Source organism: Amblyraja radiata, chromosome 5 (genome assembly GCF_010909765.2).
Source record: "Amblyraja radiata isolate CabotCenter1 chromosome 5, sAmbRad1.1.pri, whole genome shotgun sequence".
NCBI lineage: Eukaryota > Metazoa > Chordata > Chondrichthyes > Rajiformes > Rajidae > Amblyraja > Amblyraja radiata.
The window spans coordinates 14,376,736-14,448,824 of NC_045960.1; the positions used below are offsets into that span (position 1 = coordinate 14,376,736).

Genomic DNA, 72,089 nt, shown 5'->3' on the forward strand with positions numbered 1-72,089 from the left:
GCGGAGGTGTTCGGCGAAACGATCGCCAAGCCTACGCTTGGTCTCACCGATATAGAGCAGCGGATGCAATAGATAAGGTTGGAGGAAGTGCAGGTGAACCTCTGTCGCACCTGGAATGACTGCTTGGGTCCTTGAATGGAGTCAATGGGGGAGGTAAAGCGACAGGTGTAGCATCTCTTGCGGTTGCAAGGGAAAGTGCCCGGGGAAGGGGTGGAGCGGGAGGGAAGGGAAGAATTGACAAGGGAGTTACTGAGGGAGAGGTCTTTGCGGAAGGCAGACGGGGGGAGATGGGAAGATGTGTCGAGTGGTGGGGTCACGTTGGAGGTGGCAAAACTGACGGAGGATTACTTGTATGTGACGGCTAGTGGGGTGAAAGGTGAGGACTAGGGGGACTCTGCCCTTGTTGCGAGTGGGGGGATGGGGAGAGAGAGCAGTGTTGCGGGGTATGGAAGAGACCCTGGTGCGAGCCTCATCTATAGTATGGGAGGGGAACCCCCGTTCCCTGAAGAATGAGGACATTTACGATGCCCTGGTGTGGAGCACCTCATCCTGGGAGCAGATGCGGCGTAGACGGAGGAATTGGGAATAGGGGATGGAGTCCTTACAAGAAGCAAGGTGGGAGGAAGAGTACTCAAGGTAGCCGTGGGAGTCAGTGGGTTTATAGTGGATGTCGGTCAGAAGTCTATCACCTGCGATGGAGATATTGAGGACAAGGAATGGTAGGGAAGTGTCGGAAAGGGTCCAGGTGTATTTGAGTGCCGGATGGAAGTTAGTGGTGAAGCGGATGAAGTCAGTCAGTTGTGTGTGGGTGCAGGAGGTGGCACCAAAGCAATCGTCGATGTGGCTGTGCTTGAAACTGGAGACTGTAGTGACACCATCCAACCAGAGGTGGCGCTGTTGATGGCGGTCTGACTGCAGAGACACCATCCAGCTGGAAGGTGGTGCTGTTGATGGCGGTCAGTGCAGGGCCTGCATACCAGAGCGAGCGGAGAGCCCCCTCCGACGGGGCGAAAAATGTTGACCTCTCTGGTCACCTTTACTGGTGACCGCCGGAGGTGATTCCCGGATGCATGCGGGGCGGCTGGCATCGACGGGCCTCGCCCCACCTCTGGTGGTAGGAGCTCCACATGTCGTTGCCGGTGTCGTCGGAGACCGGCTGCGCTGCCGCGCCCCCAGCGGAGACTGGAATCCGTCGCGGGACCGCCGATGCACGACTGGCCGAGGCTCCTCACCACTGCTGGGCCGACCACAACCCGACCGGATGGTTCGCCAGTGGCCGGGGACCGTTGAAATCTGCGCCGGCTAGGAGCAGAAGGACGTCTTCGGGCAGCCGCCCCAGGTAGGCCCGCTCTATCGGGAGGCTAGGCCTTAAGCAGCGGCCGGCGGAGTGTCGGGTAGCTGACGGCAGGTGGGCGGCTCCAGGCGGGCCATGCGGGTGCGGTGGACCGGGGATGCGGGTGGGTGACCCAGACGGCCTGCGATCGGCTAGACCAGGCATAGGCGGGAGTCGAGCGGCCCGACCGCGTGCGTGCCTCAGGAGAAATCCAAAATCCCAATTTGGATCGTCGCAGGTCACCAATGTAGAGGCACCAAACGTCATGAATGTACGGTTTCTCTATTCAGGCATTATAGGTAAGATATTCATGCACGTTTGGTCCTCTAACAGAAAAGTCATTGTTGCTGCTGCGAGGCTGCTGCCTTGTGGGCTTGATCTAAGCTCCTGCTGAGGTGGCAGGACACTCATGGGGAGAGAGAGCGGGAAGGTTAACCCGGGGTTCGTTATATACTAAGGCACATCGTTATACCCCGTGACAACTCCTTCCCGCCATTGCCCTGTCACATGACCCTACCCTGACTGCCGAGGGTTTGTGTGGCAAGTGGCCTAACCACCAGGTGCCGCCACAACGTGTAGTTAAATTCAACCATTCAGATATTGCCACAAGCTGAATTCTCCTTTAGCAGGAGATGTTTGCGGCAGCCAGCATCTCTTCTCCACCTCTCCCAAACACTCATTTGTATGTACACAGTCAGGCTTTGTAATCTGGCAAGAACTATTGCCCATGATAGAATTTATTTTTCTATGTTACGGAAAATTGGAACACACAAAATGCAAAAGAAGCAATAAATCTTGTCAAAGCTCGTGGATTAGGAAAGGCTTTTGAAGTTGTGGATATCGGGGGAAGGGACGGGATTCAAAGATTGTTGTTCATAGGAGAATGCTGGTATCAAAGATGTTTAGGGGGTGCAAGAGGTTAAAGAGTGGTGCCAGTAGAAGTGGCATAAAGGCCGAGGGATTACTTTATGGAGTTGGCCAAGGCTACTTCGACTACACAAGGCAGCGCATCAGTGAAAATGCCTCAGATGAAGAGGGTGGCAGCGTTGTATTGCGAGACATTTGTTCACTATTTAGGACTGGAGAAGGTGTGGCAATAAGGGACTCAGATGTGACTGGTAACATAATCAACGTGATGACATCCGTACTGAGCGATTTAAAACAAAAATTGGCAAAATTCATTGTTTCTTTTGCATTTACTTGTCAATCCCAAATCCATTGTTGGCCTCAGCTGTTAAATAAGAGTAAAGGGCATGTCCCACTTATGTGTCCTTGGCATGCAAATTTAGTGACCACGTGGTCCCGTTGAGACGCACGGGCATTGTATGGCTGCGCCGGGCCGGTCCCACTTAGAAGCACGGAGGGGTATGTAGTTGTGCGCGACATCGTGCGGGGCTCCAAAATTTTTTAGTGAACAAAATCTTCACGCGCCAATGGCCTGTCGCGGAACTGATGGCCAAAGTGGGACAGGCCCAAGACCCTGGTGTGACGCAACGTCTCACCTTCAACAGCAGCAGAAGCAGGCAAACGATCGCCGAACTCGGCCTGGGGCTCACGGCCGTTGCGGTCCGGATCCGCCCCCACTTCTACTCCCAGAGCGGGGTCAAGAAAATTGAAGATAGACACAAAATGCAGGAATAACTCAGCGGGACCGGCAGCATCTCTGGAGACAAGCAATGGGTGACGTTTCGATTCAAGACCCTACTTTTCAGACTGAAGAAGAGTCTCGACACGAAACGTCACCCATTGCTTCTCTCCAGAGATGCTGCCGGTCCCGCTGAGTTACTCCAGCTTTGTGTCCAACTTTAAATGACGTCACGCGTCAGACGGCTGTGCGTACGCATGTAATCGCGCCCGACCTTCGTGGGACCATCGCGGCTCAACGCGACCATGAGGTCGCGTAATTTGCATGCCAAGGACACGTAAGTGGGGCAGGCCCTTAGGTCCCTTTGTCCTCACCGATAAAATGACAATGTGCGAGAAGATTATCCTTTAAGAGGGCGTATAATATGCGATTCAATGGGAAAAGAGCTTTCTATTACTGAAAATTGCAATGTGAGGATTTGTCTGGGAGCACAATTATCTCCATAAAGAAGGGGTACACCTATATAATTAAAATGTCAGTGATGGGCAACTATATAGAGCACAAGGGAACCAAGTATGGTGCAATGAGATAGGAGTAAATAATGACTTCATAGTGAAAGTTATGCACTATGCTCTGTTAAAAGAAACATTCAACCAGGTTTTCCTGACTATGTTTGCCGAGACAGTTATTTTAAGAGCCGAACCCGCAGACTAAATAATTTGTCCTCAGATCTGTGATATTCTAACAGCTCAGCTATAACCTCGGCTCGACTGTTTTACCCCCGGAGGCCAAGGTCCGGTGTTCCTTGACTCATGGCAATTCAAGGTTAATTTTGCTGATCCATGCTGCAATGAAGGTTGCTTCTCACTGCTGTGTTTAGTGAGATCACCCAAACCTTGCATCAAAGTTGAGCGCATCCTCTTTCCCTTCCATAGAAGCTGGAACCTGCATTGTAGGCTTTCTCAAAGTGCAGCTGTTCATAGAATACACTTATTTATACTCTCTCGCAAAGAGCTGCCAGGAGCACCTGGTTGCAGTCCTGGAAAGTTTCCTTGACCCCATTGTAGAAAGAGCATCCTTCTTGTCACCATTCCGTCTAGGGTCATCTGAACTCCAGAGAACATTCTCCTGTTCCATTCTATTCATTGAATAATTACACCCCAGTAGCCAGTAGAAAATTGCTTAAGAAGGGTCTCAACCCGAAACATCACCTATTCCTTTTCTCCAGAGATGCAGCCTGACCCTCTGAGTTACTCCAGATTTTTGTGTCTGTCTTCAGAGAACTGCTTGAATTGTGAAACGTCTCTTTAATGCTGCCTTCAAAGATCACACCTGCTGATTGAAATGATGACAGCAAGGAGAACTTGCAACACTTCAATAGGAAATATTGGTGCTGAAGGTTTGTTTAGTTTCGATATACAGCACCGTAACCGGTCTTTCAGCCCACCGAGTCCGCACCGATCAGCGACCCCCGCACACTATCCTACACACCCTAGGGACAATGTCAATCAATCCGTTTTATTTGCCACATACACATATACAGTGGCTTGCAAAAGTTTTCATACCCCTTGAACTTTTCCACATATTGTCACGTTACAACCACAAACGTAAATGTATTTTATTGGGATTTTATGTGATAGACCAACACAAAGTGGTGCATAATTATGAAGTGGAAGGAAAATGATACATGGTTTTCAATTCTTTTTACAAATAAAAAACTGAAAAGTGTGGCGTGCAAAAGTATTCAGCCCCCCTGAGTCAATACTTTGTAGAACCACCTTTCGCTGCAATTACAGCTGCAAGTCTTTTGGGGTATGTCTCTAACAGCTTTGCACATCTAGAGACTGAAATTTTTGCCCATTCTTCTTTGCAAAATAGCTCAAGCTCAGTCAGATTGGATGGAGAGCGTCTGTGAACAGCAATTTTCAAGTCTTGCCAGAGATTCTCAATTGGATTTAGGTCTGGACTTTGACTGGGCCATTCTAACACATGAATATGCTTTGATCTAAACCATTCCATTGTAGCTCTGGCTGTATGTTTAGGATCGTTGTCCTGCTGGAAGGTGAACCTCTGCCCCAGTCTCAAGTCTTTTGCAGACTCTAACAGGTTTTCTTCCAAGATTACCCTGTATTTGGCTCCATCCATCTTCCCATCAACTCTGACCAGCTTCCCTGTCCCTGCTGAAGAAAAGCATCCCCACAGCATGATGCTGCCACCACCATGTTTCACAGTGGGGATGGTGTGTTCAGGGTGATGTGCAGTGTTAGTTTTCCGCCACACATAGCGTTTTGCATTTAGGCCAAAAACTTCAATTTTGGTCTCATCTGACCAGAGCACCTTCCTCCACATGTTTGCTGTGTCCCCCACATGGCTTGTGGCAAACTGCAAACGGGACTTCTTATGGCTTTTTTTCAACAATGGCTTTCTTCATGCCACTCTTCCATAAAGGCCCGATTTGTGGAGTGCACGACTAATAGTTGTCCTGTGGACAGATTCTCCCACCTGAGCTGTGGATCTCTGCAGCTCCTCCAGAGTTACCATGGCTGCTTCTCTGATCAATTATAACCTAACCCTGCTTTAAACTTCTCCACAACTTTATCCCTGACCTGTCTGGTGTGTTCCTTGGGCTTCATGAAGCTGTTTGTTCACTAATGTTCTCTAACAAACCTCTGAGGCCTTCACAGAACAGCTGTATTTATATTGAGATTAGATTACACACAGGTGGACTCTATTTACTAATTAGGTGACTTCTGATGGCAATTGGTTGCACTGGATTTTATTTAGGGGTATCAGAGTAAAGGGGGCTGAATACTTTTACACGCCACACTTTCCAGTTTTTTATTTGTAAAAAAATTTGAAAACCATGTATTTTTTTCCTTCCACTTCACAATTATGCGTCACTTTGTGTTGGTCTATCACATAAAATCCCAATAAAATACATTTACGTTTGTGGTTGTAACGTGACAAAATGTGGAAAAGTTCAAGGGGTATGAATACTTTTGTAAGCCACTGTGAGTGCAGTGAAATGAATTTGCCAGCAGCGGTACAATCAATAATGAACACACAATAGACAATAAGATTTAACACAAACATCCACCACAGCAATTTTCACTGTGGTGGAAGGCACAAAGTACATCAGGGGTCTCTCTATCAAAGCATGTGTAGAATGCATTGCTTGTCCAGGAGTGATGCTTCACTGTCCATGAGCTGCAACTTAGTTTCACCTAGTAGGAAGTGAGAGTGTACAAGCACAGCCCCAGCTGCTGAACATCCATCTCATCCTACAGCTTAGAGCGAAAGTCCTTTTTAACCTCTTTGATGGCCTTATTGAGATCATACCTGGACTTCTTGTAAGAATCCGCGTAGTCAGACTTGAATGCTTGAAATCTGGTCCTCAAAAAGGAGGAGGAGCCATCTTGGTGAACGGCTGCTAGCCAGCAGCCGTCCGTTTTAAATCCGGTTTTTTTATAGTTTTTAGTGAGTCCTGTTTTTTGTTTGTAGGGGATATGGTCTTTTTAATGTGGGGGTAGGTGTAAACTTAATTTCTAGGTCCCTACCTGGTCGGTGAGGCAGCTTCTTCTCCGGGCTGCCCGTCGATCCGTCCTCGTGGCCTACCTGCGGGCTTGGAGCGCCGTTTCCTGGCGGGAACCGCCCAGCACCTCGGCCTCGGCGGCGGCACAGCATTGGAGCGCTGGAGCGGAGCGGAGTGGAGCGGGCGATGCCTTGCCTGGGTCGCCGCGCTGGAGCGACGCGCTGGAGCTCTGGCGAGCTGGACCGCCGAGAGCAACAACTCCGGGCTGCGGGTCTGCGGAGCGGAGCGGGCGGCGCCGACTCTAACATCGGGAGCCTGGGAGCTCCAAACCGGCGCGGCCTTGTCGGCTTCGGCAGCCGCGGGCTCCAACCAAGAAGCGGCCGTTCCAAGTGGCCCAGCCGCCGAAAGGACTCTCCCGACGCCGGGGCAACACCACCCGGTGAGAACGGCCAGGGACATCGGGCCTCCGTAGAGGCAATTGCGGTGGCCTCAATAGGCCTGACTTTGGGGTGAACATGGGGTGGGGACTGGACATTGTGCCTTCCTCCACAGTGCTATCCACTGTGGGGGGATGATTTTTTTGTCTATTTGTAGTCTTGTAGGTCTGTGTCCAAGATGGCTGCCGTGAAGAGAGAGTGGACGCTGGCGCGCTTTGGCTGCCGCTGCTCCCTCTTCACACTGTTTTTGATTTTCTGTTTTTGGATTGAATCCTGTTTTTAATTTGTGTCTCTGTGATGTCTTTATTGTTATATTCCGATTATATGTTATTCCGATATACTATGTAAGGTGTCCTTGAGATGTTTGAAAGGCGCCCATTAAATAAAATTTATTATTATTATTATTAAAACATTGCAAAACTCCTGATTCATCCAAGCTTCTGGTTTTATTTGATTTAATGTTTATTTATCTATATGCCTATAGAACTATTTATTTATTTTTGTTTGACGGCACTAAATTGATAGACAGTGAAGAACCTTATCTAATATTACAATAGGATCTTGATCAACTGGGTCATCAATGGGATGAGAATTAGCAGATGCAGTTTAATTCAGATGAATGTGACATGTCGCATTTTGGCAAGACAAACTGGGCAGGATTTGCAAAGTACATGGTAGTGCTCAAGGGAGTGTTCAGGATCAGAGAGACTTATGGACCTGTCCCACAGGTGACTTTTTATGGTCGTGAGGAGTTACCACATTTTGGCCTCATTATGGTCACCATGAATTTTTCAACATGTTGAAACATTAGCGGCGACCAGAATGAAGCGGCCATGGGGAGTAGCAAGAATTCTCGTCCCGTAGGTGCAGTGGTAGTGGGTCGCCAGGAGGTCGAAGGTTGTCGTAGGTTCTCGTAGGTTGTAGCCGGTGCTGACCGGTAAATTTCATTGGGTCATTGGGGGAAAAAAAAAAAGGATAACCAACGAAGCCCGCCGAGCTTCACAGCCGTGTATCTCTGTCTTCTTAAAAGTTGTCTCCACTCCTTCCTCCCCCTATCCCCCCCTCTCCCCCCTCTTTTAAAGGACTTACGTGACCCTTCCCGCACACTGTGCTTTCACCGTCTTAATTATAGCGCCAACCTTCGTGTTCATCGCGGTGTGTGTCTGTGTCACATCGGCTTTGCACCGTGTGAATTTCACTCCGAGAACGCTCTCCCCGCTTGCCATGTCCCCTGCCTGTATAACAGGCTGGTGAAGGAAACGATGTGTGTGTGTGTGTGTGTTCCACTCTTGACAGTCGCCGTTCCAGTCGCCGAGCAATCACTGAGCAATAGGGGGAGAAGGGACCATGGTCAGGGAGGTGACCAAGATCCCAATGGTCACTCTGACAGAGCTCCAGAGTTCCTCTGTGGAGATGGGAGAACCTTCCAGGAGGGCAACTATATCTGCAGCACTCCACCAATCAGGCCTTTATGGTAGAGTGGCCAAACAGAAGCCACTCCTCAGTAAAAGGCACATGACAGCCTGCTTCGAGTTTGCCGAAAGGCACCTAAAGGACTCTCAGACCATGAGAAACAAGATTCTCTGGTCTGATGAAACCAAGATTGAACTCTTTGGCCTGAATGCCAAGTGTCACGTCTGAAGAAAACCAGGCACCGCTCATCACGGTGAAGCATGGTGGTGGCAGCATCATGCTGTGGGGGATGCTTTTCAGCGACAGGAACTGGGAGACCAGTCAGGATTGAGGGAAAGATGAACGGAGCAAAGTACAGAGAGATCCTTGATGAAAACCAGCTCCAGAACGTTCTGGACCTCAGACTGGGGCGGAGGTTCACCTTCCAACAGGAGAACGACCATAAGCACAGAGCCAAGACAACGCAGGAGTGGCTTCGTGACAAGCTGGAAATACCAGCTGTTGTTTAGTTGGCATTGTACCATCCCACATGAAGGGCACTGGATCAATCAACATCTTTACAAATGTGTGAAATTTGTTTAACCTAGAACAGAGTGATATCACCCGTCTGGAAATTAGTCTCGACCTGGCAGGTGTTTGTCCTAATTAACCATCTTATTTGGCAGCATTAATATCCCAAATAACCTCACAAACAGCACACACACAATACTCCTCGCCAAGTTTCAACCTCATTTGTCCGAGTAGTGAAATAGAGAATAGTCTGGTTCCACAAACACATTTCTCTTGAAACCGTGCTCTATAAAAGGACCTGCTCTCCAACTGCCTTCTTTGAATACACTATGATGTATCCGTTGAACATGCAAGTGTTGCTTGACTGCTTTGTTCAAGAAGTTTGAAGTCACAGGAACTCATAATTTCCTTGTCAATGCCACTCCTCACAGATTGCCCCTCACACTTATATAAGAGACCTCCCATTAAATTTATTAAAATTCACAACATTTTGGAAACCTTTCCTTCAGTCCCGGCAGAATGTTGAATGCAGCGGGGCATTAGTTTGCATTAGAAGTGCAGGCATTCGGAGTCCTTAAGTGGCACAATGCTACTTAAGGTCACAGAGCCCGGACTTGAATCTGATCGATCATCTCGGGAGGGACCTGAAAATAGCTGTGCATCGACGCTCCCCATCCAACCTGACAGAGCTTGAGAGGATCTGCAGAGAAGAATGGGAGAAATTACCCAAATATAGATGTGCCAAGCTTGTAGTGTCATACCCAAGAAGACTTGAGGCTGTAATCGCTGCCAAAGGTGCCTCAACAAAGTACTGAGTAAAGAGTCTGAATACTTATGTAAATGTGATATTTCAGTTATTTCTTTTTAATTACTTTGCAAACATTTCTAAACACCTGTTTTTGCTTTTTTATTATGGGGTATTGTGTTTAGATTGCTGTTTACAAAAAATGAATTTAATCCATTTTAGAAAAAGACTGATACGTAACAAAATGTGGAAAAAGTGAAGGGGTCTGAATACTTTCTGAATGCACTGTATATAATTCCAAGTAGACAGGGTGACGATGAAGGCATTTGGCACATTTGACTTCATCGGTCAGGTTAGTGAGTACAGGAGTTAGATGTCATGTTACATCTGTACATAGATAAGTCCACATTTAGAGTACTGTGTCTGTTCTGGCTACCCTACAATACAGAGAATATAATTAAACTCACATTGGGAAACCTACGGCTTAGGAAAAAGGAGGTTAAACTGGAGATTATACTAGACAGGTTCTAGAGGAGATTTATGAGGATGTTGCCAGGTCTGGAAGGTTTGAGTTATTATGAAAGACAATATAGCCTGGGCCATTTCCTTGGAGAATAGGAGACTTAGAGGTGACCTTATCGACATTTACAAATTCATTTACAAAAGCTTAGATAATGTGAATCTTTCCTCCGGGCTGTCTGACACTGGTGGGCATAGGTTTAAAGTGAGGGGAGAAAGATTTAAAATGGACATCAGGGACAACTTTTCACATTGAGGGTGATGCATACATCGAACAAGCTGCCAGATGAAGTGTTAGAGGCAAATGCAATTATAACATTAAATTACCCTTAGGTGTGTGGATAGGGATGTGCTAAGTCGAACTAACACGGTTAGGCAACTTGGTTGGCATGATCTGAGCTGAAGGGCCTGTTTCTGTGCTGTATAGCTCTCTGACTCTAAATTGCAGGCAATAGATTTTCTTTCACCATGTCTCTCACTCATTAAACTGACCACTTTTGGGAACAGCCTGTTTTATAATTCTTATTCGTTTTTTAAAGTGTATTCATGGACCAGCCCTTTTCTGGCTCTTAGATCTTAAACTCTTGGCCTAATTAGCACTACCTTTAATTGCTCCACAATTTTACAGTCATGCTTTCAGCTGCTAGTGTTTTAAGCTTTGGAATTTTCTCTCTAAGCGTCACACAATCCTTACTCTCTTTCTCTTTTCAGGCCATCTTTACCACTTTTTCATTTACCTAAATGAAATTAAATCCAGTCCAAGAATTCAGAAAATGAATTAGAGTCCTTTGTCCTTTGTCCCCCAATAATATTAGAAGGATTTATACATGCATGATTTTCCCTCCATGTATTGACAGAAAACTGTCAGGAACCCAGAATTTCTGATGCACAAAGGCGTGTGGAAGATAACAATAATTTACATTCTTTTGAAAGTTACCTGAATTTAAGCAAGTCATAATTAACCATTAGCCTGGGAAATTATTTGAGTATTGCTCCACCCAGTGGCTCAATAGAAAACTAAAGGAAAATTGCAAGTTGAATCTACAACATTCATCTGGTAACACGTTTAATAAGCGAGTTCGGTACCCCGAAAAATGCAAGGAACCATGGGATTTGTCAAAGGTTATTGGAGAAAAAAAGCGAACGGGGGTGTCAGGTAGCGGGAGAGCGGGGTGTAACAGCGAGAGAGTGGGCAGATGCGAGTGGGAGACAGGGGAGAGACTGGACCGATGGAGAGACGGTGAGCGGTGGGGGAGAGAGAAGGGTGATGCAAGACATGCATGTTTGTGTTTTACTCACAAATGTGTTTAGTTTAACATTCCACGGGGAGTGCCGGGGTTTGCACGTTGATTGCAGAGACGGGCAATGTTCCCCAGTCCCTACCTCCAGTCTGGGGTGGGGGGATTGGGAGGGCGGGGGGTGGGGGGGGGGGGGAGGTGGAGGGATTGTCCTAGCGCCGGGGAGTTCTTGCGGAGACGGGGTATCTGGGACCTGCAGTGAAGCTGCGATAGCAAGTTCTTCTCTCCACATCCCTCTCCCCATCCCACTCCCCGCCACTTTTACCCGCAGAGAGGTGTCGCTATGTTGGAAGGAACTGCAGATGCTGGTTTACACCCACAAATACACAACTAAAAATAAACCAAAAACATACTCCTAACAAGACCAAAAAAAAAAAGAAAAATTAGACAGACCGCAGCCACAAGGCACCGCCACCGGAAATACCAGCTGTTCTTTAGTTGGCATTGTACCATCCCACATGAAGGGCACTGGATCAATAAACATCTTTACAAATGTGTGAAATTTGTTTAACCTAGAACAGAGTGATATCACCCGTCTGGAAATTAGTCTCGACCTGGCAGGTGTTTGTCCTAATTAACCATCTTATTTGGCAGCATTAATATCCCAAATAACCTCACAAACAGCACACACACAATACTCCTCGCCAAGTTTCAACCTCATTTGTCCGAGTAGTGAAATAGAGAATAGTCTGGTTCCACAAACACATTTCTCTTGAAACTGTGCTCTATAAAGGACCTGCTCTCCAACTGCCTTCTTTGGATACACTATGAAGTATCCGTTGAACATGCAAGTGTTGCTTGACTGCTTTGTTCAAGAAGTTTGAAGTCACAGGAACTCATAATTTCCTTGTCAATGCCACTCCTCACAGATTGCCCCTCACACTTATTTAAGAGACCTCACATTAAATTTATTAAAATTCACCACATTTGGAAACCTTTCCTTCAGTCCCGGCAGAATGTTGAATGCAGCGGGGCATTAGTTTGCATTAGAAGTGCAGGCATTCGTAGTCAATAGGTAGCATTGTGCCAATGGTAGCAAATGGAAATGGCTGAATATAGGCACAAAATGCTGGAGTAACTCAGCAGGACAGGCAGCTTCTGGAGAGAAAGAATGGGTGACTTTTCGTGTCGAGACCCTTCATCAGACCGAGAGCCATGGAGAGGAAAACTAGAGATATGGAAAGGGACAAATAGAATGTAAGGTTTGAAAACGACAGATCAAAGCGGACGATGATCAGGAAATGTAGAATGGTTCATTGCTGGGTAAGGGGAAGTTGACAACGAGGCATACAAACAGTAAAAATCAGGAGGACAGTGAGTCGGAGAACAAGGGTGGGGGAGGGACAGGGAGAGAGGGAAAGCCAGGGTTACTTGAAGGTAGATAAATCATTCTTCCTACCGTAGAGTTAACTTGCACATGTTGAGTTTTACTGCTTGTTATATTACAGTATAGCATCACAGTCGAAGAGAAAAGTGCAATTTTACAACAACAAATAACAAGGACCTGATTTGTACAACAGTGATACCAGACGATCCCTGTGGTAAGATAATTGTCTTTTTGCCTTGGATTAATCAAGACATGGTAACTGAATGTCCATAAACGTGTTTAAAAAGTTACACTTTTTACAGCTGGAACAAGTGTGCAGACCACACAGGAACAGGGCATGTGCTTCTCACTTCCTCCAAGGTGATATATTGGACAATTAATTGTATCCGTTTAACCTGAGAGTGGACTGTATGAGCAGGAACAGGATCGGTCGAACGTGTAGCAGAAGCATGCAAGAGCATGATCTGTTCTCCATTGTAGAATGCCACTGTGTCTGAGGTACGTACTGTTGGGAATCTGCAGAGATGAATGGTGGGGAAGAATGGATTTAATGATGACTCACTCGTATTTAATGATGACTCACAAATCTTACCCAGGGCACCGGCAATTCCCTCTCTGGCTTCCCACAGAGTTGTTGGATATATCTGATCAGGCCCGGGAGATTTGTCCATCTCAATACACTTAAGGACCTTCAACACAACATTGACCATAATGTTGATTGCCCTCAAGACACTTCCATTGACTTCCAAGATCCCCCCCCCCCCCCCCCCCCCCCCCCGGTAAAAGCAGAGAAAAAATACTCACAAATACCTTGCCCATCTCCTGTTACTCCACACAGAGTTGACTTCTTTGAACCCTGAGAGACCCCATTCTCTCTCTCTTTACCCTTTTTCCCTTAATGTACTTATAAAATCTCTTGGGATTAACTTTAATATTATCTGCCAGAACTATCTTCTGTCTCCATTTTGCCCTCCTGATTTCCTTTTTTCGTGTCCCTGAAACTCCTCCAGGGATACACTGGAGGGATCTGCATCTCCTCTGCATTCACTCCAGTGCAATATAGTCTTTCCCATCTCCCACAGAACCAATGTTTTATAAATTTGAACCAAGTACAATTTATCTGTCTCGGATAGATAAATAGTGAAGAAGACTTTTGACACGTTGGCCTTCATCAACTGGGGAAGTGAGTACAGAAGGGCAGTATATTTGTGCAGTCGTTGGTGAGGCTGCACACTGAGTATTTTGTTCAGTTTCAGTCACCCTCCTGCTATGAAAATATGTCAATAAGCTGAAAAGGGTACTGAGAAGATTTATGAGAATGATGGTCTGGCCTGAGAGTCTGAGCAAGAGGTTGGGAAAACTAGGACTTTATTCCTTGGACTGCAGGAGGCTGAGGAATGATCTTATATTGTATAAAGCCTTGAGAGGAATAGATGGGGTAAATGCACAGTTTTTTCCCCAGGGTTCCTTCGTCTGGTGGTGCATATTTTCAAGCTTGTGTAGTTTCTACTCGACAGGAGCAGGGAGAAGAAGGAATGACCAGAGTGGGCAAGATCCTTGATTACCTTGGCTGCCTTCCTTTGGATGCACAATGGTGGGGAGTCTGGTCCGTGTGATGGTCCCTTGTTCCTGAAGACAATAACCCACTCCTTAATCTTGCTGACATTGAGGGAGAGGTCATTGTCCTGACACTGCTACTAAGCTCTTGGTCTCCTCTGCATGTAGATCTCCATCTCATTATTGTTCATAATCCTGCCCACCACAGTGGTGTCACCCGCAGACTTGTAGATGGAGTTAGAGCAGAAACTGGCTGCACAGTGGTGCATGTACGGGGATGTCCAGACTACATTGACTTCCCCAACTTCAGGTAACTCATACCACATTCACACTCTCTGCACCAGTGTGGCTATTTCTGCCCTAGGTCATCCATCTGTGATAGTCATAGAGTGATACAGTGTGGAAACAGGCCCTTCAGTCGAACTTTCCCACACCGGCCAATATGTCCCAACTACACTAGTCCCACCTGCCTGTGTTTGATCTATGTCCCTTCAAACCTGTCCTATCCATGTGCCTATCTAACTGTGTCTTAAATGTTGGGATAGTCCCTGCCTCAACTACCTACTCTGGCAGCTTGTTTCATACACCCACTGCCCTTTGTGGGAAAAGGTTACCTCTTAGGCGCCTATTAAATTGATTCTCCTTCAAGTGAAATGTGAGGTGTTGCATTTTAGTAAGTCCATGGCGACCGCACCCCTCTTTTTCCCCCCAGTAAGAAAAAATCCCGAGGGGGGGAAAAAAAGGAAAAATCGGGGAGAAAAAAAAAAATGGATTAAAAAATCATCGGACTGCCATTTGCACTCCGCACATTGAGCTCGATACCTCCTGTCTGCTCCAGGTAAGTAGTGGAATATTGCGTTTCAGGAGGAGTATGTTTTTTATCTTCGGTCTATTCTGGCCCGCGGGATAAGGGCCCGGGGGGAGGGGTGCGGGGTGCGGTGTCTGCCCGCCCGGTCCAGCATCTCCATCCGTGGCGTCGGAGCCTCACCAACGGCCAGCCTGGCGACCAGGAGACTGTTTTCCCGTCGCCGGGTGGGAGTGGCTGAATCTGAACCCAGCGGCTGTAACCCCAACACCAGACGTCGTTGCGGCGGGGCCCGCTCCCCTTGCCTCCCCCCGCTGCCGGGGCCCAAGCCATCTTCCCCCCACGCCACCCCCGCTGGACCCACGCCACCCCTGCTGGACCCACGCCACCCCCGCTGGGCCCACGCCACCCCCCGCTGACCCCCACTGGGCCCACGCTACCCCCGCTGACACCTGCTGGGCCCACGCCACCCCTGCTGGGCTCACGCCACCCCCACTGACCCCCGCTGGGCCCAGACCACCCCCACTGGGCCCAAGCCACCCCTGCTGACACCTGCTGGGCGCAAGCCACCCCTACTGGGCCCACGCCATCCCCACTGGGCCCACGCCACCCCCGCTGACACCTGCTGGGCCCACGCCACCCCTGCTGGGCCCACGCCACCCCCACTGACCCCCGCTGGGCCCAGACCACCCCCGCTGGGCCCAAGCCACCCCCGCTGGGCCCAAGTCAAGTCAAGTTTATTTGTCACATACACATACGAGATGTGCAGTGAAATGAAAGTGGCAATGCTCGCTGACTTGTGCAAAAAGACAAACAACCAAACAAACTATAAACACACATATTCTTTTTCATAATAAATAATGGAAGGAAAAACGTTCAGTAGAGTTAGTCCCTGGTGAGATAGGCGTTTACAGTCCGAATGGCCTCTGGGAAGAAACTCCTTCTCAACCTCTCCGTTCTCACCGCATGACAACGGAGGCGTTTGCCTGACCGGAGCAGCTGGAACAGTCCGTTGCAGGGGTGGAAGGGGTCTCTCATGATATTGTTGGCTCTGGAGTTGCACCTCCTGATGTATAGTTCCTGCAGGGGGGCAAGTGAAGTTCCCATAGTGCGTTCGGCCGAACGCACTACTCTCTGCAGAGCCTTCTTGTCCTTGGTAGAGCAATTCCCAAACCAGATGGTAATATTCCCGGACAAGATGCTTTCCACATCCGCTGCGTTGAAGCACTGGAGGATCCTCGGAGACTGAATTTCCTCAATTGCCTGAGGTGGTAAAGGCGCTGCCTTGCCTTACTCACGAGTGCTGAGGCGTGTGATGCCCATGTCATATCCTCGGAGATGTGGACTCCCAGATATTTAAAACAGTTCACCCTATCCACAGGATCCCCATTTACCCTCAATGGAGTGTACGTCCTCGGATGATGTGCCCTCCTAAAGTCCATGATCAGCTCCTTCGTTTTTTTGATGTTCAAGAGGAGGCTGTTATCCTGGCACCAGTGCTAGATCAGCCACCTCCTCCCGGTAGGCCTTCTCGTCGTTGTCTGAGATCAGGCCCACCACCACAGTGTCATCAGCAAACTTAATTATTGAGTTGGAGCTGAACCTAGCCACACAGTCATGTGTGTACAGGGAGTACAATAGGGGGCTGAGGACGCAACCCTGGGGCGATCCTGTGCTCAGGGTGAGGGACATCGATGTATTCCCTCCCATCTTGACTACCTGGGGCCTGGCGGTAAGAAAGTCCAGGACCCAGGCACACAGTGAGGTGTTGAGCCCCAATTCCATTAGCTTCCCGGCCAGTCTGGTGGGGACTATCGTGTTGAAGGCTGAACTGTAGTCTATGAACAGCATCCTCACATAGCCCCCCTTCTGGCCGTCCAGATGGGAGAGAGCGGTGTTCAAGACCTGGGAGACCGCATCGTCCGTGGATCTGTTCGGACGGTATGCGAACTGCAACGGGTCCATGTTCCGAGGGAGGAAGGCGCAGATGTGTTTCCTCACCAGCCTCTCAAAGCATTTCATGACTACCGAGGTAAGGGCCACCGGACGGTAGTCATTCAGACAGGGTGGGGAGGCATTTTTTGGTACCGGTACAATGATGGATTTTTTGAAGCAGGCGGGGACCACGGACTTGTCCAGGGAGAGGTTGAATAATGTAGTGCCATGCTTTCCTCATGTTCACCCTTGTCAGAGCCCTCCTCATGTCGTGCTCGGACATCGAGAATGTGTGCGCATTCCTCCCTTCAGCTTCGGTAGCCAGCCCGCTGGCGGTATTGTCGATAGTCGGCAGACCTGCGGTGGTGTTGCCCCTCTCGAAACGAGCATAAAAGGAGTTCAGGTCATCAGCTAGGGAGGTGCCGGCACTTGCGGGAGGGGTGCTCCGGTAGTTGGTTACAATCCGTAGCCCCTGCCACAGGCTTCTGGTGTCCTGCTGCTCCATATGTAACTCCATCTTGTCTCTGTACCTCCTCTTTGCATCCTTCACCGCCCTTCGCAGTCGGTATGACTCTGCCTTGTAGACGTCCATGTTTCCTGATGCCAGGCCCGAGTTGTAGGCAGTGATGCAAGCATTCAAGGTCACACGAACAGACCTGTCTACCCAGGGTTTTTGGTTCAGAAAGGTGCTTACCCTTACCGTGGGGACGATGTTGTCGGTTACTGTTGCGATGAAGTCCGTGATTGCTTCCGCGAACTCACTGACGTCCCAGCCACCCCCACTGGGCCCACGCCACCCGCACTGGGCCCACGCCACCCCCACTGACCCCTGCTGGGCCCAGGCCACCTCCACTGGGCCAGGCCACCCCCACTGGGCCCAGGCCACCCCCACTGGGCCCAAGCCACCCCCGCTGACACCCCCTGAGTCCAAGCCACCCCGCTGGGCCCACGCCACCCCCGTTGACAACCGCTAGGCCCACGCCAGCCCAGCTGCACCTGCTGGGCCCACGTCACCCCTACTGGGCCCACGCCACCCCCACTGGGCCCAAGCCACCCCCACTGGGCCCACACCACCCCCGGTGGGCCCACGCCACCTTCATCTTCGTCCCCCCCCGCCGGAGGGGGGGGGGGTGTGGGAGGGGGAGAGAGAGAAGGGAAGGGAGGGGAGAGAGAGAGAGATGGGGAGGGAAGATGGAAAGGGGGATTATCTTTAGTGAGATTGCAAAATTAAGGTAGGTTTTAGAGCTATTATATTTTCTCCTCCATATGAATAATTTTAAACAATATCAAATAATATCAAACAATTGGAACTGCTTTCTTTTCCTTGATAGCAATATTGAAAAATATGAATTCCATAGTTTGTGACGTAAATATACATTTTAATGGGATCATTATATCCAGATGTAACATTTCCATTTCGAGATCGGGGGGGGTGGGGGGATAGTGGGGCAAATACGCGTCAAGCGATAGCCTAATCGTTAAAGAGTTAAAAGATAGCCTAATCGATAAAGAGCTGAGATAAGGAATCAGAGCTGCCAAGGAAAGGTACTCTGATAAGATGAGGAGCAAGTTCTCAGCTAGTGACTCTTCTTCAGTTTGGAAGGGCATGCAAGAAATCACCAGCGATAAAAGGAACCCCCCCCCCCCCCACCCCCCCCGCTCTTTGGACAATTGTCAGCTGACGAACAACCTGAATGAGTTTTACTGCAGGTTAGAAAATCAGAAACGTAACCCTGGTACCCCCTCCCCAACAAACACAGCCAGACCCCAGCCTGCAAAGAATGGACCCTGCACCCTCTCCTTCCCATTCACCACTTCACACCTACTTAAGGCAAGACTCCAGTATGAAAAGTGCGGACCCTTTCCCACCCCAACCAACACTTCACACCCAATTACTCATTTTTAACCAGTCCCTCCAAAGATGCACTGTCCCTGCCTGCTTCAAAGTCTTCACTATTGTCCCTGTACCCAAAAAGGTAAGGATTACTGTTCTTATAGACTCTGTAGTTATGGAGACCATTGAAAGGCTTGTGCTGGCCAAGTTGAAAAATATCACAATCCCTCTGCTGGACCCTTTGCATTTTGCATATTGGGCCAATAGAGTTCAAGTTCAAGTCAAGTGAGTTTATTGTCAGGTGTCCCTGTATAGGACAATTAACTTCTTGCTTTGCTTAAGCACACAGAAAATAGTAGGCATTTACTACAAAACAGATAAATGTGTCCACATACAATGATATAAATATATACACACATGAATAAATAAACTGATAACGTGCAAATAGCAGAAAGTGGTTATTAATAATCAGAGTTTTGTCCGAGCCAGGCTTAATAGCCTGATGGCTGTGGGGAAGTAGCTATTCCTAAACCTGGTTGTTGCAGTCTTCAGGCTCCTGTACCTTCTACCTGAAGGTAGCAGGGAGATGAGTGTGTGGCCAGAATGGTGTGGGTCTTTGATGATACTGCCAGCCTTTTTGAGGCAGCGACTGCGATAAATCTCCTTGATGGACTTCCGGTGGCGCCATGCCAGTCGCAAATCTTTTAGCTCCGCTGAAAAAAAACGGCGATTTTTCGCGTAAAAATTGGGTCTGGAGGTTGGTGCCGTTTTTAAAAACCTACCGGAGCACCGGGTCGCTGGGCTGATGACGTCATCAGTAAGCGCCGTGAATTTAACGGAGGGAAAGTCATTTTAAATGAAAAACACGTCTCCAGGTCAGAGCCCACAGAGGAAAGCTACAAAACACCTGCTGAAGACTCAGAAACCTCAAGAAACTGCACAGCTGACCTCTGGAGTGGACTCTGGAATGGCTACACGATCTAAGACTGAGATGACCACAAAAGAGAAAACCGAAATGGAGGAGATAAAGAACTCGGTAAGAGACTTGAGAAAGGACATTGAAACTGGAAATTTAAAAATGATGGAAAACATGCAATCCATTAATGCCGGTAATCAAAAAATCCTTGAGGGCATTGGTGCTCTACAAAAAAGAGTTGAGGATGTGCAAGAAGAATTAACGGGGAAAATTAATAAGGTGGCAGAAGAGACCACAAAGATGTTTGAGGCTGTGCATGAAACTGTTTCTGCAAATGTAACTGCGGTGAAAGATATGGAAGCTGTTGTGGAAGAGATGACCGGAGAGATGCAGACGATGAAGTTAGAATTAGACAGCCTCAAGAGTCAACTAACAAAAGCCTCTGATAAATGTGTCGACCTCGAAGCTCGCTCAAGACGCCAAAATATACGAATACGTGGAGTAACAGAGGGAGCTGAGGGGGACAATGCCTGTGAGTTCACTGCCAATCTAATCAAACACGTACTCAAGCTACCTGAGGCACCTGTAATTGAAATAGCACTTCGACTATCCAGATTTAAACCAAGATCACAAGGAGACCAAACCTATCCACGACAGATCATAATTAAACTTCGGGATATCTCAACAATGGAAGAGCTGATGAAAAAAATTAAACACGGAGAGAAGATGATGTATAGAAATTATTCTATCAAATTCCTACGGGGCTACCCTTATGAGATTGTGCAAAAGAGAAGAATGTTCTCACAGACAAAGAAGCTCTTTACGGTGTCAAGGAAGTCATATGCGGAGTGTATTATCCGGCCAGGATGCGTATTACTTACAAGGGAATCTCAAAAACATTTACTAATTCGGTAGCATCTCTTAAATATGCTCAAGAAATCGTGGCAGAACTCACAGAGTAAGAAAAGAAAATTAATCACGGCACCAGTATGTTATGAACAAACTAACTTGCTTATTCCCTCAAAGAGAATATTAGAAGAAAAGAGAAATAACACCAATCTTTAAAAATTATTAAATGCAACAGCTTTTCCACGAGAAATGTCTAGACATTATTATCTCCCCTTGGACATTGTGGAATTCAATTCAAGGACACTTTGTGTTCAAACGGGGAAAGACTGATAGACATGGGAGTGACGATCTGCTGAGCTGAATGGGGAAACATTACAAGGACAAGTGTCGTTTTACGATTTTGCATAGTTTCACAAAATATAGAGAATTAATACTAATTAATAACTAACAATAGTAATATAGAAATAGTAATGGAAACTAACTTGAGGTATATAATGGTAAAAATTGTAAAAATGCGTTGCCTGATATATAACGCAGACAACTGTAATCTTATGTGTTTCGCAGCTTGAGTGGGGAGGGGAGGAGACTCAGACACCTGGCATAATTCCAGGAGCCTGACTCTGGTTAACCCTTTCAGCGAACAGCTCACTATTAACAAAGCTAAAACCGATTGTAAACAGTTAAAGTGAGGAATATAGGTAATTAAATATATGATTAGAGTTGATAAGTCGGAATGAAACATATATATATATAGTGTAACTGGGTGAAATAGAACTAATTTGGAAATGGTATCGACCCCCTTGGTTTAGGGTAATAAAGGCAGCGGGGCTAACTTCATAACATCTACACCGGAAGTGGTATGTCGAAACCCACGGACGAGTGGGACACTCACTACAGTGTCGAATACTTAGACACTGTAAATTTACTTGTTCTATTTTTTTTTTTTATCACAATAGGTCACATCTATGTGCTTTTATTTCCAAGGAAAATCGCGGAAGGGAGCTACCAAAGAAGTCTATAATATAAACGCCCCCAAATAACCAGAGCCCTGAGGTATGGACGCACCGCAATAAATAAGGTCATTAAAATTGGTAAAAATGCATGACGACAATCAAAAGAAAATGGGAGGAATCACACTATGTAGTTGGAATATAAGGGGTATTAATGAACCTATTAAAAGGGGCAAGATACTAGCTCAGTTGAAATCATACAACATGGACATTTCATTTCTACAAGAAACGCATCTTAAACACCAAGATCAGACGAGACTGAGGGCGAACTGGATAGGCCAAACATTTCACTCTTCATTCACTTCCAAATCTAGAGGCACTGCAATCATTATTCGTAAAGGAATACCATTTAAATCAAAGAATATTATATCAGATAAGGAAGGGAGATACCTTATAGTAACAGGAGAAATCAATACTACGCCAATTACGCTGGTAAACATTTATGCGCCCAATTTTGATAATCCTCAATTTTTTAATAACATTTTGAATATAATTGCAGAATTTAATTATCAAAATGTTATAATTGGAGGAGACTTCAACTGTGTTTTAGACCCCTATTTAGATAAATCGATGCAAAAACAAAGAGGTAACATGAATTCTAAAACCAGTGAACTCTTACATACATATATAAAAAACACAAATATAGCAGACGTTTGGAGGATTGCAAACCCGACGGGAAGGGATTATTCGTTTTATTCAACGGTACATAAAACATACTCACGTATAGACTATTTCCTAGTGGATACGAAATTAATTCCGCATACTATGAACCCTAAATACCACATCAATGCGATCTCAGACCTTTCTCCGTTAACTTTTGTTTTAAAATTAGAAGGAATGTCTATGAATAAATCGTTCTGGAGGTTTAACTCGCAAATTTTAAAAGACCCACAAGGGAGTATATATCTAAAAAAACAGATGGACCTATTTTTTTAGATAAATGATACACCAGATATATCCCCCACGCTATTATGGGAATCCTTCAAAGCATTTATTAGAGGAGTCATTATTTCATTTCAAGCTTTTCAAAATAAAAAGAATAAGAATGAACAAAGACACTTAGAAGAACAAATAACACAATTAGATACAGATAATGCGAAAGATCCAACTATGGATAAACATAATAAAATTCTACTATTGAAATTCAAGCTAAACAAATTGTTGTCAGAGAAAGTTATAACACTATTTCAAATTACTAAACAAGAACATTTTGAATTCGGGGACAAACCCCACAAACTTTTAGCACGCCAATTGAAAAAACGGGAAAAAGAGAATGCAATACTAAAGATTAAATCAGAGAGAGGGGAATTATTAACACTACCCAAGGATATCAATAAAAGATTTGCTCAATTTTACCAGAATCTATATACATCTAAAACGTCAATAGACAATAATAAAGTCTCAGCATTTCTGGATAATTGTAATCTCCCTCAATTAGAACTGAGGAAACAAGAGGAACTGGGAGCACAAATTACTTCTAAGGAGATAGAAGACACAATAAACACACTTAAGAATGGAAAAACACCAGGACCAGACGGATTCAGTAACGAATTCTATAAATCCTTTTACGACATAGTTACTCCACGCCTACGGATAATGTATACATATGCTTTTAAAGAGCAAAGATTACCTGAAACATTAGCAGAATCAACGATCACACTAATACTCAAAAAAGATAAAAATATAGAAGAACCAGGATCATATAGAGCCATTGCTCTGTTAAATACGGATCAAAAATTAATAGCGAAAACACTAGCTAGAAGACTAAGCAGGTATGTTAGTAGATTAATAAATGAGGATCAAACAGGATTTATACCTAAGAGACACTCATTCAATAATTTGAGACGCTTGCTTAACATAATGCACTCACATAAATCTCATGACCAAGAGTTATCTATCATTTCACTGGACGCAGAAAAAGCGTTTGATCAAGTAGTATGGGATTATATGATTAAAGTATTGCAAAAATTCCAAATGGGAGAGAACTTCATCGCATGGATAAAATTATTATATAACAAACCCACGGCTAGAATACTAACTAATAATATATTATCTACGAAATTTGAATTATCAAGGGGTAATAGACAAGGATGTTCATTATCACCGTTGTTATTTGCTTTGGTAATTGAACCCTTTGCTGAAAAAATAAGAACACACCCGGATATTTATGGTTATAATACAAAACACTCAAATAACATAATATCTTTATACGCCGATGATGTACTATTGTACATCACAAAACCACAAATTAGTATACCAAACATATTAAATTTAATTGAGGACTTTGGATCCTTCTCAGAATATAGAATAAACTGGAACAAAAGTGAAATTATGTCGATAAAACCAAAAGACTCAACACACCTCTGGAAATTCCCCTTTAAAATAGCCACAGAAAAATTTAAATATTTGGGAATTTAAATTACTAGAAACTACCATGATATGTTTAAAGCCAATTATAATCCCCTACTTAAGAAACTAAATAACTTGATTAAATTCTGGAAAACACTTCAAATGTCCCTAATAGGCAGAATAAACGCTATAAAAATGATCTTTCTACCACAAATCCTATACCCATTTCAATCAATCAATTTTTATTATAATTTTTGTTATTCAGATGTATTGGTGAGAGGAGAGTCGCTCCTATATTACACGGAGAGCAGTCCTCTCTTTCCATTACAATCCAGTCCACCTGCTGGGCAGAATTGTCCAGCAGGTGAATCATATTTTTAATATTTACTGCCCAATTATAATACATAAAGTTGGGGAGCGCTAGACCACCCAGCTCTTTTCGTTTATTAAGGTGTGCTCTTTGTATTCTATGGGATTTATAATCCCATATAAAATTTGTAATGTCAGAATCCAATTTTTTGAAAAAAGTGTCTCCCAAAAACTTTTTTCAAAAAATTGGATTCAGACATTACAAATTTTATATGGGATTATAAATCCCATAGAATACAAAGAGCACACCTTAATAAACGAAAAGAGCTGGGTGGTCTAGCGCTCCCCAACTTATAATTGGGCAGTATTATAATTGGGCAGTAAATATTAAAAATATGATTCACCTGCTGGACAATTCTGCCCAGCAGGTGGACTGGATTGTAATGGAAAGAGAGGACTGCTCTCCGTGTAATATAGGAGCGACTCTCCTCTCACCAATACATCTGAATAACAAAAATTATAATAAAAATCCAATTATACATAGCACAATTAGAACATGGAAACAAATAAAACAGAACCTAAAATTTAGAAACCTATCTCTTTTAATACCAATAGTTAATAATCCATCGTTTAAACCATCAATTATAGACAAATCATTCATACAATGGGAAAGAATGGGAATCAAAATGCTCGGAGATCTGTATGAATTGGGAAAATTACTATCATTTCAACAACTACAACTGAAATATAATTTGAAAAATAATCAATATTTTAAATATCTTCAAATTCGTGATTATCTGAAAAAATACACAAAAGACTATCATAATATGCCTACAGACTTACTGGATGAAGCAATGAAGACAAAGGCGGAATTAGCTAATCTAATATCGTACTTATATAACATCATCTTAAACATAGAAATACCCACAACTGATGGAATTAGAAGAGACTGGGAACAAGAATTAGCTATAAAAATTTCAAAAGAGAGCTGGGATAATCATTTACTACAGGTGCATAAATGTTCGATCAATGTACGACATACTCTCATCCAATTCAAAACATTACATAGACTATATTATTCAAAAACTAAAATAAATAAATTCTTCCCTAATGTCTCACCCATAAATGTCTGTGTCAAGAAGCTACCATAGCGCATTCTTTTGTTTTTTGTACAAAAATACAAAAATTCTGGAATGAAATATTTGACATCTTTACAAAATTAATTAAAATAAAACTAATACCAAAACCAGAATGGATTCTTTTTGGAATATCGGAAGGTAACCCTGAACTAAACGTGTTTCAGAAGAATTTACTCAATTATGGGCTAATAATGGGAAAAAAGCTTATACTTAAATTTTGGAAAAATGCGCCCACACCAACAATAAAAATGTGGATATCAGATATGTTTGAAACGCTACATCTGGAAGAGATGAGATTCCTCTTAGCAGGCAAAGCAGACCAATTCCAAAAGACGTGGTGTACATTTTTGGAACTATTACAAGCATGAGGTGCAATAGTAATTTAAAAAATAAATAAAAAAATAAATAAATAAATGAATGGTGCCAGGATCTGGCAACAAAAACAACAACAAAACAGACTTGGTTGGTAGTTCCCTTTCTGCGGAGTTTAATGTTATAATAGAGCGATTGTCTGTCCTTTCTTTTTCCTTCTCTTCTAGGGTCTACTTTCTTTCTTTCTTTCTTTACTTCCTTCTCTAACTTCTTTTCTAAGGGGCTTTTTTTTCTCAACACTCTCTTGCACCTTCACGACTCTTGCACACTTTCCTTACTTTCTTTACTTCTATCTTTTCTTAAAGCTTAAAAAATGAAGCGGTACATAAAAAAATGTATTAAGACATATGTGTTGTGTATTATTGTAACTTGCCGTACTTCTAATAAAAATATTAAAAATAAATAAATAAATAAACCTCCTCGATGGAAGGAAGGTCGGAGCCGATGATGGACTGGGCAGTGGTTACTACTTTTTGTAGTCTTTTCCTCTCCAGGGCGCTCAAATTGCCGAACCAAGCCACGATGCAACTGGTCAGCATGCTCTCTACTGTGCACCTGTAGAAGTTAGAGAGAGTCTTCCTTGACAAACCGACTCTCCGTAATCTTCTCATGAAGTAGAGGCGCTGATTAGCTTTTTTGATAATTGCGTTAGTGTTCTCGGACCAGGAAAGATCTTCAGAGATGTGCACGCCCAGGAATTTGAAGTTCTTGACCCTTTCATATGATATAAATGGGGCTGTGGGTACCCCTCCTACTCCTTACAAAGTCCACAATCAATTCCTTGGTTTTGCTGGAGTTGAGGGCCAGGTTATTGCGCTGGCACCATATGGACAGTTGCTCGATCTCTCTTCTGTACTCTGACTCATCCCCATCAGTGATACGTCCCACAACAGTGGTGTCATCAGCGAATTTGATGATGGAGTTCGCACTGTGGTTGGCTACGCAGTCATGGGTATAGAGTGAGTACAGCAGGGGGCTGAGCACGCAGCCTTGAGGTGCTCCCGTGCTGATTGTTATTGAGGCTGACACATTTCCACTAATACGAACAGACTGTGGTCTGTGGATGAGGAAGTCGAGGATCCAGTTGCAGAGGGATGCGCAGAGACCCAGTTCTGCGAGTTTGGTAACCAGTTTGGAGGGGATGATTGTGTTGAATGCCGAGCTGTAATCGATGAATAACAGCCTGACATATGAGTTTTTGTTGTCCAAGTGGTCCAGTGGAGGGCCAGCGAGATCGCATCCACCGTTGATCTGTTGTGGCGGTAAGCGAACTGCAGTGGGTCCAGGTTTTTGTCGAGATAGGAGTTGATTTGCTCCATGATCAGCCTCTCAAAGCACTTCATCACCACCGGCGTTAGTGCCACTGGTCGATAGTCATTGAGGCACGTCGCCTTACTCTTCTTGGGCACCGGTATAATTGATGCCCTTTTAAAGCAGGTGGGGACCTCAGACCTCAGAAGTGAGAGGTTGAAAATGTCCGTAAAATCTCCCGCCAGTTGGTCCGCACAGGTTTTTAGAACACGACCGGGTATACCATCAGGACCAGGTGCTTTTCGGGGGTTCACCCCTCTGAAGGATTTCCTGACGTCGGCCTCTGTGACTGAGAATGGGGGATTGGGAAGGCACATCAGTATTCTCCCTGTCAAAGCGTGCGTAAAACGCATTGAACTCGTCTGTGGATGACACAGTCAATCTGTGCATGACGCAGTCAATCTGGGCCTGCACTTCATCATCCAGCACCTTGACCGCCAGGGAATCTATGCGAGGATTTTGTTTCTTGATTTTAGCTCTGCATTCAACACCATTGTGCCAGAGCTACCACGCTCCAAACTTTCTGAGTTGACTGTGCCTGAACTCCTCTGTCGGTGGATCACCAGCTTTCTGACAGACAGGAAGCAGCATGTGAGACGGGAAAGCATATCTCGGATCCGCAAACGCTCAGGATAGGTGCACTGCAAGATGCGTACTCTCCCCTCTCCTCTACTCTTGCCACACCAATGACTGCACTTCCACAGACACCTCAGTCAAGCTTCTCAAGTTTGCGGACGACACAACCCTGATTGGACTGATCCAGGATAGGGATCTCTGTACTCTTTTCAGTTTGACATCTTTCGTATAACATGGTGCCCAGAACTGAACACAATATTCTAAATGCGGTCTCACCAACGTCTTATGCAACTGCAACATGACCTCCCAACTTCTATACTCAATACTCTGACTGTTGAAGGCCAAAGTGCCAAAATACTTTTTGACCACCTGATGTACCTGCGACATGACCTTCAAGGAACCATGCAACCATCAACCATTCCTCTGCCCACCTGGCTAATTGATCCAAATCCTACCGCAATCTTTCACAACCACCTTCACTGTATGCAAAATTACTCACTTCTGTATCATCAGCAAACTTGCTAATCTTGCCCTGTTCTGTGAAGTTTCACAGAGTGCTGGAGTAACTTAGCGGGTCAGGCTGAGTACAGAGGTTGGGAGGATGTTGCAGTTGCATAAGTAGGTGGTGAGGCCGCATTCAGAGTATTGTATTCAGTTCTGGGCACCATGTTATAGGAAATATGTCATCAAACTGGAAAGGGTACAGTGAAGATTTACTAGGATGTTGTCAGCACTAGAGGGCCAGAACTATAGGGAGAGGTTGAGTAGGCTGGGACTCTATTTCATGGAGCACAGGAGGATGATGGATGATCTAATAAAGGTATACAAAATCATGATTTGAATAGATATGATTGAGTCTTTTGCCATGAGTAGGTGAATTGAGGAGCAGAGGACATAGGTTTAAGGAGAAGGGCAAAAGATTTAATAGGAATCTGAGGGGTATGTTTTTCACACAAAGGGTGGTAGGTGTATGGAACAAGCTGCCAGAGGAGGTAGTTGAGGCGGGGACTATCGCAACATTTAAGAAACAGTTAGACAGGTACATGGATAGGATAGGTTCGGAGGGATATGGATCAAACGTGGGCAGGTGGGACTAGTGCAGATGGGACATGCTGGGCCGAAGGGTCTGTTTCCGCACTGTATCACTCTATGGCTATCAATCTTTCCCTCTCAAACCCATTCTCTTGCCTTCTCCCCATTACCTCCGACACCCGTATCAATCAAGAATTTATCAATCTCCTCCTGAAAAATGTCCATTGACTTGGCCTCCACAGCTGTCTGTGGCAATGAATTCCACAGTTCACCACCCTCTGACTAAAGAAATTCCTGCTTATCTCCTTCCTAAAGGAATGTCTTTTAATTCCGAGGCTGTGGCCACTGGTCCTAGACTCTCCCACTAGTGGAAACATCCTCTCCAAATCCACTACATCCAGGTTTTTACCAAGCTGGGACAGACGGCAACAGCTTCACAATGTGTCCCAAAGCTTGTGTCCTGTCCTGCATCAGCCAAGGCAGCAGCGACGTTATAGGAGAGGGCAAGCACCGTCACAAAGTAGCTCACGATGTTTTGGGTAACATTCAGGAATGTCTATGCGTGTCACATCATGAATATTACTGAAGAACGGTCTTGACCCGAAATATAATCTATACTTTTTCTCCAGAGATGCTGCCTGACTCACTGAGTTACTCCAGCACTCTGTGACATGTCATCTATCCGTGTTCTCCAGAGATGCTGCCTGACCCGCTGAGTTACTCCAGCACTCTGTGAAACGTCGCCTATTCATATTCTCCGCAGATGCTGCCAGACCCACTGAGTTACTCCAGCACTTTGTGTCTATTTTCCCTTCACCCATCTGCCCAAGCCCACTCTCCCCCTCCTTTCCTCTGATCCTTTCCACCCATAAACCTCTCTCTGCCTTTACATTTCACTCCTCTTTCAAATCTGCTCTACTTATCTACATTCATTTTTCTTCTTAACTTTTTAGTCATAGAATGATGCAGTGTGGAAACAGGCCCTTCAGCCCAACTTGCCCACACCGACCAACATGTCCCATCTACACTAGTCCCACTCACAAGCGTTTGGCCCATATCCATCTAAATCTGTCCTATCCATGTACGTGTCCAAATGTCTCTTAAACATTAGGATAGTCCCAGCGTTAACTACCTCCTCTGGCAGCTCGTTCCATACACCCAGCACCCTTTGTGTGAAAAAGCTACCTTTCAGATTCCTGTTAATTTCTGAAATATTGGTCATAAATTTGGTGCAAAAATGCTCCAAAATAAGGCTCAGAATGCATCAGAGAGCATCTAAAACCCCAGAGCTTCCAGGGCCCGCTTAAGGGCCCTGGATCCTGGCATCGAGGGACTTCACGCTTCGCGCTCGTGATGTGCGCAGCACGCACACTATTTCACATTAAATTCTTTGTAATCCTGTCGCACCACTCCCCTTTTTGGAAAGCTTCGTACGGGCCTGAAGTCTAACATGGGTAGGACCTACACAGTGAATCGTAATGCTCTGGGGAATGTTCTAGAGCAGAGGGATCTAGGAGTGCAGATGCATGGTTCCTTGAAGGTGGAGTCACAGGTAGATAGGGTGGTCAAAGAGGTTTTTGGCACTTAGGCCTTCATCAGTCAGAGTAATTAGTATAGAAGTTGGGAGGTCATGTTGCAGGTGTATAAGGCGTTGGTGCATCCGCATTTAGAGTATTGTATTCAGTTTTGGAGATAGGGTGAGATAGGGATACTGGAAGCACAGTTAGGAGTGGGATTGTTGGATATAATGAGTCTATTTTTGCACAAATACCTGGTACATTTTTTCTGAGATCCATTGTATCAGCAGCCAGAGAGTTAATTCCACCAAGCCAATCACAGGGATAGAGCGAGGCAGCATTTCCATATAACCTGTTCTTTAGTTGGCATTGTACCATCCCACATAAAGGGCACTGGGCCAATAAACATCTTTATAAATGTGTGAAATTTGCTTAACTTGAAACAGAGTGAAATTGTTCTCGATGTTCTGGCAGGTGTTTGTCCTAATTAACCACCTTATTTTGCAGCATTAATATCCCAAATAACCTCACAAACAGCACACATGCAAAACTCCTCTCCTCACAAAGTTTCATCCACAATTGTCCGAGTAGTGAAATAGAGAACAGTCTGGTTCTATAAGCACATGTCTCTGGAAACCGTGTTTTATAAAGGACCAGCTCTCCAACTGCCTTCTTTGGCTACACTATGATGTATCCGTTGAACATACAAGTGTAACTTGACTGTTCAAGAAGTTTAAAGTCACAGAAACTCATTGTTTCCTTGTCAATGCTGCTCCTCACAGATTGCCTCTCACACTTATATCAGAGACCTCACATAAATGGTTTATTGAAATTCAAAACATTTTAGAAACCTTTCCCTTAGTCCCCGCAGAATGTTGAATGCAGAGGGGAATTAGTTTGCATTAGAAGTGCAGGCATTTGTAGTCAAATGGTTCAAGTTCAAGTGAGTTTATTGTCATGTGTCTCTGATAATACAATTAAATTCTTGCTTGGCTTCAGCACACAGAACATAGTAGGCATTTACTACAAAACAGATCGGTGTGTCCATATACCATCATATAAATATATACACACATGAATAAATAAACTGATGAAGTGATGAAGTGCAAATAACAGATAATGGATTATTAATAATCAGAGTTTTGTCCGAGCCAGGTTTAATAGCCCGATGGCTGTGGATAAGTAACTATTCCTGAACCTGGTTGTTGCAGTCTTCAGGCTCCTGTACCTTCTACCTGAAGGTAGCAGGGAGATGAGTGTGTGGCCAGGATGGTGTGGGTCTTTGATGATACTGCCAGCCTTTTTGAGGCAGCAACTGAATTAAATCCCCTTGATGGAAGGATGGTCAAAGCCGATGATGGACTGGGCAGTGTTTACTACTTTTTGTACTTTTGCAACCGGTCTGCATGCTCTCTACTGTGCACCTGTAGAAGTTAGAGAGAGTCCTCCTTGACGAGAGTCCTCCTTGACAAACCAACTCTCCGTAATCTTCTCAGGAAGTAGAGGCGCTGATGAGCTTTCTTGATAATTGCATTAGTGTTCTTGGACCAGGAAAGATCTTCAGAGATGTGCACGCCCAGGAATTTGAAGCTCTTGACCCTTTCAACCATCGACCTGTAGATATAAACGGGGCTGTGGGTCCCCATCCTACTCCTTGGTTTTGTTGATGTTGAGGGCCAGGTTATTGTGCTGGCACCATATGGACAGTTGCTCGATCTCTCTTCTATACTCTGACTCATCCCCATCAGTGATACATCCCACAACAGTGGTGTCATTAGCGAACTTGATGATGGAGTTCGCACTGTGGTTGGCTACGCAGTCATGGGTATAGAGTTTGCACTGTGACCGGCTACGCAGTCATGTGTACAGAGTGAGTACAGCAGGGGGCTGAGTGCGCGGCCTTGAGGTGCTCCCATGCTGATTGTTATCAAGGCTGTCACATTTCCACCAATACGAACAGACTGTGGTCTGTGAAATGGTAGCATCATGCCAATGGTAGCAAGAGGAAATGGCTGAACATAGACACAAAATGCTGAGGCAACTTTCAAAACACCTCGGCCCCACCACTCCGCAGAGCCCCATACACATTCACACACAAAATTGTTGTGTGTGGACATGCACTGGAGGCACTGTGCCACATAATTAACACTTATATGATCATTTGCTGACCTGCCACCCCGTCAACCTGAACATGCGTACAGTGATATATTCATTTTGTCTTACACAATATTAAAAATGAAAAGAGGTAAAACACTCCCTTACACATTTTATCTTCTATTATTAGGAGGCAGCAGTGTATCCTGGGTTAGCTTGCCGATTGCAATCATCTGCAACATTGCAACAATAAATCGAGCTATATCAATGGTTCAATGGTTATTTTATTGTCACATACACCTAGGTGTAGTGAAATGCTTCTTGCCATGCAGCACATAAAGAACGAATACAGACATAACAGTAATAAAGACATTTAAACATAAAAACATCCCCCCACAATGGTTCCCATTATGAGGGAAGGCACAGATTCCAGTCCCAACCCCAGTTCACCCATAGTCGGGCCCATTGAGGCCTCCACAGTTGCCTCTACGGAGGCCCGATGTTCCAGGCCGTTCTCACCGGGTGATGTTAGTCCGGCGTCGGGAGAGTCCTCTCAGCGGCTTGGGATCCCTGGAACGGCCGCTTCCGCTCTGGAGGCCGCGGCTTCCGAAGCCAACAAGGCCGCGCCGGTTCGAGCTCCACAACTGGCAATCTCATCTAGAGATCCCAGGCTCCCGATGTACAGTTCAGCGCCGCCGCCCGCAGCTGGTCGCTCCACAGACCCGCTGTTCCGCGATGTTTTTTCGCCGGTTTCAGCTCACCGGAGCTCCAGCGCGGAGACCCGGGTAAGGCATCGCCCGCTCCGCGATAGCGCTCCAGCGCTGTGCCGCCGCCGAAGCCGAGGTTCTGGGCGGTCCCCGACAGGAAACGTCGCTCCAGGCCCGCTGCTAGGCCGCGAGGACGGGTCGAAGCTGCAGCCCGGAGAAAAGCTGCCTCTCCGACCAGATAGGGACCCTGAAAGGCAGTTTCCCCCTCCCCCCCCCCCACCACACACAAAAAAGTCAAGACCTCCAAACAAAACACTTTAACTAACTAAAAATAAAAATAAAACGATGAAAAGACAGACAACTGCTGGCAGGGCAGCCGCGCACAGGTCAGCGCCCCCTCGTGGTCTCTGACTAAAGCAAGGTTTCGAAGGAAGAAAGATAATGCTAACTTGCTGATAATTTTGTTTTACAACTGATTTCGAACATGCAAAATAAATCTGATGAAAATCAGAAATTGACTGAGTCTGAATTGTTCTGTTATACATTTCTAGTGTATATTTTCACATATAAAAGGTTTCATAAACTAAGTTATGCCAATGGCACATTTCTGTCAGTAAGCTTTGAAGTCAGTGATGTATATAATATATTAATTTTATATTTGTAAAGTTATGATGTTGTGAACTGTGAAATAAAAATGATTTAAAAAAAAGGTAGAGCTCATCAAGCATTAAGTATGCTTATATAAAATGTATCACTAGAATTTATAGTTACAGAAATAATGTCAATCTTATGTGTGAAATTTGTGTCCCTATTAAAAGCTTTTAAACATCAACTGGGGCATAGTGACCAAGGTTCATGTAAATAAACATTTTAACAAATATGCTATATGTATTTAAATGTAGTTTTGGATGATGCTCAGTTTGTTACTGATAGCCCTAAAATATTGTGATAGGTCTATATCAACATTTATTAGTTTTTATGGTCATATTCTGTTGTTTTGTACAATTAAAATATATTTCAGGATGTTGAGTTATTTTACTTTTCTTTCCTTTTCCGTTTTCTTTTTCCCTTCTAATTTTGTTCAATCCAAACGCTGAAAACCCCTAAAGTAGGTGAATCCCCTCAAGAAGCAGTTCCTGATGGCGAACCACATGAGCCGGTCCCAAAGAGACCGCTTTGGTCCATGACAAGTGATGGTCAACAAACAGCTACTGTCGAGCACCCTGACTGCAGGCATGGCCTACCAGTGCATTGCATCATCTGTAAAGTCTCTTCTCAAAGTACGTCAAAGAACAAGCCATAGGTAAACGAAAAGTAGAGAAATTAGTACGATGTGAAATAAAACATGGGGGGCAGTTACTAACTGCTGCCACCATGAAGCAAGATGAAGCATTGCTATTACACAAAAGAGAGAGAGATCTTGTAGCTATTGAAGCAAGACACCATATATCATGCTACCTTAGATACACAAAAGTTGTCACTAATTTTAGCAAATTGTCATAAAAATTAGCAAACAAGATAATCAGCAGCAGGTGTATAAGGTCCTAGTCTAGTTTCTGCAAGAGAGTCATCGAGGACAAAATCATCGGTGGCAAAGTGTTCTTAAGACTTGCTAAACGTAACCAACTTCTCATCAAGGAAGTTCGAGAAGTTGAGGCTTGGATGCATCATCTCATAAGACAGGCTGCTTGAAGGCAAGGTTGAAGAGATCCCATCCTGTCTTATGTTTTACAAGGCCTTCTAGGCAAGTAGAAAGTGATATTGTATTCGAAGAATCACTTGCTGTTGAAGAGCTGGTTGAAGGTGTTGTACAAGATACTTCAAGTGAGGACAGTGAGAGCAGTGGAATTGTTGGTGAAAATCAACAAGGAGCATCATGGTCCCATCACGTCAGAGACATGTTTCATGCAGCCCAGATTGCACAGAGAAGCATCGTCAACTCACCAAATCCCATCCAATGCCCCCCACCCTCTGAAGACGCAACATTAGGTAAGGCTGAAGAGATTGTCCCAGCAGAACTGTACAACTTTTTTGGCATGGACCACCGTAGCGAACAGTCAGCCCAAAGCATCTGGGAAAGTTGATGTGCCTGACCTCCACTTTGATGACCTCGAAAAGATCATCCACACATTTATCTCCTCCCGCCTAGATTACTGCAACTCGCTTTACACTGGCATCAGCCAATCTTCCCTGTCCCGCCTACAACTGGTCCAAAACGCCGCAGCGTGACTCCTGACGTGCACCCGGAAAAGGGACCACATCACCCCGATCCTGGCCTCTCTCCACTGGCTCCCTGTGCGGTTCCGTATACATTTCAAGACCCTCCTCTATGTCTACAAAGCCCTCAATGGGCTTGGCCCCTTCTACATTAAAAGTCTTCTCACCCATCACTCCACCTCCAGGTCCCTCAGATCGGCCGACTTGGGGCTGCTGAATATCCCGCGGTCTAGGCATAAGCTTAGGGGCGACCGCGCCTTTGCAGCTCCTAGACTGTGGAATAGCATCCCCCTTCCCATCAGAACTGCCCCCTCCATCGACTCCTTTAAGTCAAGACTAAAAACTTATCTATACTCCCAAGCCTTTCCTGACGTCCATTGAGCGAGGGCTATATGTATATATGTATGTAGTTTGTTTATACTATTCTTTTAACAAATGTAAAGCACTTTGGCCAACGAGAGTTGTTTTTTAAATGTGCTATATAAATAAATGTGACTTGACTTGACTTGACCGTGTGCGGACGGGGCGTTGAAGGATGAGAAGCCGAAGCAAAGACGTGGAACCCAAAATACCGAATGCACAAGACGCCGTAAAGCCAAATAACTAAATGGACACGACGCCAAAAGCCAAATAACTGAATGGACATCACACCGAAAAGCCAAATAACCGAATTGAAACGACGCCGAAAAACCAAAAAACCTAACGGACATGACGCCGAAAAGCCAAATAACCAAAAGGGTGTGAAGCCGAAAAGCAAAATAACCGAACGGACGCAACACCAAAAAGCCAAATAACGTACATGACGTCTCCGGGGATGGGTTTTGTCCGAGACCTTGTCAGCGATGGGTCCAGACCCCTGCGTCCATCACATCACTGGCCGGGGGAGACGGGAGGTTGTGGGGGATTTTAAATTTTCCTTCGCCGCTTTTCGACGGCCAAAGATCATAGAGCGGATCATTTTGTAAGCGTTGATATACCACGGTGCTTGAGGTTAAGAGACTGGAATCTCTATCTCTCTCTCTCTCATTCTTTCTCCCTCTCCCCCTCTCCCATCATCATTTGGCGTTTTGCAAATACAACTGCATCTTCTTGCAGTTCCTTCCTATTGAAGAAGAACCTGGCCCGAAATAACTCCTAATCCATTCCCTCCACAGATGCCACCTAGCCCTGTGGGTTCCTCCAGCACTCTGTGTTTTTTATTTAACTCTGAAATTGAAGATAGAGAATCACAAGTACTCTCATCGACGAGAGTTCAGTTCAGTCTGAAGAAGGGTCGCGACCCGAAACTTCACCCATTCCTTCTCTCCAGAGTCGCTGCCTGTCCCGCTGAGTTACTCCAGCATTTTGTGTCTATTCACAAGTACTCTTTGTATCTCTGTGGAATATAGACCCCATGGAGGCGTTATATGCAATTATGTAACTGGTTTGGACTGATGGTGGGATGGGAGATGTGGAGTGTCTGCTGTCCATATGCTTTCTGTTAGAGCAGTCGATTTATTGCCATTGTTTATGTATCTCCCGTAACCTGTTTTAGTTCCGATGCTTACCAAATCGCATATAAAAAACACGATTAAAGCTCTTTCTACCTCGTCAGGCTTTGGATTCAGATCCTAGTTACTTATTAAGTTTTATCTTCGCTACTTCCCTGTTTCTTTTGACAACCACTTAAAGTCTATGTTCTCCAGTTCTCAAGTCTAGTTGCAGCAGCATTGCAGGCACACATAGACAACACACAACAATATAAATTATACATCAATTGTACAAGACAGTGAAAAGAAAAATACTGTGCAATGAAATCAAAACATTAGATCAAACAGCCCAAACTCCGATGCAACCCGTTCCACCTTAATCCCTCTGCCTGCGATGATTTTGAACCAAATCTCCTCTCAGCTTTGATCCTCCTAAAAGACATTCTCCAGCATTGCAACCAAGGTTCCAGTTCGCAGGGCTGTTCTAAGAAATAGACACAAAATGCTGGGGTAACTCAGCGGGGACAGGCAGCATCCCCGGAGAGAAGGAATGGGTAATGTTTCGGATCATCTGTATAATGCTATTAGATCAGCCAGAATGATGGCTAGATTAGGGGGTACTAGCTACAGGAAACATCACCCATTCCTCTACCAGAGATGCTGCCTGTTCCACTGCGTTCCTCCAGCTCATTTCCCCTTGTTGACTATTATACCGTTTGACTATAAATGCCTGCAGTTCCAATGCAGACAAATCCTCCGGAATTCTACATTCCCCAACATCACAAACGCTGCAAAATGTTGTGAATTTCAATAACTCCCTGATGTAAGAGTGGGAGGTAAACTGTGAGAAATGGCAGAGACTAGGAAACTATGAGCTACTGTGACTTAAAACCCATTGGACAAAGCCAAGGAGTCACTGAAAACTTGCAAAGTCAAAGAAGTGAGTCTGGGGTGTTGGTCCTATATAAAACACGGAATCAAGGTATATGTGTTTATAGAGCCAGACTTTTCTCTGTCTCATTGCTCAGACAACCAAGGTTGAAATACAGAGAAGGAACAAGCTTTGCATTGGTCTGTTATTTAGGTCATTTGGGATTTTAATACAGGAAAATAACGTGCTACGTCCAGGGCGTAGGTGTAACAAAATGTAACAAACACCTGGCAGAACATCAAGGCTAATTTCCTTGGTCACTTTGTTCCAGGTTAAACAAATTGAGCACCTTTGTGAAGATGTTTTTGATCCAGTGTTCTTCTGGAAGGCCGTACAATGCCAACGAAATGGCAGCTGATACATTATGGAAATGCTGCTGGATTCTATCCCTGTGATGGATTTGGTGACATTAACTCTCTGTGTGCTGATTCCATGGATGTCTGAACAATTGTATCAGGAAGTTGAGCATGGAAAGACCGATTATAATTTATAATCCCACTCCCTTTGACGTATTCTGGCTTCTATTATCACATGGATGAAAATGAATAATGCAGATAATGGAAATCTGAAATAAAAACTGAAAATACTGGGAACATCAGGCAGGTCGGGAACATCAGTAGAAAATGAAAATAAGTAAATGTTTCAGGTCAAAGACCCTATTGGGAATTGGGAAAGGGAGATAAAGAATGTAGCTTTATGTTGCAGACAAGGAGGAAGAAGGGATGGATGAGAAATGGGGGATATCAGTGGAAGGAAGGGACCAGTGAAGTGGGTTCAGAGGACCAGTTAGGAAGTGATTGTGACGGTCATGAGTCACTAGAGAGTGACTTGCCCACACCTCCTCCACTACCCTGCCTCTTGCAAGGATGCCATCCCCTACTCAATTTGTCCGGCTCTGCTGCATCTACTCCTACATGAGGCTATGTCTCCTCTTTGCTAAATACTTCTGCAGTTCTGGTCACCAATTACAGGAAGGATGTGGAGGCTTGGGAAAGTGTGCAGTGGAGATTTACCAGAATGATGCCTGGATTAGGGGGTACTAGCTACAGAGAGCAATTGGACAGACTTGGTTTGTTTTCGCTGGAACGGTGGAGGTTGTAGAGAGAGTATATAAAATTATGAGAGGCACAGAGATGACACAGAGTAAGAAGCTTTTTCCCCATATATAAAAAATCAAATACTACAGGGCATAGCTTTAAGAGGAGCAGGACAAAGTTTAAAAGAGATGTGCGGGGCAAGTTTTTTGCACAAAGTGTGGCTCGTGCCTGGAACGTGCTGTCAGGGGTGATGATTGAGTCTAATATGATAGTGGTATTCTAGAGAATTTTGGATCAACCTACAGATATATAGGGTATTGAAGGATATGGGTTATGTGTAAGAGTTGGTCTTCGCATCAGGTTCAGCACCTTAGCTTTAGAAAAACTGGTCAACGTCTTCTCATTTTATCCTTGGGCAAGGGGATAAAATGGGCAATATCTGATCCACTGACACTCTCCAATGGAAATAAGCAGGAACTGAGACTGGGGAAAAATGAATATGCTCTGGTTAATATTCCACTCTGGTCTATAATGTCTCTGACAACCCTCTCCATCTCAGGTGCATTGGCGTGTCTTGTGGACATGATTCAAAGATGGGGAAGGTCCCAGGGCTGGGACTTGGATGTTGGGGGATGAGGAACACCACTCCCACCACTCACAAACCGATGCCATTAATGACCATCCTCACTGCTGACTTCACCTTCCCCAGAGCTCGCCGTCCAGCAACAATTAACACACACGTCCATTTAATTGTCTGCTGCAGGGTCTCAGGCTTCCTCAGATTCAGCACTCTGAGGGTTAATCATTCAATTGGCCAGAACAAAACAATATTTGCATAACATATAACCCGACTTCATGTCTCAGCAACGATATTCAAAATCATCTTCAGAAAAGAGTATAAAAAGATTTGAACTCAGGGCTCAGACAGCAGATCCAGCTGGAGGTGTGGAGAGTGACTGAGTGCATCGAACAGACCAGAGCGGAGCCCAAGATGCTGAGACTCCGTTTAACTCTCTCTGTCCTCCTGGGGCTGCAGGTTGCAGGAACAGGAGCAAGTAAAGTTGTGGTAGAGGCGTGCAAGAACATGATGTGTTATGCTGTCACGCCAGACAATGAGTATGATGTAAGTACTTTTGGGAATTATCAGGGATGGATGGCGGGGAAGAGAGGATATTTGCTGTTCCATGCTCAGCTCAGGGTTAAATTCTTCCATAGTTTGAAATCCATTCCTGAAATCCTCTGTTGTACACTGTTCTGTGTTGTGGAGCTCACCCTGACAGATCAGGATGGACCTTGGACTCAGTTTGCTGAGTGTCTTCACTTCCACACTCCTCGCTCCCTCTGGAGTTTATCCCAGAGGGAATGAGGAGTAAGGAATATTTCCTGTATACTGACTACACAATTCTTTCCACTTTCAGTCGCAGAAATTATGTCGCAGCTGAAATTTAAAATGTGATGAAGATCCGAGAACAGTTTAACATGAATAAATATGTTTGGTCTGTGGATCGATGAAGGTGAAGTCTGCCAATATTTATAATATCACAAGAAACAATATGATCATTTGGAACCTTTTTTGTTCAAGAATACAGGATGGTGCAGGGAGTGGAGTTGTATCAGCACAAGGAGACAGGGGGAACAGAGGTGGGAATGGTGGGGTGAAGGTCACAGAGCCAACATGTGGGGCAGTGTGGTCTGCTAAGTTAAATAACCGCACCCGTCAACAGGAAGGTTGTGTTGAGTGTAGACTCATCTATAGACTCAGACTCCTCCTGGTCTGGGTGCACCACAGACAGTGGGAGAACAGGTCCAATGTATCACCACAGTCCAGAACTGACAGAGCAGACACTGCCTCACCAGTAGGACCCCATTCCCCACCGCACCCCATCGTTACCAGTTGTGAACCAGACCCCACTCCCTCTGGGGAATGGGCTCAGACTCCTCACACCCATCCAACACTGGAGCCTTTCTTTTTCCAGAGCAGCCTTTCACCCAGTGTGTAAAGCCGGGGAACCTTCTGCTTCTTATTGCAAAGTTGTCAGGAAATAGGGAATGAAAATATTCCAGTATATCTGTAAATGTAACTCAGTAGTTCAGTCCAGTCAGATCACTCATCAGTCTCCCAAATCACAGCTCCCAACACAGATGCTGACCCTGAACTTCACCACTATTCCTCTCTTTCCTTTCATCACTCTAGAATTATGAAGAGATCCAGTTAACAAACGTGCAATGGCTTTATACGTTTGTTAGTGGAAAGGATTTGAAGACTGCAACAAAGATCGCCTTGGACAAATTTTTTGATTATTCACGTTTCGGCAATGCTGCAGGTACGTTAGATGTTTGTTTGATGTAACAGCATGGAACGTGGCTTATGTCTCAGTGTCCGACCCATCTAATTTCCTTTCAAATTAGTGTGCAGGCAGGCGGACAGGATCCACATTTGGTCACCAGATAGTTTTCTGTGCTTCATGGGTGGACTGAAGGACACAGGATAGAAGGAGGCCAGTCAGCCCTTATTGTCCATGCTGGGCATCAGCGGCAAACTCAACTCATCCCAATTTCAATCCTATCACCCCCTTCCTGTGGTGAGATGACCAGAACTGTACACAGTTCTCCAGTTGTGACTTCATTCATCTTCCATACATTTCCAGGTTGTGCTGAGCTGACAAGGGGATTAAGCTGTGCAGGTAAATGGGCTGAGGTTCCATTGGGGGAGTTCTAAAATCCACAATCTGCTGTATGTGTGTGTCTGCATTTGTACATGTGTGTGTGTATGTTTATGTGGGTGTGCCTGTGTGGGCGTGTGTGTGTGTGTGTGTCAGAGTGTGCATGTGATTCTAAGTGTCAATGTGTGCATATATCTGAGTGAGTGTATGTGCATGTGTCTGTGTGTGAGTGTTTGCATGATGCTAAGTGTCTGTTTGTGATGCTAAGTGTATGTCTGTGTGTGTATCTGTACTTCTGTGTCGGTACATTTGTGACTGACTGTATGTGTATGTTTGAGTGTGCGCATGTGTCTGGGTGTGTGTGCGTGTATGTGCATGGGCGTGCATGTGCACGTGTGTGTGTGCGCGCATATGTATGCACGTGAGAGAGAGTAATACTCAGCAGGTCAGGCAGTGGCTGTGGAGAGACACAGAGTTAAACTTTCCCGCCCTGAAAAAAATGGTGAACACTAATTCTGCAATTGATCTCCAGGTGCAGGAACCTCTTCCCAACAACCATTAGGCTCTTGAACACAACAACACTAACTAAACAATAAACTATGGATTGTCTTGGTTGCTGAAAGGATTTGGGGCTTTTGTAATATTATTGGTATTTATAATTTATTGAACATTTACGCTTAGTGTGTTTTCTATGAATAGTATCTTCACAGGTCTGTTATGCCAGTAAGAATATCATTGTTCTATTTCGGTCTTCTTCTTCGAGTCCGTTGCAATCTCAGATGTCGTTCTGCCGGTATCTGGCGCAGGTCACAGCTGGTCGGGTCGGTTCAGCCAGGTCCTGGGGGCTGCACTGGGGGGCGTCGTCACACTCCAGTAGGTGGGACATTGTCTGTACTGCTCCACAGCTGCATGTGTCTTCTGTCTGGTAGTTCCATGCTTTCATAAGTGCTTTGCACCTCCCCTGCTCCACTCGTAATCTGTTGAGGGTCTTCCAGGTTGGCCATGGGAGGTCGTGCCCGCTGGCGAGGCATTCAGTTGGACAGGCAGCATCTCTGGACAGAAGGAAAGGGTAATCTATTTCGGTTGATGACAATTAAACATTCTTCACTCTTGACTCTTGGTCTCCAAATCTGAGGAAGGACATTATTGCCATAGAGGGAGTGCAGAGAAGGTTCACCAGACTGATTCCTGGGATGTCAGGACTGTCTTATGAAGAAAGACTGGATAGACTTGGTTTATACTCTCTAGAATTTAGGAGATTGAGAGGGGATCTTATAGAAACTTACAAAATTCTTAAGGGGTTGGACAGGCTAGATGCAGGAAGATTGCTCCCGATGTTGGGGAAGTCCAGGACAAGGGGTCACAGCTTAAGGATAAGGGGGGAATCCTTTAAAACCGAGATGAGAAGAACTTTTTTCACACAGAGAGTGGTGAATCTCTGGAACTCCCTGCCACAGAGGGTAGTCGAGGCCAGTTCATTGGCTATATTTAAGAGGGAGTTAGATGTGGCCCTTGTGGCTAAGGGGATCAGAGGGTATGGAGAGAAGGCAGGTACGGGATACTGAGTTGGATGATCAGCCATGATCATATTGAATGGCGGTGCAGGCTCGAAGGGCCGAATGGCCTACTCCTGCACCTCATTTCTATGTTTCTATGTTTCTATGTTTGACCCTTGTCCATAACTGAGAATGTTTCTTCTCCACAGATACAATCGTTCCCATTTCTGCTGCTTGGGCAATTTACGCCCCATTTGAAAATGGCAAGATTAAACAGGAATTTTCATTTTTCATTACTCTGCCTCTTGAAGTCGTAAGTCCACCTGATCCAAATGATTCATCAATTTCTGTCGTCTTTCATCCTGAACATTCAGGTTATGTCAGGTGAGTTTGTTTAAATTCAATTTTTATTCCGTTATATCAGTTAGTTGTTGGATCTTTTGACACGTCTCCACATGGTCTTCCTGATAACACTACACTCAGGCACGGTGGGACTGTGGTGAGTGGGCTCGTCCACACGGGCAGGGGTCGTGACCATCATTAACGGTGGTAAGAATGAGTTGGCTCCTGACTCACAATCTTCACTCCCTCTCATGAGGACACGACCACAGTCCACACAGACAGGTTCAGCTCAGCGCCGGCCTTAGGAGGTGCGGGGACCAATTGGGAAGAATTTTGGTGAGCCCCAGGTTCCCAGCCAAGGTCTGTAGAATCATAGAAATAGAAATAAAGTCTATTATAGACTTTATATCTCTATGGTAGGATGGTAAGTAATCAAAATTTGCGCTTAAAAAGTGCCTTCGAGTTTATGGACTAAACAGATCTAAACTACATTTCAATATAAAATTGCATACATGTAAGCCTACAAGTTACAAACAAAATGCGTCGATCACCTCCGAAAAGTACATAGTTATAATACCACTTGTTTTAGTGACTGTGAAAAGAAAAAAATAATAATTTAATTAACTAGATCCTGGAAAACCAATAACTATTGGCAAAAAAACAGTCCAGGTATTAAATGTTGGGCTTCAGCCCCATCCTACCCTTTGGGGTTCTACCCCATCCTAACTTAGTTGTGTGTGCATGATGTTTTTAGTCCATTTCTGGAACTGATCCATATCCCACTGTATACTTTGACAATCTTTCTCACTCCATCAGTTCTGGTGTTGCCTGCAAAATCCATGTTGGCAGCATCCACTGCTACTCTTATTGATCACCTTCTCAATCCTTGCATATTATTAGTATTCTCTGTACAGGTGTCACTGTCTTCTATGTTACATTCCTGAGTGAATTTTGATGCAAAGTTATCCTTTACTATCTCATCTGCATCCTGTGACTCCAGGCATATATTCCCTACTTTATTCTTGAGCAATACTTTTTACCCTCTTGTTGTAATGTACATCTAAAAACCGTGGAATTTTCTTTAAATCTACTTGACATTGACATTTCATGGCCGTTTATGCCTTTCTAATTGTCTCTGTGTACTTTCCTGATTGCTTTATATTCTTCAAAGGAAGAGTATGTAAGGTTTAACTCAGCGGGACAGGCAGCATATCTGGACAGAAGGAAAGGGTAATTTTTTGGGTCTAGACCCTTCTTCAGACGCTTGTGACCCGAAACATCACCCATTGCTTCTCTTCAGTGATGCTGCCTGTCCCACTGAGTTACTCCAGCATTTTGTGTCTCTCTTCAGTGTAAACCTGCATCTGCAGTTTTTTCCAAAACATCTTGAAATTTATGGACACATAGTGCTGGAGTAACTCAGCGGGTCAGGTAGTATCTCTGGAGTCTCAAGAAAGGTCTGAAGAAACGTTACCTATCCATGTTCGCCTGAGGTGCTGCCTGAACCCCTGTGTTACTCCAGCACTTTTGTTGTAAGCCAGCATCTGCAGTTCCTTGTTTCTACTTATGGAGTTATGATTACTGTTCCCTTCCACTGTAACACAGTCCTGTGTTGACACTAAACTAATCTGGGATCTGGTAACATACCTGAATCACTCCATCACAGATAACATTCTGGTGAATCACTTCTGCACCTTCTGCAGCTTCATTACATCTTTTCCACAGTAAAGATGCTTCCACATCCCCGGTATTTCCATTTACCCCTCCCCACCAGAATAACATCTTACTGCCTTGACTTCATTCCTTCCCCACCTCTAGTCTCTACACAATTACCATCAGCTTCACAAGATTCCATCCCCAGACACATACAATACAATACAATATTTATTCCACGTCATTTGAACCTCACTGAGGCTCAAACGAAACTCCGTTTCCACAGCCATACAAACAAAGACAATTCCTACAAGAAATACAAACAATTCAATTTACATAAACATCCATCACAGTGAATCTCCTCACTGTGATGGAAGGCAAAGTCTTTTCTCTCCCCTGCACATTTTCTCTCCCGATGTTGAAGCCCCGGTGGGCGATGGTAAGTCCCGCGGCCATATTAGGCCGCGCCGGGCGATGTACGGCCCCACTCCAGGCCCAAACGTCACCAAGTTGGAGCCCCCGGCGGGCGCTGGAATGTCCCGTGGCCATTAAAGCCGCGCCGGGTGATGGACGGTCCCGCTCCGGGTCGCTCTAACCCCACGACACGGGCTGGAGAAGTTGCGTTGCGGGAGCTCCGAAAAGCGGTCTCCCACCCGGACCCGCGAGCTCCCGTTGTCCCAGTCCACCGGTCTGCAGCTGGAGCCTCCGAGCTCTGGAGTTGGGCTGCAGCAGCGAGCCACCACCACTCCCCACGCTCTGAGGCCGGCCAGCCCCACGATGGTGAGTAGTCCCTCCCTGGCCCTTCCCTCTCTCATTCAGTAGTTTGAAAAGTTTGTTTAGATGGGGCCTTTAAGTCGGCATGGACAATTTGGCACAAGGGGCCGGTTTCCATGCTCGATATTCCATGACTTGTACAAAGGATTCCTGAATTGAGTCCTGTACCAAGTAACTGCCAACAGAGGGCAGCAGTCACACACAGGAGGAAAGCCTTGTGTTGCAACCATGGTGCTCAATGTTCTGATGGGAGAGTGGTGAGGGTGGAGGAAGGAAAGCACTGAGGGAGGGAAAGATAATTCAGATCATCCCAAGTTGTGCCGGAGGAAATCAGCGGGTCGAAGTGTATCTGAGGAGGGAAAGGAATTGTTGGTGTTTGTGTCTAAACCCTACATCAGGACTGAATTCCGAGTCTCCCAGTGGGGAGCAGACTCTGCTTCTCATTGTCTGGGGCCGACTGTGTTCCCAGCCCAGAGGGAGCGATGATACCAGCTCCCTTTCAACCTCAGCGATCAGGAAAGTGGTCTTTTGTTCACTTAATGGAACAGTTGGTCTTAATTAATGATAGTAATAAACCTTATTTTGGACTCAAGGTCCAGGCAAGGGGCAATATTACATAAAAATGCATTGCATATTAAAAAATATCATAAAGTACATATAAAATCTTAGTATATCACATAAAAATATCATTAATTGTTGACAGGACATTTGAGCAGAAAACTGAAGACTACGAGAGACTCGCCAGTGAATTAAAAAAGGACTTGGAGAAAGACGGCCGTGTCTTTAACAACAAATATGTCTATATCGCATGGTTCAACACACAGGGACTTATGCAAATAGCATTTCGTGACAATTAAAACATAATCTCTCACAGATGCTCTGCTACATTTACAGATTCCAAACAGTGAGATGTGCTAAACTCTATTCTTCACTTTAACAAGGGTCTCCCACCTACTGCTACAACAACATGTATTTATGTGACAACTTTATGGAGCAAAACCAGCTCTGGGTGATATAATGGAATCAATGGATATGGGGAAAAAGCAGGAACGGGGTACTGATTTTGGGTGATCAGCCATGATCATATCGAATGGCGGTGCTGGATCAAAGGGCCAAATGGCCTACTCCTGCATCTATTTTCTATGTTTCTGTTACACACATTGGATGAACCCTGGACGTTTGCCAATGTTGCAGTTTTGAGCCATCCCCTGTACCCTGTGTATAAACACTGCCCTCTAATGCAGTTGCCAGTTCCCACCTCCCACCCACAGGGCTGCAGTGAAGGGGGCTCACACTTCAGACACAATGAACCAGCTACATTCACTCCAATGTGAGGCTTTCTCTGGTTGGATATCTGGGTGTGTTGGGAAAGAGCCATCAAGGCAGAGATATCTGCTCCAAGTCTCCACACTGCACAGTTGTACACGGGTGGGGGCCTCCTCTGGGCAACAGTGTCCTGTCCTCTGCAATGTGGAGAGTGTAGTCCCTGGGTGCTGTAGGAAAAGCAACTCATTGACCAGAGAAGCTACTAGTGGGCCATTGCTCCTGTTAACACCAGTCCATTCTCAGCTGCTCTTGCGGCATTAATAGGCTCTTGTCTTTAGATTATTTGCATGTGTTTTGTTTTCCAAACTGCTGGGAATGTATTCTCACTGTCAAATAAAGAGGGTGATGCATCACAACACTGGGTCTCTGGGTCGATTCTTACTCAGAAACAGAACTGGTCACTGTAGATGATATATGCATGTGACCCTTAATATAGTTACCTCATCACTACTAACCACTCCCCATATCACACATATAATTACAACCTCCCCACCCACATATCGCTCTCTAGTTTCCGTGACAGACCATGTACAGCTAGTGCTCTCTGTAATGCCACAGTATGAATAAAAGAAGTAAAGTCACAGTGTGTTGATAACATTTCTTTACAGTCACTGATCACATCTCCAGTCCCACAGTGCCTCATTGGCTCAGCACACAGTTGGAGAGATGCACGATATGTTGCCCTTCACTGGTGATTGGTGAAGGTGCTTCAGGAAGTCTTGCTGCATTTGTGCACAGCTTAATGTGACCACACCACTAATACGATGATTGAAAGCAAAACATTAGTGCTGTTAGAATGATAGAACTACAAGATATAATGGCATTATGGAAATACAGTGTGCAGGTTTGGTCAACACATTCAGATACTCTTGTAATGGAGACACGTGAAACTGCAGATGCTGGAGTCTTCAGCCATGAAACTAAACGCTGCAGGAACACGGCAAGTCCGGCTGCACCTGTCGAGGGAATGAACAGATAACACCTCTTCTCACCTTTCATCCCACCAGCCACCGAATCCAAGAAATGTCTGCGATATTTCCGCTACCTTCGTCTTCGTAGTAGGAAAGCTATTGGAGGGGATTCTTTGTGATAGGATTTACCCTCATTTGGAGAAGAATGGGTTACTTAGGAACATTCAGCATGGCTTCACACGTGGCAGGTTGTAGATTCATAGAGTGATACAGCTTGGAAACAGACCCTTCGGCCCAACTTGCCCACACCAGCAAACATGCCCCATCTACACTCATCCCACCTGCCTGCATTTGGCTCTTATCCCTCTAAACCTGTCCTATCCATGCACAAGTGACTTTCTTAAAATATGTGATAGTCCCTGCCTCAACGACCTCATCTGACAACTTGTTCCATACACCCACCACACTTTGTGTGAAAATATTACCCCTCAGATTCCTGTTAAATCTTTCCCCCTTCACCTTCGGGTGTTGTGAAGAGGTGGGTAAGGTGATCGATCGATGAGGGGATGGCGGTGGATGTTGTCTACATGGATTATATGAAGGCATTTGATCAAGTCCCCCATGGTTGGCTGATCCAGAATATTAAGATGCTTGGAATTAAAAGTGACTTGGTCAAGGAATTCAGAACTGGCTCACTGACAGAAGACAGAGAGCGACGGTGAAAGGTCAATGTTCAGGCTGGAGCTCTGTGACTGGTGGAGTTCTGTAGGGATCTGTACTGGCACTTCTGCAGGTTGTGATATATGTAAATGATTTCGACATAAATGTAGATGGGCTGGTTAGTATGTTTGAAGATTATACTAATACTAGACTAAGTGGGACCCGTTGGGTCCTATTGTCACACGGGAGGCCTGGTTCCCCAATGCAATATTCCACCACTCACCCATAGCCCCCAACTGCCCAGGCGCGGCTGACGGGTTCCTGTTGCGATGCACCTAATCCCCCCTCCACTCCTCACCGCCCCCAACTCCGCCTCTTGCTCTTTCTCCCCCCAATCCCCACGCACTCACTCCATCCCCCCTCCCCCCATAGACTCTTAGCGGATCACCGGTGGTGCAGCCATTCCCGCCCATTGGGTTCCCATTGTGACATAGAACACGCAGGTATTACTGAGCTGGCGCAACTGATGGGCATGGCAAGTGGAATAGGGATTTATTCAAGCTTAAAAATCGAATAACTCTTAAAATATAACAATTTAAACATTAAAGATGAGATTTATTCAGTTCAGTTCTTTCTTGTTGCGTCTCTTGATGCGTCCTGCTGCTCAATGCGTCTCGATGTCTCTTTGCTGTTGATGAAAAGAAAGACACACAATTTTAATATAGAGACATTAATAAAACTTTAACTTGAAGAAAATCTGAGAATTTACCTCAGAAGTCATCGTTCAATCAAGCACGCGTTTAATGACAACATTCTTGGTCGATGTTCCATCCTTCAGGAAAACGTTGACAGTTTCCTTCACCTTTCCTCGGCTAAGAGGCACATATAGTTGTCCATGCTGACATACCGGTTTCCCAAGGTATATCAACACTTTATCCATGGTTTTTCCTTTCGCTTTATGGATCATCATAGCAAAACTTGATTGAATCGGGAATTGGCTCCGATGAAGGGGAATGTCTTCGCATTCTGTCAAATTGAGGGATGAGGGATGAGAACAGTGTCATCTTTGAAGGCTTCCATGTTGATTCTTGTAACGATCAGATTATTGTGTAGTTATTCCACAATCATCCTCGTTCCATTGCATAGCGTTGAGGGTTCCAAGTTTCTCATTAACATGATTGGAGATCCTTTTTTCAACTCCAATTTGTGTGGTGGTAATCCAGAGATCTGGAGTGAATCGAGGAATTCTGTTGGGAAGTGAGTAACATTGATGAAAAGTACTACTGAATTATTCCAGGGAAGCGTCTGATACATGGAGAATTGATGCTTCTCATCGTATCGTTGTGCGGAACCAAGATACAATTGTCGGAGAATAATTCTGCAGGATTGTCAAATGCGGGATAGATGAGATCAATACAATCCCCCAGTGTTTTTGCTGATAGAACCATGTCTTCTGGCATTTCGATTTCATTGTTTTCATTCTTTAAAATCTCGTCTTCAACTTTCAACAAAAATTGAGAATATTTGCCTTCTGCCTCAATCACATATTCGTCTGCAATTGAAACTTGGTGAAAAGTGTTCACAAGTAGGATTTCTTGATGCAGGAATTTTCAACATCAGCATCATTTCCCCTTTTCACTACAGGAAGCAGTTGTCGAAAATCGCCACAACAAATGGTAAGAATGCCGCCAAAAGACTTAGTCTTGGTGCATACATCTTGAAGAGTTCTGTCCACCGCTTCAAAGCTCTCCCTCCTAATCATTGGGCATTTATTTGAAACAATGAGTTTCACTTTCCTCATCAAATGTGCCATGTTAGAGTTCTTGTCAATGTTGCAGAATGCATCCTCAGTCACTGGATGGGTATCTTGAATCGAGAATGTGCAGTTCTTCCATAATGCATTAATTTAGCTGCTATCCCAGAGGATGCTACAGCAATAGCCACATCAGCTTGACCTCTAACTTTGGAGAGGATCAAATTGGAGATAAATGAGCGACCTCCAGCCGTGGGAGGGGGGAAGTGTCCTGCAGCGGGAGATGGGGACGGCTTCAGGATGGCGCTGTCAAGGGCCGGAGGGGGAGCATCTTACAGCTGGGGGAGGGGGACGGCTTCAGACGGGGGCTGTCAGGGGCCGATAGGGAGGGGTAGTCGATCTACAACCAGGGGAGGGGGATGGCTTCAGGCGGGGGATGTCGGGGGCCGGTGGGGGGGGGGGGGGGGGGGGGGGTGCGTCCTGCAGCCGGGGGAGGGGGATGACTTCAGGTGGGGATTTTCAGTGCCATTTGGGGGGGAGAAAGCGCTGCCGTGGCCTACTGCTACCGATGCCATGTCCTGCCGCTGCCATGGCCTGCTGCTGCCGCTCCCCACCGGCTTCAGGTGGGGGCCGGTGGGGAGAATCCCACAGCTGGGGACAGGGACGGCTTCAGGCGGGGGCCGGTGGGAGGGGGGAATCATTCTGCAGCTGGGGACGGGGGCGGCTTCAGGCAGGGATCGGCAGGAACACCCGGCCCCAGCCTCACCAGCACCTGGCCTCACCAGTGCCCGTCCTCACCAGCGCCCAGACTACACAGCGCCTGGCCCCGGTCCCACCAGCGCCCGGCTCCCTCAATCTCCCACTCTCTCTCCTCAGTTCCCCAGGATCTCGAGGTTGCAGCAGTGGGCCTTGCAATCGGCCTCGCAGTCGGCCATGCTCTGGGCCGCTCCGCACTATGGCCCTTCCGCACTCCAGCCCCTCCGCAATCCAGCCGCTCCGCACTGCAGCCACGGTGATGCTCAATCTCTGCTCGCTCCGCTCTTTCAGATTCATTGTGACAGAGGAGCCGGTCAATCAGTGTGGCAAAGATGCGTTGGAAGGGGCGTCGCCGTCCCGTGTGACTGACAGGAGAGGAGATCAATTTCCTGACAGGATAGGAGACCAATCTGCACATGCGCAGTTTTAAAGATTTTTAAACCTAACTCTTACCATTTTTGCGCAAATAGAAAAATCCCACAAACCGGAAGAGCACAAGATCAGAATTTTTGTTATGTATAGGTAAATAGATAGATAGATAGATGGATGGATGGATAGATGGATAGATGGATATATTGATAGATGGATAGATGGATTTTTAACACATTGATTTCCGAACAATTGTATCAGGTACTGAGCAAGAACAGACTCATGGTATCCAACAAACCCTGTAGTGACCAAAAACGATCCAAAAATGCATATGTTTGCAACAGTGTATTTGTCTTGTTATTCTTTACCTGCACTGGTAAGATAAAGAAAATTCAGGTTTCTACGCCATCCCCAATATGGGCAGTTATCTGAGATGAGGTGACCGCATCGCTTGTCGCTGGGTTTTCCTCCTGTACTATTTGCTCCAGTTTCTTTTCCTTCTTCTTCTGTTCAGTGTGAAGTAATCCAGGACGATCCTGTTTACACTTATCACAAGTCATACGACTCGTGCAGTCTTTAACCATGTGTCCTTTCTTCAAACATCCAAAACAGATTTAGGCTGTGGGCCCGAGCATCAAAAATGTGTCTAGAAGTCGGTTTTCGTGACCTAAGTCACCGAACTACATGACATTTTCCACAGATTTAGATGAAATATAATTGACAAGGAAGTCATAACTCGTGATTGCCAAAAGTTGCACATTAATTAATTAAACTAATTAGAAAATGAAATCGGGAAAGTAAGCGCAATCTAGTGGCCAATGCCCACATTACACCATTGGCAGCCTATTTCCGTGTTGCAGCCCATTTAAACTATATATTATTATACCAATATATATATATATATATATATATATCTTGTAAATATGACTGTAATCATATATAATTAAGTATAATTATATTATATAAAAATAATATGATGAATATAATTGTGAGTGTGTTTTTTCAATGACACTGGAGCAGGGGCTGCAGAATAGCTAGAGAAAGAAACATCTCATAGCACCTAGGTCTGCATGGACTTCAATTCATAAAATGTCAACCTCTATTTAATGTCAATGAGACTTACACTGTAATTTACTACCATTGATAAGAGTTCAAGTTCAAGTGGAGGGTCAGGCAGAGGCAACAGAAAAAAAATATCATAGTCATTAAGTCTGCATGGACTTTAATTCATAAAATTTCAACCTCTTCTGAATATTAATGAGAATAACAATAGGTTACTACCATAGAAAAATTAGTTCAAGTTCACATACACCAATTCATTTCTACAGAAACATCAACCATTTCTGACCATTTCTCACTCTTAATTGAGACCGCGGCTTCACTATATTAAGTACCTAGGCCCCGCGGTCGGAGCACTATTTCCCGGTAAGTGATCGCAGGCAGCTCCGAGATTAGATGTTAAAGACTTATTAGACTTCAACAAGCTGGAATTAGTGAAAATGTTTAATTTACTTTGTTATGGATACACATAGTTTAGGCCCACAACTTCATGAATGAGTGAGTGCATGAGTGAATGAATGAGTGAGTGAATAAGTGAATGATTGAATGAATGAGTGAGTGAATGAGTGAATGAGTGAGTGAATGAGTGAATGATTGAATGAGTGAGTGAATGAATGAGTGAGTGAATGAGTGAGTGAACGAATGAGTGAATGAATGAGTGAATGAATGAATGAATGTACTGCTTCCAAATCTCATTTTTTCACGTTATAAAAGGGTGCAATTAAATTAATTAAAGTCCATAAAGATAGATTTTCATAAATTCAGACTTTAGATCTTAGCTTTCAGTTCCAGTTGATTCACAAAGTTTGACTGCAGCACCTCAGCAGCGACTTTGCTTTCAAGACTTTCTTCCTCGTCTATCCATTTAGCAGCACATTCTTCAGCCTTCTTAATGCTTTTCTCACTAAATTCAATTACCCCGCTGCAAGTTTCCACGACATGTATTCCACAGAACAACAAAGAACCTTTATCTGAATCTCCAGTAAAACAGGCATCAGTCAAGTCCTCTCAGCCATGTTGTGTGCTCGCTGCCTAGCTTGTCAGAAACAAAGCGTGTGATTGGCCAACTGGCATACAACTCAATGTTAAATTGGACTATAAATACCCGAAATATTTCCGGTCTTTCTCTAATTTAATAAAAAATGTGCATGTCTTGTTCATGACGAGTTTCAGGGGTGATTTATATAATATTTGTACACAATATGTGAAAATTTCATGTAGTTCTGTGACTTGGGTCACGAAACACTGGAATAAAGCTCCTCGGCCCACAGCCTAATTCCCTTCTACTTTAAGAAATCCATCTTTTCTTTATATTCCTTCTTCTTGAATTTCCGACACCACCTTATGGTGTGACCAACTTCGTTACATGATAAGCAGAAATTGCTTAACAGTAGATGTATCTCCTTTCTTTTCGCCTGTTGTTTCTGCAGGTATTCTAGCGGTTGCAAAACTACTTTCCTTAGGTCATGACCTTCCTCTTGTTTTAGTAAAGGTAGAACCTTTGACGGTTGCTGATTTAGGATCTTGAATATCCCCGTGACATAGACTTGACATAAATCGTACTATGAAATTCACCAGATCAGGAAAATGGCTTCTCTCATCTCATCCTCCTGTATCTGGCCTGCCTTGTCCCTCCACTTCTCTCGAAGCCTAAAGGGCAGTTTGTGAACAATAATCTTCATATTACTAACAACATTCATTTCTTCCTTGTGATTGAGATGTTTTATTGAGCTACAACAACTTCTAAGAAATATTGCGAACTCACGCAATGCTTTCGCGTCTTCTGGCTTGATAGCTGTCCAAGCATAGGCCTTCTTCATGCATTAGCAATCTGGTGTTCATTACCAAAATGTTCTCTAAGCAATTCTCTTGCCGTATGATAGCCCTCACCGGCAGGCAAATTTCGCCATCCTCCAACAAGCTGCTTTGGATATCCACTTGTGTACTGCTCCAGAATTCGTAAGCGATCCCTTTCATTAGTAGTTTTCATTTCCACTCCCTCCACGAACTGGTCTATGAACGTTTCATATTCCAAAGGATCACCGTCGCACTTAGGAATTTTTGCTGGAGGTAAAGTTGAAGAAATATTATGTTGACCTAGAGACTCGCTAATTCTCATTTGATTCCTCATTAATTCACAGATTTCTTGTTTAAATCCTTCATTGGACCCAGAGGAACGGTAAACAGGCCTCTGAGAAGAGTGCTGGTCAGGGTAGGTTTTGTCACAAGTCCCATGGCTAGTTGTTTGTCCCTGGCTGGGCGACAATGGATCAAAAACAGGCACCCGCCAATCTTGGCTTGCCCAAGCCTTAATATTAGGTCTCTGAGAAGGGAGCTGGTCTGGGTAGGTTTAGGCCCATAATGGCTTTGCTTCGGTCTAGCACCCGGTTGCTTAGGTGAAGTTTTATTGCCCATCCACCCTGTCAGTGCTCGTGGTGAGTCACTGTAGTGCTCGTGGTGAGTCTACAGTCACAAATCTGGCTGTAGATTTGCAGGCAGTGAAGAAAGCTAATGGCATGTTGGCCTTTATAACAAGAGGAGTCGAGTATAGGAGCAAATATGTCCTTCTGCAGTTGTACAGAGCCCTAGTGAGACCACACCTGGAGTATTGTGCGCAGTTTTGGTCCCCTAATTTGAGGAAGGACATTCTTGCTATTGAGTGAGTGCAGCGTAGGTTTACAAGGTTAATTCCCGGGATGGCGGGACTGTCATATGCTGAGAGAATGATGCAGCTGGGCTTGTGCACTCTGGAGTTTAGAAGGATGAGAGGATATCTTATTGAAACATATAAGATTGTTAAGGGTTTGGACACGGAGGAGGCAGGAAACATGTTCCCAATGTTGGGGGAGTCCAGAACCAGGGGCCACCGTTTAAGAATAAGGGGTAAGCCATTTAGAACGGAGACTTTTTCTCATAGAGAGTTGTGAGTGTGTGGAATTCTCTGCCTCAGAGGGCGGTGGAGACAGGTTCTCTGGATGCTTTCATGAGAGAGCTGGATAGGGCTTAAAGATCCTTTTCCTATTAAGAAACTTTTCTTCTGGGATGCTTTCGAGCCACAGCATAAACCTTGGTCTTCCAGTATCTCCATCTTCGTCCTGGCCTCTTCCAACTTCGTATCCAGTTTCAACTGTTCCTTCTCTCTCCGTAACTGCCTTCTTTGTTCCTCAACCTCTCTCTTTGTCTGTTCCGCACTTGCCTCAGCCTCTCTCTTTGTCCGTTCCAACTGTGCTTTAATCTCAGGCTTTTGCACCATGGCGGCAGCTTGTAGTGAAAGAATAGCCATAGTTGCTTCAGCTTCCAAACGAACAGAGACCCTTGTGGATGAACTGGCTACGGAATCAGAATTTGGTGTTATTTCTTCTCCTACTTCAACACCTTGTGGTATCGCAATCCCAACTATAGGTTGCTCGATTTCAAGTACCCACTTCTGCACATGATCTATAAACTCATCATGTAACATCCCACTTTTTCTTTGAAACACTGGGTGTGTCTTTCGAGTTCTTCCTCAGGCAGTTGTAAACTCACAAATGAGTTTTGTTTATCTCTAATCTCGTGACTGATGCTGAATAATTGCTCCACAGTAGATTGCACTATCTTCGCATTTTCTTTTGATTTCTTCGGGATTTCAATTTTCCTGATCATCTGCTTCCATAACTTGTCTCTCTCCTTCTGGGTTTTTTCCAGGTAGGCTGCTTCTCCCTTATACCATTCGCTTGTTATCTCTCTTCTCATGTTTTCTCTCCACAGCTTCACCTTCTGGCTCCTCTTGGTACTCACCTGTCCCTTGCTCCTTGCGTTAATCCTCTTTGGAGATTGTTGTACAAGTGCAGAGCTGGCTATCAGCCTTTCTTGTCCTGGCTCCAAAACAATCAAATTCTTTTCGCGGCGTATTGACGAATGATAACAGACTAAAATTCAAACAATTGTTCATTCTGGTGCAGTGTTCCATTAAAACCTGAAAGAATCCAAAACAAAATATGGACTTTTAGAAAGCATCCAATAATTTTCAAGGCCACGGCTTTCCTTTTGCTGGCTTATTTTCGCATTAAGGTAAACAAGCTACTGGCTGCTTTCCAAAACTTCAGCAGAATCTAAACTTCTAGTATATCACAAACGTTATGTTTGCCCTTTTTTAATCACTTTAAAATGTGACGAATGTCAAACTTTTCACAGCATCTCGTTAAGAAGCTGTTCAAATTAAAGCGTTCCAGCTTTCAAATTTACAGCATAATACAATAGCTGCTCATTACTCATGCTCTCGAGCAGTGAAGTTTTCAATCTTCAGATAAATTGAGTGGCTGTGTCGATTAACCTAGCGGCAGATAGGCTCTAAAACCGGGTCAAGCTACAATCTCTGGCAGAGATTTAGCTACTTCAGTTCCTCTTCTACGGAACCAATCTTCAGTTCCTCCTTTACAGAACCTGCTCTTCTGGCACTCACAGAGATCCAGCCCAATCTCCTGTCCCTCTTCTATGGGACCAATCTTCTACCTCGTGGTAGTAAGGGCGTTTTTGACTCCAGATGCAGTGAGTTTTTTGCAATGTCTCAAGGATTTAGTCACAGACTCTTGATTAATAGTTTCTTTATTGTACAAATTGTAAGATAAAACATAAAAGCTTCTTCTTGTATGAAGGAGCTGTCCCACTTGGGCGACCTAATCTGAAAGTTTAGAAGAGTGTCTTTGACCTTCAAACTCGCAACATGGTCGACACGTGGTCGTTGGAGGTCCTATGAGGTCGCTGGAACTCTCCTTCATGCTCGAGGGAAGTTCCCGAATACTCGTGGCATCAGCTAGGTCGCGGAAACATTTTCAGCATGTTGAACATTTTTCTGTGAGTGTGTGTGTGTGTGTGCGCGCGCTTGTGTGTGTGTGTATGTGTGTGTGTGTGTGTGTGCATGTGTGCATGTGTGCGTGTGTGTGTGTGTGTGTGTGTGTGTGTGTGTGTGTGTGTGTGCATGTGTGTGTGTGTGTGTGTGTGTGTGTGTGTGTGTGTGTGTGTGTGTGTGTGTGTGTGTGTATGTATGTGTGTGTGTGTGCGGTCAGTCGATCCAGCTCGCGGTTCGGTCGATCCAGCACGCGGTTCGGTCGATCCAGCTCGAGGCTTTCCACGCGAGTCCCCTCGAGCTGGAAGGTCGAAGACACTCTTTTTAACTCGCGGATTAGGTCGCCCAAGTGGGACAGGCCCTTAAGTACATTTCAATCATACTCGTGGTCATGCTCGTGCATGGTCGAAAACTGTGTCTCTTCCCCGATCTTCATCAAACTAAACTAAACTAAACTCCTTGGGAGTCTGCACTAGAATCCCATCCGTAAGTACACCTCAGACTACGTATAAATCCCAGCCACATAATTACAGGCAGATAAAATTTAAAGGTAACCGGTTATCGTTATAACATACGGAGTTAAGCTAAATGGCTACCACAACCCCATTCCTCACTGTGTCTTCATGGTAGTCATATCTCACAACTGAAAAATAATGAAAGTTCAGATGCCAAAACGCAGTTTCCGATTGCAGAGAGGATGCTAGGAGGTATGGATGGAACAGCAGGACTATCTGTGAAAGATATTATGACACTGATGAGTGGTCAGGAAAGGAAGGTTCGACTGGTTACAATTCGGACTTACCCTCTCCCCCACCGGAAACACTTTTCTTAGCTTTAAACAACAGGTCACACCTTCTCAGTTTATCTTTGGACGAGGATGTAACATGAGCAATATCTGATCCACAGACTTTCTCCAATTGAAAAAATCAGGATCGAAAGTGGGGGAGATTGGATTTCTCTGGTTAAAATTCCACCCTGGTCTTTAATATTTCTCTGACAACCATCTCCGTCTGGGTTTTCTCCGGGTACTCCTATTGGGTGGGATAGTACGGGTGATCGCTTGTCGAAGGGCAAAGGGGCCTGTTTCCGTGCTGTATCTATAAAGTCTAAAGTCTCTCTGATATAATAATAAGCAAAGGATCCGTAAAGAGATTTTGGAAGGCATGAGGAAAGATAGCGGAATGGTATCACATTGTTCGATCATTTGAACGTAAAAAGCACTTCAGGCATATATGTCACAGGTGAGTACAGATCTGGATGCAGTACATTCATAGTCACCTTATCAATGAAATTATATTAATACATTGAAAGAAACTGAGAGATTGTCTACTCAACTAATAGTTGGAGGAGATTGTTGTCACAATCATAGTGTCATAGAGTGATACAGTGTGGAAACAGGCCCTTCGGCCCAACGCCTACACCGGCCAACATGTATGTCCCAGATACACTAGTTCCACCTTCCCCCATTGGGCCCATATCCCTGCAAACCTGTCCTATCCATGTAACTGTCTAACTGTTTCTTAAGTGTAGGGATAGTCCCTGTCTCAACTACCTCCTCTGGCAGCTTGTTCCATACACCCACCCCCCTCGGTGTAAAAAAAGTTACCCTTCAGATACCTATTAAATCGTTCTCCCTTCACCTTAAACCTGTGTCCTCTGGTCCTCGGCTCACCTACTCCGGGCAAGAGACTGTGCATTTATTCCTCTCGTGATTTTATACAGCCTTGTCGTTTGAGACAAAACACTGGTTCACGTTGGATCTAGAGACGAACGCAGGAAAAGAAATGAGGTGCAACTGGAAGCTCGGGAATAATATCGGAAGTTAAAAATCAGGTCCTGAAGGTCTAGAAACGAACTTTGGTAGATACATACCTGGGACTTGACCAGATGCGTATCGACACCCTGGTGCCTTTGAAAGTAATTGCGATGCCCAGAGCAAAGGTACTGATATCATGGGCAGACATGGGCGAGGTGTTCCTAGACTGGAAGTGGCTACAGGCATCCTTCTATGTGAGGTGAGCTGCAAGAAGAAGGCTGGGATTTACAGACATGTGAGCCTAAAATTAGTGGTGTTCAGTATATTGCAGAGGCTCTGGGAGACGAGGCAGGATTTACATTCATTTGCAAAGGCAAAGTTATTTAGGAATAGTCAACATGGTCTTCTGCTTGGGCCATCGGATGTCGCGAATTGGATTGAATTATTCCAACACTCCTACATTAGCAGCACAAAGGAGGAGCCAAGGCAATTGATAAGCGACTGTCCAGGTGAGGATTTGGGCTGGGCAAACAGCCTGAGCAGCGGAGAGGGGAAACCAGAACAGTTTTCAACATTTGTCAGCAGGACAAGGAGATGGAAGAAACGTGATCTAACAGTCTCTTCTCTATTCTTTCCATTCATGTTGACACTGAATTTAGTGGCGATCGTCATCTTGTCCCGAGGACAGTGCGGCATCTCCCGCTGCACCACCCGCTACTAGGTGGCCATGGCAGTGACAGATCTGTTGACCATTATTACCATTATTACCGAGGTCATGCTGTATCAGATTAATTATTATTAATTCCCGGGCTCTGTCCTGAACGTCACGCCCATGTGCAGCGTTACCCGGGTGCTGAGACGCGCTGCCATCGACTGCTCCGTCTGGTTCACCGTCGCGTTCACCTTTGATCGATTTGTCGCCACTTGTTGCGAGAAGCTGAAAACAAAATATTGCAGCAGGGAAACGGCCGCGATTACGCTGCCAACGACCGGGTTCCTGCTCTGCTTAATAGGCATCCCCCACTACTTTACTGTGAATCCTATTGCAATAATCAACAATGTACCGTGTGGCTGTAATCCAAAACGAAGCTTTTACACCACGCCTCTGTGGGTGGGATTTGACTGGTTTGATGCCATTTTAAATCCATGGCTGCCGTTCGTATTAATCCTAGTGTTTAACGCTCTGACAGGCAGATATGTGTTATTGGCCAGCCGGATCCGCAAGGGACTGAGGGGTGAGGTAAACGCAGAGAACCGCACTGACCCAGAGATGGAGAGCAGGCGAAGTACGGTCATTTTACTTTTCACGCAATCCGCCAGTTTTATCCTCCTCTGGACGGTGACAGTCATAGAATTTTAATATTATACCGCCACTGGAATAACAGTAGTGACTCAGTCCAAGTTTAGAGAACAGATCGTCAGTGTGGTGAAATTCCGGTGACTTCAATTCGTCGAGTCATTAATAAACGCAGGAACTTATCTCCGCCCCAGACTTCTTTGAGAAATGAAATGTCCAAGGTGACGGCCCATCGTTTAACCGCAGTTGAATTTTCACTGAAATAGACGCTGAGATGTATGCGAGGCCACGCCACCTGCTGTCTTGGACCGGGACCTCGTTATCTCTTGTTGTCATAAGGGATAGGAGTAAGAATTAGGCCATCAAGTCTACTCCACCTTCCAATCATGCCTGATCTTTCTCTCCCTCCTAACCTTATTCTCCTGCCCTCTCTCCATAACACCTGACACCTGTACAAATCAAAAATCTAGCTACCTCTGCCTTAGAAATATCCACTGACCTGGCCTCTACAGTCTTCCGTATCAAAAAACCCCACAGATTCACCTTCCAGGTATCCCTACTTCTGCCCGTCTTGCACTTCACCCCAACAGGGTCACCGTGAGCAGAAACTCTCCAGACGGAGTAGAAACTCTCCCTATCTCACTGAAGCTCCCACTTATCTCACCCCATTTTACCTACAAATAACCCATTCTTCCTGTTCAACATAACCAACAATGACCTTGCGTTAGGTAGAATATGGAACAGTACAGCACAAGAACAGGCCTTTCGGCCAACAATGGCTGGGCCGAACTTGATGCCAAGCTAATCTCATCTGCATGTACATGATCCACATCACTCAATTCCCTGATCCACAAACTAGAGTTCTCCTCCCCTCTCTGACTGGAGTTCTGCAGCGTCCTCTCTCGCTGCTTCCCACTGTGTGCTGTACTGTACCTATTGATAACTCTAGTGTCCCTCTCCCCTCACTCTCTGTCTAAAGAAGGGCCTCGATAGCAATGAAGATGAAGATGCTGTCTGTCCCGCTGAGTTACCACAGAATCTTGTGTCTATCTTTGGTAGAAACCGGCATCGGCAGTCCTTTTATTGCCTTTTTTAACCCGTCTAGCCACTTCTGTACCCAACGTAAAGACATCCTTCCTATTGTAGGGTGACCAGAACGTATATAGTACTCCAATTGCGGTCTCACGGAGTAATGGAGCCTTACAGCTCTTCCTCCCAACATGCCCACGTCGACCAAGGTGCCCAATCTACATCAGTGCCACATGCCAAGGTTTGCCCATATCCCTCTACACCACTCCTATCCATGTACCTGTCGAAACGCCACATAAATGTTGTGACACTACCTGCCTCAACTACTTACTCGTTCCATATATCCATCACCACCTCAGTTTGCGATGAAATAGCTCCCCTCTACCTTAAACCGATGTCCCCTGGTTCATGATTGCCCTGCGCCCTAATGCGGTCTCACAATATCTTAAACAGCTGTAGCATGATGTCTCAATTCTCATGCTGAATGCTCTCACCGACGGAGGCAAGGGTCCACTTGCGCTCAGCCCGCCAAGGCCTGCTCTATCTCACGGTTGCTAATCATTTTAAACCCCCTTCCTGTTCCCATTCTGATCTTTCTGTCCTGGGCCTCTCCCATTGTCAGATTGATGACAGGCGCAAAATAGAGGAACAGCACCCCATATTCCGCTTTTGACTGTGGACCTCAGGAAATGCGGTCCCGGTGCCGTCGGTCGCCCCCCACTGCCGGAACCTTCCTGGTCCACCACAGTCGTACGGGACGTGGCTTATTTACTTTCCTTCCCTTGTCCATGTTTTCTGAAACAGAGAACACAGCAAGGGTTCGGAATAAACGACCTCAGAATTAGATTAATTTACCTGCAGGTCCCGTTTTAAACTTTGCCGCGGGAGAGCTCTCTCCCCCCCGTTTACTTTAGGCTACGTCGAACAGTGCAGTAGATAACATACCTGATCGGTCAGATTGGGAGATGATATTTGCCTCGCTTGAGGTGGCATGTGAGTTGAGGAAAAGGCGCCACTCTCGGAGACTAATAGATGTCCACGCACTTTGTATAAAGAGTGAGAACAAACACCTTCATTTAATAATGGCGAGAACAATGGCGGGAAACCACAGCATTTGCGTTGACATTTCAAAACAATGTCTGGTCGTTTGCTTCATGAAATATCATTAATTGGATCGTATTGCATCATGTACCTTGGACTCGAATGTTTGGTCGGATAAGCGTAAGTCCAAAGAAGGATCCCGTTCCTTCTCTCCGGAGATGTTGTCTGTCCCGCTGAGTTACTCCAGCTTTTTGTGTCTATCCTAATTGTAATGAACCCACTGATTACATTGTTTGGCTAATTGCCTCACCTGAGATTCGTTCCCAATATAAATGATGCCTTCGCTGAACACGTTATGACATTTGGTCAGTAAGAATCAGCGGATCCACAGCGCCAGCCGTTTCTCGGAGGTAATGGGATACCCAGTAATCTTCCAGATCGAGCGCATTTACTACCCTGTACTTGCAGTCGTTGGAGTTACCGGTAAGGCGCCGCCCCGGTCTCGGTTTTTCCACGCTGCTCGTTTTATTAAGGCACATGTTCGGTGTTACAGGTAAAGTAACGGGGGTTATTGCCCCAGGCTTCTCGCTCCCAAAATCGTAAACCCCTGTTTACAATGGAAGTGGCTTTCCCGAATGCCTTGCGTTTACTAACTCTGGGGAGGAAGTGGGATAATAATCAGAAGGGCTTTCTCTGTTTGATTTCAAACCACGATACTTCCATGGGTCTGGAGTGAATGCCGACTAATCTAGGCGCTACTCGCTCTCAACTGCATGACCATCACGAGGCCACATCTTGAAGTATGTTCTGTCGCTGGGGCAGAGAGGCCCAAGGATCATTGTGGGAAGGGACTGCAGACGCTGGTTTACACTGGAGATAGACACAAAATGCTGGGGTAAGTCAACGGGACAGGCAGCATCTCTGGAGAGAAGGAATGGATGAGATTGCGGGTCGAGACCCTTCTTCAGACTGAGAGTCATCACCTTCCCCTCAGCTAACTATGAACCATTGTACATTTCCTTGCACATCGTCAGCTTTAATCTGTCGTTTTCACACCCTGCATGTTACTTGTACCCTTCCATATCTCTAGTCCCCCTCTCCCCTGACTTTCCGTCTGAAGAAGGGACTCGACCCGAAACGTTTCGCCCATCCTTTCTCTTCGGAGACGCTGCTTGTCCCGCTGCATCACTTCAGGATTTTGTGTCTATCTTAGGCCCAAAGATCATGATGGGTGAGACTGGAAATTTTCACGGAGGTGAGGATGTCGGTTGCCGAATCTGCGGCTCTGGCATCGAAAGTTCATGAAATCATTTCTGAAATCACCTACTTGGGAGAAGACATTGCATCATTTCTGCTTGTGCGTGTGTAAGTTTCACAACTAGCATGTTAAACTGACGCTCCTATGGCACCAGGCACTAAATACTGTTCCTATTTTATCTTCAGTTAACTTCATGGCGATTGTGATCCTGAGACGAGGGAAATGTGGGCTTTCCAAATGCATCACCCGCTACCTGGTGGCGATGTCAGCAGCTGATCTATTACTGGTCGTTTTGAATGTAATCCTCAATCGAATTAATAACATCCATTTCCCTGTGACATTCCTGTTCGTCACTCCGATATGTGCCATAAAGGTTGTCTTGTTAGCGGCAGCTATAGACTGCTCTGTCTGGTTCACAGTCGCGTTCACATTTGACCGATACGTGGCCATTTGCTGTCAGAAGCTCAAACCGAGATACTGCACCCAACAAACGGCGGTAGTGGTTTTAGGAGCAGTGAGTGCTGTGGGATGTTTGCGATGCATTCCCTGGTATTTTGTATTTGTCCCTTCTGTTATTATTAACAACGTCCCTTGGTTTTGCGCTCTAACGCCGTATTATTTCACATCATCTTTATGGACTGTGTACGAGTGGGTTGACAGTTTTCTAACGCCGCTGCTTCCGATCGCACTGATCCTGGTGTTTAACGCTCTGACTGTCAGGAACATTGTCACAGCCAATCGCCTCCGCAAAGGACTCCGCGCCAACAGCAAGGGAGAGAACCGCGCTGACCCGGAGGCGGACAACAGGAGGAAATCCATCGTCTTACTCTTTGCTTTGTCTGCCAATTTTATACTGATGTGGGTCACCTATGTTGCACATTCCTTAACCTGGCCGGTTGTAAACTATAATTATACGGACAAAAACCTTAGTAATCCAATCTACATTGTCCAACAGACTGGATTCATGCTGAACCTTCTCAGTTCGTGTACTAACACGTGTATTTATGCTCTAACCCAGGCTAAATTCAGGGAGGAGTTGAAGAATGGGGTAAGATATCCATTCATTCAAATTATAAAAATATTTAAACAATAATATAAAACCAATCTTGAACTAGAGTTTGAAATTAGCATTCCATTTATCATCCTGTATCCTTGGGACTGTTTCATAATTTTACACAGTTTCTAAACTTCATCAGTCATTGCTTATGATGTACCAGACTGCCGACAACACTGACATTGAATCACCGTCCCAGCTGATTGTCTTCCATATTTTCCCCATTACAAACGTAGATTATTCCCGCCACTAAATGTCTCCTCCATACATCCCCGCTGAAGCACATTAGTATGTCTTTTTGCTAACTTTCATTTGCGATCTCCTTGAATTTTTGCCTTACCAAATCTTATCTTCATTGTCCTTGATGACCTAAAGCTTCTATTATGGAAGATAAATAGAAGGCCTCGGACCTAATGCAGTCAAATGGATCAGTAGAATGGTACAATAAGTGGCATGGATATGGTGGCCCAAATGTCCTGTTCCATGACTACCGAGCTCCATGTCCTCAACTTGGAATTCTCAACTTGGGTTTGGATCACCAACAGATTTCAAGAAGTCTACCCGTTCTCTGGCAAATATCGCGCAGGAGGTTCCGTGGCATGAAAGGTGAGAGCAGGTCAGGGAGCGAGGAAAGACGGGTGGACTAAATTACATTGATGCCAAAGCTGACAGGTAATGTGGATGCACTTAAGCCGTGGACTGCAGCGTGTATCTGGGACTCTCGAGCCGTTACAGAAAGCTGGCTAAGGGAGGGACAGGACTGGCATCGTAACGTGCCGAAATACAAGTGCTAATGGCGAGATTTACCCGGAGAATGATTGTAGGCAAGTGCCTGGGTTGTCATAGTCGGGGGTTTTACATTTCCCAATAGAGACTGGGGTGACATTTGTCCAGTGTGTTCAGCAAAGTTTCCTCGGGCAAGATTTAGATGTTGCTCTAAGTGAGAGGATGCATTCTATGCTACTTTTATTGAATTGGACAGGGCAAATGACAATATATCAGTGGGTGAACATTTGGGACACGCGACCACTGTTATATTAACTTTATGTCCAATTAACAATATCCAAGATGGCGGCCGTGAGGCTTGCCGCAGTACAAGCAGTGTTCCTGTCTGCCGTTCTAGTGTCTGCGTTATTTGTTTGCAAAGTGTCGTGCTTAATCCAGTACTCCCGTTCGGAGCTTTTAAACCTCAGTGATTTGGGTCCATCTATATCCTTGCTGGAGGAGAAATTACGGGACTTAAACATCTCAAGCCACTCTACATCATGGCTGCCGGCCAAAAAGGGCCGCCGCTCCGGCACCTTTGCCAGGTTCAGGAGACGCCCTTACCGGCCACCGCTCCCAGCCCTTCTGCTGTCAAACGTCAGATCCCTTCGGCACAAAATGGATGAACTCCAACTTATGATACAAACTAACAAAGACTACAGTGACTGCTCTGCCATCTGCCTGACTGAGACCTGGCTGGACCAATCAGTACCTGACCAAGCGGTAACACTTCCAGGTTTCACATTACATCGTGCCGATAGATCATCCAAACTATCGCACAAGGCAAAAGGCGGCGGCGTTTGCATAATGATAAATGAACGCTGGTGTACAAATTCCACAGAACTCACCCATGTATGCTCCCCGCACCTGGAATACCTCACTGTTAAATGCAGACCTTCATTCCTCCCGCGGGAGTTCGCATCAGTAATTATGATCTGTGTTTACATTCCACCTGAGGCTAACGCTAACACCACCATAGCCGAGTTAGCCAACTACGTCTCCTCAGTGGAAAATTCACATCCGGACACAGCAGTCATCGTCCTTGGGGACTTTAACCAGACCAATTTGTCATCTGAGCTCCCCGGCTACCATCAGCAGGTAACCTGCCCCAGCAGAGGGACCAACACGCTGGACCACTGCTACACTATCATCAAAGAGGCTTACCGTGCATTCCCGAGGGCTCCGCTGGGCAGGTCCGACCACGCAATGCTGCTGCTTATTCCAAAATACAGGCAAAAAGTTAAATCCTCCAAGATACCAACAAAACTTGTCCGATGCTGGTCCCCTGAAGCCATCGAAAAACTCCGGGGCTGTTTTGCGTGTACAGACTGGAATGTTTTCCATGCTGCAGGTGACCTCCACGACGTTACCGTTGCAGTGACGTCATACGTCAATTACTGTGTGGACCTATGCATACCACTCAAAAAAGTTACACACTACAATAATAATAAACCGTGGTTTAACAAAGACATTAAAAAATTAAGAAAGGAGAAAAATTCAGCTCATCTGGCAGGAAACAAAGAGCAATATATGGCTGCCAAATACAAACTGAGATCTGCTATAAGAAGAGCCAAATCCAACTATGCCACTAAACTAGAAGAACAAATCACTACTAGTGACACACGTTTCATCTGGAAAAAACTCCAAAACATGACGAACTACAAAAAGCAACCCACCCCCACACCTGACAGCGACAATCAGCTTCCTGATACACTCAACTTTTTCTATGGGAGGTTTGAGCAGGCACCGGCTCCACCACCATCTCTCCAGACCCCCTCCTTCCCCCACCTTTTACCATCTACGAGGAGGAGGTGAGGAGCACCTTCAGGGGACTTAAGAGGAATAAAGCCCCCGGCCCAGATAACATCAGCCCCTCCGTTCTCCACCACTGCGCTGTGGAACTGGCAGGGGTTTTTACCAACATCTTCAACATCTCCCTCTGTCAAAGCTCAGTACCCAACTGCTTCAAAGAATCTATTATCATCCCGGTTCCCAAGACCAAGACCATCTCCAGCCTCAATGACTACAGACCCATTGCCTTGACATCGGCAGTCATGAAATCATTTGAGCGCATCATACTCAATCACCTGAAAACTGTCACCACTCCACTCATGGACCCATACCAATTCGCCTACAGAGCCAACAGGTCAGTTGAGGACACCGTCAACTTAGCAACTCATCACATCCTGAACCACCTGGAGTCCGCAAACACATATGCCCGCATCCTGTTCATGGATTTCAGCTCGGCATTCAATACAATAAACCCGGCTATACTGTTTAATACATTACTGGACATGAACATTGATCCATGCATTTGTTACTGGATTCACAGCTTTCTCTGGAACAGGAAACAGAGGGTGAGGATCAACAATAATACATCCTCCCCTCTGTTCCTCAGTACAGGCACACCCCAAGGCTGTGTTCTTTCACCCTGGCTTTTCTCTCTTTACACAAACCAGCTCACATCCCACCACAGCTCTGTCAACTTGTACAAATACGCGGACGACTCAACAATCATAGCTTTCATCACCAATAACCAAGAAACTGAATACCGTGCACAGATCAACCAAGCAGTGACCTGGTGCACAGACCATGACCTCTCACTCAATTCATCAAAAACAAAAGAACTCATCATCGACCTCAGACGCCAGCCACCCCCCAAAACTCCTGTGCTCATCAACGGTGAATCCATCATCATCACTGACACTTTCAAACTCCTTGGCACCCACATCAGCAACAATCTCAAATGGAGAACAAACGCAGACCACATTTATGGAAAAGCCCAGCAAAGACTTTTCCATCTTCGGCAGCTTAGGAAGTTCAGAGTAAGGCCTCATCTGATGCTCTGCTTCTATACAGCCATTATTGAAAGCATCCTCACTTCATCTATCACAGTTTGGTTCGGCAGCCTCGACTCACTCTCCCGGAAGAAACTACAACGCATTATAAACAGAGCTTCCAAAATTATTGGCTTACCCCTTCCATCACTTGAATCACTCTACCATAAACGGACACTTCACAAAGCCCGCAAGATCATCACTGACCCCACTCACCCTGCACACTATGCCTTTCAGCTACTGCCCTCTGGGAGGCGTTACAGGTCAATTGCCTCCAAAACAATCCGTTTCAAAAACAGTTTCATTCCTACCGCAATTAACTTTTTAAACTCCGTACGGTGAGGAAATACGAATAAGCGTGGCCCTTATGTATTATGAAATGTGTCTGTTTGTATGTATATCTACGTTACGAGTTGAATGTTTGATGAAATGTTGGAACCTGTATCGAGCTGTACTGAGAACAAATTCCACCAGCCTGGCTGTGTGGTCATTAAAAAATACAATACAATACAATACAATGCCCCTGTCCCACTAATGCCCCTGTCCCACTTAGGAAACCTGAACGGAAACCTTTGCGCCCCACCCAAGGTTTCCGTTCGGTTCCCAGTGGTGAAGGTTGCAGGTGGTTGCCGGAGGTTGCAGGTCGTGGAAGCAGGTAGGGAGATAGGATTGGACACGACCAACGTTGATGGTATTGGACAGGAACTTGCAAAAGTTGAATGGGGTAGGTTGTTTGTGGACAAGGGAATGTCTGGAAGGCGAAATGCTTTTAAATGTGTGATAGTGAGATTTCAAGATATGCATGTTCCTGGAAGAGTGAAGGGAATCACAGGATCCTTTGGTAAGTTTCCCTCGGTGACGAAAACAATTACGGCTCCAGTCAGGGACAGAAAGGAGGTATGTGTCAGATATAGGTGTTTGTAACAGAGTGAATCACTGGGAGAGGATAGGGGATTGTGGAAAATACTTAACAAGGAAACAAGGTGGGCAAAAATGGGGCATGTGATAACTCTGCTAAATCAGAGAATAATCTGAGAATAATATAAAATGTATAAATATATTGGGGGGGGGGGTAACAAGGGAGTACAACATAGGATCGGCTCTTTCGTCCTATATTGTTTGTGCCGAACACGATATCATGCTACACGGATCTCATCTGGCTGTACATGATCATATCTCTCTTTCCCCTGCATCTCCATGTACCGATCTAATACCCTCTTTATCGCCACTATCCTGCCTCCTGCCTCCTCCACACACCTGGCAGCGTGTCCCAGGTCCCCACCGCTCTAAGTAAAAAATCTTGGCCCGCACATTCTCATTAACCGTCTCCTTATCGCCCTCTAATGTTGGACATTTGCACCTCGGAAAACAGGTTCTGCCTGTCCTTGCCTCATAATTTTATATATTAAAATTCGAGAGAAGAAGTTGCCTCAAACCAAAGTGGTTGTCTATACGTGGAGCTGCAGAAAATGGATAAGGTCCTCAATGAACATTTTCAGCCGTGTTTACACCGTGGAGAGAGACATGAAGACGAGGGACCTTGGGACAGTGAATGGAGATGTCTTTAGGGTAGTCGGTATTACAAGGGGAGCTGCTGGATGTCTAAGACGTATGAAGACAGATATATCTCCCAAACTGATCTTATATAACTAATGTCATCACGGGGAACTAGAGATGAAATTGCAGGATCCTGGTTAAGATATATGAATTACCGTTAGGCATGGATCTGGAAGACTGGAGGGTGGCAGAGGTTATACATCTACTTAAGAAGATGTATTTTCTGAATAGAAAAAAAATATGGCAACCATAAGCTAGTAGTCTAACAACTATAGTAGAAAAGTTACTGGGGAGGATTCTGGGGGATATGATATACATGCATTTGGATAGCAAGAGCTTGAGTGGTCCGGGTGGTTTTCTACATAGAGATCGGTCCTCATGAGGGATTCATTGAGGGTATTGAAAAATAACTCGAAGGTTGACGAGGGAAGGGCTGTAGATGTAGTCTATATGGACTTTAGGGAAGCCTTTGATCGCGTTCCACATGGTGGATTAAATCGCATGTGAGTCAGGGGGAGCTGGCCAACTGGAAACACAGGTGACATCATGATAGAATGCAGAGGATGGTGAGGGGAGGTTGTTTCTTGGACTGCAAAGATGTAACGTCATAGTCTCCCATAGGGACCAATTGCTGTTTGTCATCTATATCAAAGATTTGAATGAGTATGTACAAGGCATGATCAGAAATCATTTACAGATGACACCAAATTAGGTGGTATCATAGGCAGTGAAGATGGTTCTCAAAGGTTGTAGAGTGATCTTAAAGAGCTGAGCGAGTGGGCCAAAGAATGGATAATTAATAGCCAAAGAATGGATAATGGACCTTATATCAGATAAGGGTGAGGTGTTGCATTTTGGGAGGTCAAGCTAGGGCGGGATCTTTACAGTGAACGGTAGAGCCCTGGTGAGGGTTGGAGAGCAGAGGGATCTCTGAATCCAAGTACAGTTCCTAAATGTGATGTCACAGGCAGACAAGGTGTTGAATAAAGCTCTCAGAACATTGGTCTTCATCAGTCAGGGAATTGAGTACAGAAGTAGAAATATCATTTTATAGTCTGCGAGGCCGCACTTGGATCATTGTGGTCTGTTCTGGTCACCCTGCGACAGGAAATATACCGGTACATGGAAAGGTGCATGTAGGGGTTATGAGGAAATTGCCAGGACCTGAGCGCATGAGCTGTTTGTGGAAATCGGACAGGCCAGGACCTTTATTTGTTGTAGTGCTGGGCATTGAGAAGTAATATTACAGCTTGAAATAACGGACTACAAAGTGATGTCTTGCAGCATGGCTGGGCACAACGTCTCCCTCGCCGATGATCGATGGAGGCCCATTCTGTTCCAAATCCATGCGATAACACAGCTATAGTGCACCAGATCCCAAACAATAATGAGATGTTGTATAGTAACGAGACAGAGTTATAGAGCCATACACCCTTTGGACCAACTCGCCCACGTCAACCAATGCCATATCTACACTATCCACACTAAAATTCCATATGCCTCTAACGCTGTCCTATCCATGTACCTGTCCAAATGTTTTTAAACGTTGTTACTGCACCTGCCTACACCACCTGTGGCAGCTCATTCCAAATACCTACCACTTTCTGTAAAAATAAATTGCCCCAAAGTTCCTGTTAAATCTTTTGCTGCTCACCTTAAACATATGTCCTCTAGTTCTTCATTCCCCTACTCTGGGTAAAAGACTCCATGCGTTTAATCTATCTATCCCTCCATAACCTTGTACAGATCTATGTAAAGACTCCTCATTCTCCTTCGTTCCAAGCACTAAAGTCCTAGACTGCTCAACCTCTCCTTGTCGCGCAGGCCCTCGATTATTGCCAACATCCTCGTAAATCTTCTCGGTGACCAAAACTGAACACAATATTCTAAATGTGGCCTCACCAATGTCTTGTACAACTGTCACATGAACTCCCAACGACAATATTCAATACTCTGACTGTTGAAAGAAAATGTGCTGAAAGCTTTCTTCCTGTGACGCCATCTTCAATGGGATATGCACCTGTACTCCAAGATCCCTCTGATCTACAACATTCTCCAGAGACTGTGCCATTCACTGTGTAGGACCTGCCCTGGTTAGACTTCCCACAATGCAAGACCACACACTTATCTGCGTTAAACTCCATCAACCATTCCTCAGCCCATCGGACCAACTGATCAAGATCCTGCTGTAGTTTTTGAGAACGATTGCCACTATCTACAATATTACCTATTGTTGTGTCATC

General features: G+C 45.3%; 1 protein-coding gene across 1 annotated transcript; it reads left to right on the forward strand.

Annotated features, from left to right (window-relative positions):
* Positions 1-1,127: 1,127 nt before the first annotated feature.
* Positions 1,128-46,597, forward strand: LOC116972901. Its single transcript, XM_033020488.1, has 5 exons — positions 1,128-1,339; positions 39,590-39,788; positions 40,860-40,989; positions 43,034-43,208; positions 46,297-46,597. The coding sequence occupies exons 1-5, from the start codon at positions 1,128-1,130 to the stop codon at positions 46,448-46,450; spliced, it is 870 nt and encodes a 289-aa protein (XP_032876379.1). The 3' UTR covers positions 46,451-46,597.
* Positions 46,598-72,089: the final 25,492 nt, after the last annotated feature.

Excerpts from the sequence above, each read along its gene's own strand:
- LOC116972901 (XM_033020488.1), top strand. The coding sequence starts at position 1,128 with ATGTCGTTGCCGGTGTCGTCGGAGACCGGCTGCGCTGCCGCGCCCCCA. Across the intron at positions 40,990-43,033 it reads ACGTTTCGGCAATGCTGCAG|ATACAATCGTTCCCATTTCT; the intron begins GTACGTTAGATG and ends TCTTCTCCACAG. Across the intron at positions 43,209-46,296 it reads GAACATTCAGGTTATGTCAG|GACATTTGAGCAGAAAACTG; the intron begins GTGAGTTTGTTT and ends AATTGTTGACAG.